We start from the raw sequence: 72,089 nt of genomic DNA on the forward strand, positions 1-72,089 counted from the left end.
TGTTACAGTTGTTGGTTAACTAGCTAGCAATTTTTTTGCCATTGTCATGAAATCAGTCAAAACACCTCAAAACAAGATGAAACTAGCTGAAATTAGTCACTTACAATTCCCCACATGGCCGTTTCTTGTCATTTTTGGTAGTTATTTGGCCGTCCAGAATCACAACAACTCACTGACTTCTGTCCCATTGAAGCATGCACATCGTTTTCGTAACATTGTCAACTAACCCATCTGTGGAACCATGACAGATCTAGGCTACAAAGGGTCAGTCTGTTTGTTAGTCAATAAAGGCGATAGAAGTTACAATCAAATCCCTTGACTAATGAAAGCGCTGCTATCTTCAGGTTGGGGTTGCCATTGGAGTTGATTTTAAACATGCACTTGTAGGAGTTGCTATACTGCATACTAAGACACAAAAAAATGTGTCTTAGCATAGGCCAAAAATATTTCTCTCTCTGTGATGTCAGCTGATATACTCAACCCTAACCTCTCTGGTCTTGCCAATTATTATTATTTTTTTTTTTAACCTTTATTTAACCAGGCAAGCCAGTTAAGAACAAATTCTTATTTTCAATGACGGCCTAGGAAAAGTGTGTTAACTGCCTCTTCGGGGGCAGAACGACAGATTTGTACCTTGTCAGCTTGGGGGTTTGAACTTGCAACCTTCCGGTTACTAGTCCAACGCTCTAACCACTAGGCTACCCTGCCGCCCATCTGTCTGGTTGAGATCAAGCAGACACTCATCTGGTGCTGAAAGCTTTCCTCCGCAGCAGCGCTCTCTCCAATCCTTCGCATGAGCGGCCTGGGACCACAGGCCGTACAAGTACAGGTAACAACTCTCTCACGTAGGCTTACCCCCTCTCATCCAGGCTGTTATCTGTCATCCCCATAACCTCACATCCCTGCCATCCCCCCTCATCGTAGTTGTGTTTTAAAGATGCCACCCATATTCTTGAACCTTTATTTTTAACAGAATATTTTTTTGTAATCAATCCAACCCTCATATCACTTTATCCATTCCTTCCAGTGCAAAGGAGTCGAGGAAGCGGCCGGACATTGGCTGGGACTCTCTGGATGAAACGATCAGCTCAGTAGAGAAGAAGAAACATGGCTTGAAGGACCTCATTAAAAGACGACTGCAGCCGCAGCCATCCACCCTGTGGTCGCTCAGCTAAAGACAGTGGTCCAGACATGACACAAAATGGACAAAAGACCAAACGGAACCAACCCAGGTCTGGCAGGCTTCTTCAGAGACAAACTCGAGGTGAGATGGATTCACGTTGTTATTCACAGCACATTATTCAAAATGTACAAAAAAATTACATACACATACAGTACCAGTCAAAAGTTTAGACACACCCAACTCATTCAAGAGTTTTTCTTATTTGTACTATTTTCTACATTGTAGAATACTAGTGAATACATCAAAACTATGAAATAACGCATATGGAATCATGTAGTAACCAAAAAAGTATTAAACAAATCAAAATATATTTGAAGACAAATAATGTATATTTGCCGGTCCCAAGCCCGGATAAAGCAGGAGGGTTGAAATTGTGACATAAAAAAAAACAAGAATCGACAGAAAGTTTATTTGTAGTTCTAAACATATTTAGGGTGTTTTTTACTCACTTTTTGTCTCTCCCACGGCGTTTATTCCTCTCTCCTACAGCGTCCATCACAATTACATGCATATGGCCAAATATGCAAATTAGGTCATGACATCATTTAGCAACTTCTAGCAACTTTTAGGACAGCCAATAGCTACTCTCCTTACTGAGGAGTTGGCAACACTGCTCTTTCATCCCGCAATGATTGTGTTTTCAGCCAGGGTGCTTTATACGCGCTACGGTTAATTATGATTGCATGTCTAATCATATTAACTATATAATTATTAATATAAGGCTACTGTATGATAGTTAGCAAATTAATTAGCTAACTAACGTTAGCTTGCCTAGATAAAACTTCTGAAGAAGGAAAATGTTTTATTTCTACAATTTCCAAAAGCTAACCAAACAAAAACATTACTTTTACGAGACGTGTTTCTGCAGTCGTGTGCATTAGTAGCACAATTTCTACCCTTTTTACATACATTTTTACATACACTTGTATGTTGAGTTTCAGGCCCCGGAGTGAACATAGTTGTTCACTCGCAAACTCGACTGAACGAGGGCTGACGGACTTACGTTTCCCTTGCTTGGCTAATCATTTGGACTGCCCACCAAGATGATGAAGGGAATTCCCCAAGGGCATAAGGCAAGGGTAGGTGGACGAGGGTGTCTTTTATGAGTTTGAACCGCTGCCAAAACAGATGAAAATGAACTTCATGTCAAAATGAATGTCTATTAGTCCCACGTGGAATTATCGTTATATTTTTTCAACTAAAACGAAAAGCAATTGGTAATAGGCATAGTTTTTTCAGGGTGTCTCGTTATCGTAATTTTGTTTTTGTCAGGAACAATAGGTTGTTGACGACTATTTTTCGTCATAGTTATTGTTGACGAAATTAACACTGCAGCACACCTGATTCAAAGTTGAATGTTTAGTTGATTATTTCAAACAGGAGTGTTGGAACAAAAGCTGGAATTAAAGCCTGCAACATCCAGAGGCCCATTTTATACACCTCCCATCCCTCTCTGTAGCGCACCCTTCTGAGTTCTATGAGGAGGTGGCTGAGACTCTGGACAGGATTGCTCAGTGGTCCCACAGTATGAAGAGACCCCAAAGGTCCAACCAAGACCCCTGCTACCACCCCGGTCAGTCCTCCCCCTGGTGAGTGGAAACACACACACACATGTTATGCTGCTGTATGGGTATTCTTTATTTTTACCCATCTATCCATCTCTCCTGTCCCCAGAAAGAAGAAATGGTGCGCCAGCTCGTCCAGGTACTGTCTATGGAATGGGAAGCCATCCACTACAAGGTAAGGCTTCTGGTGTAGAACTAGATCTAGTTCACCTGACACTGCATTTACTAACTAACTACCTACACCGTTACGAACTACCTACACTGTTACGAACTACATACCCTCGTATGGTGTGCTCCCCCCGGTCTATCATCCATTGTTTTCCATTTCTTCTAAAAAGCTAAATATGTGAAGAATATATACATGTATTCTATAAGAGTAATTTGTTTGGTTGTATAGACTGGTTGGTTGTTTAGCAACAAAACCGATACCTGCGCAACTATGGGGCAAATCAGACGGGATTCACTTAGATTGTTGTAAACTATATTTCATCTCCAATGTTTATTGAAAACATAAATACATTTGCACAAAGAGCACTTTTTGTGGTGTTGGTTAGCTAGCTAGGGAATTCTGACCATGTTAGCATAGAAGTGACATCAGTCAAAATGCATCAAAACAAGACTTGGTATCAAAAACAAGTTAAAACTAGCTGAAACGAGCCACCTACGATTCCCCACATGGCATCTTGTCATTGTTGCTAGCCTTCTAGCCATCCAGAATCGCAACAACACACGGATTTCTGCCCCATTGAAGCATGCGCATCGTTTTTGTGACATTGTAAGATAACCCCTCTTTTTAAAAATGTAAATGTGGACGTTGGCGCCCCCTATCTGTTTAAAGGTTGTTTTCAAACACAACCACCAGGAGGCAGAAGTCACTGACCACAGCAGGCATCTGGTGCTGAATTTCCCTCAAAATCTAATCCTACGTCTCCCATTTTCCATCTGCAGGAAAGTATCGTCCAGTTTGCTAGAGATTTTGGAGTATGACTGACAACCCTACACCATCAAGGCAGCTCGGAAAGCCTTACTACACAGGAATACTGTATGAACTGTAATCTATGACAAAGGCCTGGAGTTATTTCCGGTCAGGTCAGGTAGAACTCAGGGCCCTTCCTATGACCTCAGTCTCTCCTGTGGTGAGAGACGGAGAAGGCATTAGCTTTTTATAACACTACGACACGTGAATTGTCACAATTGTATTTATGTCTGAGAATCATGTGTACTTGTACAATTATTTTCTTATCAACGTTTTTCTATAGACATGTTTTACAAAACACTGTACAGTGTAGTCATTGGTTTGGTTTGGGTTTCATTACTTGGTGTTATGACCGCAGATCATAATTAAATAGCATACTTTCATAGTCCATTTATATATGTGATATATATTTCATTAGAATGACGAACCCTGTTTTCAAGTCAATTACCTCTTCAGTTGTCTATTGGACTGAATAAGTATATGAAAGCATAGGCTCGTCTCAACTATAAGAGAAGTGAATTCATACCGACAACACCTCATACGCACAATATGGAAAACAAGTTATTTGAACTATTACCGCATTCACAATCAGAGTCATACATTTGTGTATTTTACAAAATGCTGAAGTTCACAAAACTACCACTTCACATGCATACAAATTACAATGTATTTACATTTAATTTGTTTTGGTAAGGCTCACTTTAAATCATATAGTTTAGACTTTTGTTTAAAATATGCTGCAGTTGAACAGAATAGTGTAAGTGTTTTTTTGGGGCAAGTCTCACTGCTTGTCCATAGACATCAGGGCAAGTACTTTATATTTTCACTACTAAACAATATTATTAGTATCGCCTAATAGTGAAAGTGACAAGTAGCACGTAGTCCCCAATAGTTACAAATAATGTCCTTCTTTATACATGATAAGTAAAGGGCTGTATTCCAGATGATCAGATCTCTTAAAGCCAATTGAATTACACTTCACCAGGCGTTGTGAGATCTGAGCAACATGACCGCAATGAAGACGACCTGGAATGTGCCCCATGGTTTTTAGTGCAGTGTTCTAAGAACCATCAATCCAGATGAAAATAACCCTTCAAATGGGTGATATGTTCTCATTCAAATATATTTGATTAAACTTAACAGAATTGAACCCACAAAAAGGATGATTTTGATCTGGATTTAATGTTCTGAAAAACCATCCTCAGCCGTTGGTATAAAACACACCAGCTAACACTGTTCTTTTTAGTTCCCACATCGGCGTGGAGAAGTTATTTTTTAAATAACCGAAGGAAAACCTTAAAGAAACGTTAGAGGAACTCTGTGCCAGCTAGGGAGTCTCTCATTCAGCTTCTCCTGTCTGTGAAGGACCAGTCCCAGATCAGTCCAGGTACTTCTCAGCACGGAGGATCTGGCAGTACATCAGCAGGGAGAAAATCAGAGCCAGGATCTGAAACGACAAGAGAATGTTTGAGTTATAAAAATGGTGACCTATATTTCACAAAACCGGATAAGTTAATTGTTTGCCAGATAACTTTCCAAAATGTTTAGATTTTTTAAACTCAATGTTTGAAGCTCATATTTCTTAGTTCATCAAGTTTAGATATGTTACAACAGACTAAATATTCGCAATAACCCAGATTCAAGCTTTCTTCGTAAACATGCCAGTTAAGTTATATCTGGGTGTTAAGCACATTTAGTTGACTAACAATGATCCTGCTTGGTGGAAATTGATTGATCAATTAATATGTGGTAGTTACCTGGACAATGCCAATGCAGACTCCAAACACCAGGACAGAGAGGATGTTGTCCAAGAGCCACTGTCTGGCCTTCTGATAACACGGCTGAGAGAGGGAAGAGGAAACCGTGAGAAGAGAGAAGGACAAAGGGGATGGAGGAGAGGGAGGGATGGGAGGAGGAGAGGGAAATGTGAGAGGAAAAGGGGAAGAGAAAAGGGCAAAGGCAAAGGAGCAGTAGATGAGGGGGAGGGTGGGGGACAGAGAGAGAGATGGGGGTGGGGTAGAGGAGAGAAGAGAGGAGGACAGATGTGAGTGAGAAGGAGAGCAATATGTTGATGAGATTTGAGTGTTGAAAGAACACAGTCGAGAAAATCAATTGTATACAGTCAGGGTCATTCTTTACATTCTTGTAAGTGTGAGCGCACATGCACATCGCACAGCAAGACATGTAGACAGCTGGGAAATGTCTTGTGAGCAGGCTGTTGAACCTTGACTCTCCCTCCTCCCCGTCCCCCCTACATTTGAGAAGTAGTCTGACCTCGATCCATCCTTCAACACATTGGTCCATCCCCCCGGAGCAGCAGGAAAAGGGGAGCGTTCCGTTGACCACGAGGTACCAATCTGTTTTGTTGGTCACGCCGCAGCACTTGAACTAAGAAACAAATATTGCATTTGTTATTATCTCTGTTGGTCTCTGACTCTTTCAGATCGTTAGTTTGTTTGTTTGAAAATGTGCCCCTAAAAAATGTGTCCCTGAATCAGCAACTGCACAGCCCCTCAGACTCACTGATACTGTAATGACCTGACTAGATCATAAATGAACAATTGTCCAGACAGAGGCTTGAGTTTGCGAATTGACGGTTTATTAAACCAACTTTACACAGGCTACTGTTTGGGCCGTAGCACACGCCAAAAAGATGACAGATAACCCACAAGCCAATCGTGACCTTCTCTTGTGAAGCCCAGACGTAAGACAGAGAACAAAAGCGGAACCTGGTCTTAACTTCCAATGCTCCACCCCCCTGCCCAACCCCCCTCCACGCCACTCCGCCAACCACCAGGATGCCCGGCATCAGAACATTCCAGGCATTCCCGTGATTGGCAGATAGCAGGTTGATTGACATGTCGGACCCCGCGAACACTGGGTACTGGTCAGTACAACACAACCACCTCCTAGCCTAGCACATAAGACACAGCTGTCTGTGCGGGTCGCTACAATACTATACCATATGTACATGGATGTAACTTTCTAGCCAATTCGGGAGATTTAAAGGGATAGTGCCAGATGTTGGCCCCTTTTCTACTTACGCAAACTCATTGATACTATTTTTATGTCTCTGTGTCCAGTATGAAGGAAGTTAGAGGTATTTTCGCGAGCCAATGCTAACTAGTGTTCGCATAATAAGTCTACTGGAACAGCTACAGTAGCTTGCTGACTGGTTAAGTCAGGTCCCTGAAAAGGGACAATCTGCAATAGCTACATCCATATTTGGACATATAAATTAATGATATGTAGCCATTGATTGTTGAAGAATATAACTTATAAATGCCTCATAAGCTTAGTTCAACTGTCGTACCCCACCAGAGCACCCCAAAATATAAGCTTGTTTTACTCCAATGTTTGTAAACAAAGTAAAACAATGGATGGTCAGTTCTAAGGGGTATCCTACGAAGCAGGTTTGAGGAGTTAGGAGGTAACTAAGGTCAACTCTGAGTTCAACTAGGTATAACTGGTCATACGAATGTGGCTCACCTTTTGCCAGGTACATTTCTATGGCAACGAATCAGTCAGAACTCACGGCTAACTCCATTTACCCTGCATGAACTGACTGAGCTGCGAGTTGAGGGCGAGATCCCTCCCCCTTGCAAAGATTGCATCATCATCCCCTTCATTTGAGGAAGTTGACTGATTTTAAATATTTTATTAACCACTTTTATTTGTGTGTAAAATGTTTTGGTTAAAATGTAAAATTACACATTTAGTAATGACAGAATGCAATGTAATGACAGAATGAAACTTCACGCAATGTAACATTTTTGTATGACTTAATAAATAGAGTGGGGGGAAAAAGGAGTTTGTGCATTGATAAGCATATTAATGATAATTAATACAATAACGGCACTTCTAAAAGCCTATTTCACGCTGCTGAATTTGCAAGATAACTTTTCTTTCATTTTGATTTCGGCACAATTGAAAATATGGCACGGACTCACCCACGGATTGATGTTTCAGCATTGTCTCAATGAAAAGTTGGGTGTGCAGTTACAAGCCTGCTAGAGTTAGCGGCAGGAGAACGAGCAATATCCACCAATGTAGTATGGATGAAGCCTTATCTGGGATGTAAAGCTAATTGAAGCGGGTTAGCTTTCGATAACTCTGAGTAGATATAGCGTGCTTTGTAGGATACCCCTCTAGCATCCATAGCTATGTCTTTAAATTTGAGAGTGGTTACATTTCTCCAGCCCATCCTTCAGCTTTTTCCTGTTATGGGAGAGGGTACAGGGCCGGATTACCGAAACGGGCATGCAGGGCACGTGCTCCGGGCCCCCAAGCCCCCCAAAAACGTGACATTTTTAATTTGGGGTTTTTTGGGGTCCACATCAGGAGGTCGGGGGGCCCCCAGATAGCATATGATAGTAAAATGAATTGCAGGAAATTAGCTGATTTCCAAGGCCGGGATGATCACTAAGGCCGGGATGGCCTACACCCGCATAGCTGGGCTGCGTGCAGTACATAAAACTTAATAGAACGTTAAATTGAAGGTAAACTGCTATACTGAACGACCAGTTAAAAAACAGGGAGGGGTTGGATTCTGATTTAAAAATGCACCTCTGCCTTTTAAATACGTCTGTCATTGATTCAAGCCACACTCCGGCACACCCACCAAACAGACCAAACGTACCTCAAAGTCTGTTCAAGAACGTTTTGGGGAAACATGTCATTCAGTACAAGCTGTTCCACAACGTAGCAAGCATTCAAGTGAACTGAACGCACCCCTGGTGTTTTTGCGATGTCGGATGTGTAACTGCATTAGAGCTGTCAAATTAGAAGTTCAAAACGAGAAAGTGTAGGCTGTATAGCCTGTCGAAATAATGACACAAATTGTAAATAATTTAACCAACAGCTTCAGTTCGTCGGGGCACCTCTACAAGGTGTTGAAAGTGTTTCACAGGGATGGTGGCCCATACTGATTCCAAAACATCCCACAGTTGTGGTAAATTGGCTGTTTGACCATTCTTGATACACATGGGAAACTATTGATTGTGAAAACCCAGCAGCATTGCACCGGTGCACCTGGCAACTACTACCATACCCCATTAAAAGGCACGTAAATATTTGTTCTTGCCTCATTCACCCTCTGAATGGCACATATACACAATACGTCTCAATTGTCTCAAGGCTTAAAAATCTTCCTTTAACCCGTTTCCTACCCTTCATCTACACTGATTGAAGTAGATTTTAATAAGTGACATCAATAAGGGATTATAGCTTTCACCTCTCAATTCCCCTGGTCAGTGTATGTCACGGAACGAGCAGGTGTTCTTAATGTTTTCTATACTCAGTGTAAGCCCTTACTATCATCGTCAGTCAGATTAAGTGATAAAGCACGAAATACACAAAATATACACAGAACAGACACAAGCACCATATAAGGTGACAAACTAGAGATTGGTGGGTTTCCCCTAACCCTACTTCCGGCGCAGACAGAGATGGCCGCCTCGCTTCGCGTTCCTAGGAAACTATGCAGCTTTTTTTTTTTTACGTGTTATTTCTTACATTGGTACCCCAGGTAATCTTAGGTTTCATTACATACAGTCGGGAAGAACTACTGAATATAAGAGCAACGTCAACTCACCATCAGTACGACCAGGAATATGACTTTCCCGAAGTGGATCCTGTGTTCTGCCTTTCACCCAGGACAACGGAATAGATCCCAGCCTGCGACCCAAAACAAAGACGTTGAAAAAGAGGGAAACGAAGTGGTCTTCTGGTCAGGCTCCGGAGACGGGCACATCGCGCACCACTCCCTAGCATACTTCTCGCCAATGTCCAGTCTCTTGACAACAAGGTTGATGAAATCCGAGCAAGGGTAGCATTCCAGAGGGACATCAGAGACTGTAACGTTCTTTGCTTCATGGAAACATGGCTCATTCGAGAGACTCTAACGGAATCGGTGCAGCCAGCTGGTTTCTTCACGCATCGCGCCGACAGAAACAAACATCTTTCTGGTAAGAAGAGGGGCAGGGGTGTATGCCTTATGGTTAACGAGACGTGGTGTGGTCACAACAACATAAAGGAACTCAAGTCCTTCTGTTCACCTGATTTAGAATTCCTCACAATCAAATGTTGACCGCATTATCTACTAAGGGAATTCTCTTCGATTATAATCACAGCCGTATATATTCCCCCCCAAGCAGACACATCGATGGCCCTGAACTAACTTTATTAAACTCTATGCAAACTGGAAACCGCATATCCTGAGGCTGCATTCATTGTAACTGGGGATTTTAACAAGGCTAATCTGAAAACAAGACTCCCTAAATTGTATCAGCATATTGTTTGCGCAACCAGGGCTGGTAAAACCTTGGATCATTGCTATTCTAACTTCCGCGACGCATATAAGGCCCTCCCCTGCCCTCCTTTCGGAAAAGCTGACCACGACTCCATTTTGTTGCTCCCTGCCTACAGACAGAAGCTAAAACAAGAAGCTCCCGGGCTCAGATCTGTTCAACGCTGGTCCGACCAATCTGATTCCACGCTCCAAGACTGCTTCCATCACGTGGACTGGGATATGTTCCGCACTGCGTCCAACAACAACATTGACGAATACGCTGATTCGGTGAGCGAGTTCATTAGAAAGTGCATTGAAGATGACGTTCCCATAGCAACGATTAAAACATTCCCAAACCAGAAACTGTGGATTGATGGCAGCATTCGCGTGAAACTGAAAGCACGAACAGCTGCTTTTAACCAGGGCAAGGTGACCGGAAACATGACCGAATACAAACAGTGTAGCTATTCCCTCCGCAAGGCAATCAAACAAGCTAAGCGTCAGTATAGAGACAAAGTAGAGTCGCAATTCAACGGCTCAGACACAAGAGGTATGTGGCAGGGTCTACAGTCAATCACGGATTATAAAAAGAAAACCAGCCCCGTCACGGACCAGGATGTCTTGCTCCCAGGCAGACTAAATAACTTTTTTGCCCGCTTTGAGGACAATACAGTGCCACTGACACGGCCCGCAACCAAAACATGCAGACTCTCCTTCACTGCAGCCAACATGAGTAAAACATTTAAACGTGTTAACCCTCGCAAGGCTGCAGGCCCAGACGGCATCCCCAGCCGTGTCCTCAGAGCATGCGCAGACCAGCTGGCTGATGTGTTTACGGACATATTCAATCAATCCTTATCCCAGTCTGCTGTTCCCACATGCTTCAAGAGGGCCACCATTGTTCCTCTTCCCAAGAAAGCTAAGGTAACTGAGCTAAATGACTACCGCCCCGTAGCACTCACTTCCGTCATCATGAAGTGCTTTGGGAGACTAGTCAAGGACCATATCACCTCCACCCTACCTGACACCCTAGACCCACTCCAATTTGCTTACCGCCCAAATAGGTCCACAGACAATGCAATCTCAACCACACTGCACACGTCCCTAACCCATCTGGATAAGAGGAATACCTATGTGAGAATGCTGTTTATCAACTACAGCTCAGCATTAAACACCATAGTACCCTCCAAACTCGTCATCAAGCTCGAGACCCTGGGTCTCGACCCCGCCCTTTGCAACTGGGTACTGGACTTCCTGACGGGCTGCCCCCAGGTGGTGAGGGTAGGTAACAACATCTCCACCCCGCTGATCCTCAACACTGGGGCCCCACAAGGGTGCGTTCTGAGCCCTCTCCTGTACTCCCTGTTCACCCACGACTGCGTGGCCATGCACACCTCCAACTCAATCATCAAGTTTGCGGACGACACTACAGTGGTATGCTTGATTACCAACAACGACGAGACAGCCTACAGGGAGGAGGTGAGGGCCCTCGGAGTGTGGTGTCAGGAAAATAACCTCACTTAAACGTTAACAAAACTAAGGAGATGATTGTGGACTTCAGGAAACAGCAGAGGGAGCACCCCCCTATCCACATCGATGGGACAGTAGTGGAGAGGGTAGTAAGTTTTAAGTTCCTCGGCGTACACATCACAGACAAACTGAATTGGTCCACCCACACAGACAGCATCATGAAGAAGGCGCAGCAGCGCTATCATCCAGAAGGCGAGGTCAGTACAGGTGCATCAAAGCAGTGACCGAGAGACTGAAAAACAGTTTCTATCTCAAGGCCATCAGACTGTTAAACAGCCACCACTAACATTGAGTGGCTGCTGCCAACACACTAACTCAACTCCAGCCACTTTAATAATGGGAATTGATGGAAATTGATGTAAAATATATCACTAGCCACTTTAAACAATGCTACTTAATATAATGTTTACATACCCTACATTACTCATCTCATATGTATATGTATATACTGTTGTAGCGGAGTAGAGGTTGGAGCGAGCAGTCGCATCCGCACTTCGGTCTGCACTTCGGTCTGCAGGTAGTATAACTTTTCATTACATTTCATTACATTTCATTATAGTACAACGGTTTGATTTGTCTAATCTTAGCAATTTCTTCTTAGCTAGCTACATAGCCATCTTTGTATCAAAGATAATTGCGTAATTATCGTATTTCGTCGTCCTAACGTATCTGCCCAGCAGCTAGCCAGCTAGCTAACGCCCACCGTCTACATAGCTAGCTACATAGCCGTCTCTGTATCAAAGATAATTGTGTAGATAATTGTGTAGTCTAGAGCGATTTTCTAGGTTACCTAGCCAGCTATTGTCGTTCTTTTAACGCAACGTAACGTAATCAACACTGCTAGCTAGCTAGCCAGCTAGCCCCTGAATCAACAACGCAGCCAGCTATTTGTCGTCCTTAACGTAGGAGACACTGCTAGCTAGCCAACAGCTAGCCAACGTCTACCGATTAGACTCAACAACCCGGTCACATTCCGCCTCGCTCCACAGGTAGTATCACATTTTCATTTCATTTCATTACAGTACAACGGTTTGATTTGTTTGATCGTAGCTAGCTACATAGCTAGCTACATAGCCGTCTCTGTATCAAAGATAATTGTGTAGTCTAGAGCGATTTTCTAGGTTACCTAGCCAGCTATTGTCGTTCTTTTAACGCAACGTAACGTAATCAACACTGCTAGCTAGCCAGCTAGCCCCCGAATCAACAACGCAGCCACTGCCAGCTAGCCTACAAAGTCAACAACGCAGCCACTGCCAGCTAGCCTACTTCAGCAGTACTGTATCATTTTTAATCATTTTAGTCAATAAGATTCTTGCTACGTAAGCTCAACTTTCTGAACATTCGAGACGTGTAGTCCACTTGTCATTCCAATCTCCTTTGCATTAGCGTAGCCTCTTCTGTAGCCTGTCAACTATGTGTCTGTCTATCCCTGTTCTCTCCTCTCTGCACAGACCATACAAACGCTCCACACCGCGTGGCCGCGGCCACCCTAATCTGGTGGTCCCAGCGCGCACGACCCACGTGGAGTTCCAGGTCTCCGGTAGCCTCTGGAACTGCCGATCTGCGGCCAACAAGGCAGAGTTCATCTCAGCCTATGCCTCCCTCCAGTCCCTCGACTTCTTGGCACTGACGGAAACATGGATCACCACAGATAACACTGCTACTCCTACTGCTCTCTCTTCGTCCGCCCACGTGTTCTCGCACACCCCGAGAGCTTCTGGTCAGCGGGGTGGTGGCACCGGGATCCTCATCTCTCCCAAAGTGGTCATTCTCTCTTTCTCCCCTTATCCATCTGTCTATCGCCTCCTTTGAATTCCATGCTGTCACAGTTACCAGCCCTTTCAAGCTTAACATCCTTATCATTTATCGCCCTCCAGGTTCCCTCGGAGAATTCATCAATGAGCTTGATGCCTTGATAAGCTCCTTTCCTGAGGACGGCTCACCTCTCACAGTTCTGGGCGACTTTAACCTCCCCACGTCTACCTTTGACTCATTCCTCTCTGCCTCCTTCTTTCCACTCCTCTCCTCTTTTGACCTCTCCCTCTCACCTTCCCCCCCTACTCACAAGGCAGGCAATACGCTCGACCTCATCTTTACTAGATGCTGTTCTTCCACTAACCTCATTGCAACTCCCCTCCAAGTCTCCGACCACTACCTTGTATCCTTTTCCCTCTCGCTCTCATCCAACACTTCCCACACTGCCCCTACTCGGATGGTATCGCGCCGTCCCAACCTTCGCTCTCTCTCCCCGCTACTCTCTCCTCTTCCATCCTATCATCTCTTCCCTCTGCTCAAACCTTCTCAACCTATCTCCTGATTCTGCCTCCTCAACCCTCCTCTCCTCCCTTTCTGCATCCTTTGACTCTCTATGTCCCCTATCCTCCAGGCCGGCTCGGTCCTCCCTCCCGCTCCGTGGCTCGACGACTCATTGCGAGCTCACAGAACAGGGCTCCGGGCAGCCGAGCGGAAATGGAGGAAAACTCGCCTCCCTGCGGACCTGGCATCCTTTCACTCCCTCCTCTCTACATTTTCCTCTTCTGTCGCTGCTGCTAAAGCCACTTTCTACCACTCTAAATTCCAAGCATCTGCCTCTAACCCTAGGAAGCTCTTTGCCACCTTCTCCTCCCTCCTGAATCCCCCTCCCCTCCCCCCCTCCTCCCTCTCTGCAGATGACTTCGTCAACCATTTTGAAAAGAAGGTCGACGACATCCGATCCTCGTTTGCTAAGTCAAACGACACCGCTGGTTCTGCTCACACTGCCCTACCCTGTGCTCTGACCTCTTTCTCCCCTCTCTCTCCAGATGAAATCTCGCGTCTTGTGACGGCCGGCCGCCCAACAACCTGCCCGCTTGACCCCATCCCCTCCTCTCTTCTCCAGACCATTTCCGGAGACCTTCTCCCTTACCTCACCTCGCTCATCAACTCATCCCTGACCGCTGGCTACGTCCCTTCCGTCTTCAAGAGAGCGAGAGTTGCACCCCTTCTGAAAAAACCTACACTCGATCCCTCCGATGTCAACAACTACAGACCAGTATCCCTTCTTTCTTTTCTCTCCAAAACCCTTGAACGTGCCGTCCTTGGCCAGCTCTCCCGCTATCTCTCTCAGAATGACCTTCTTGATCCAAATCAGTCAGGTTTCAAGACTAGTCATTCAACTGAGACTGCTCTTCTCTGTATCACGGAGGCGCTCCGCACTGCTAAAGCTAACTCTCTCTCCTCTGCTCTCATCCTTCTAGACCTATCGGCTGCCTTCGATACTGTGAACCATCAGATCCTCCTCTCCACCCTCTCCGAGTTGGGCATCTCCGGCGCGGCCCACGCTTGATTGCGTCCTACCTGACAGGTCGCTCCTACCAGGTGGCGTGGCGAGAATCCGTCTCCTCACCACGTGCTCTCACCACTGGTGTCCCCCAGGGCTCTGTTCTAGGCCCTCTCCTATTCTCGCTATACACCAAGTCACTTGGCTCTGTCATAACCTCACATGGTCTCTCCTATCATTGCTATGCAGACGACACACAATTAATCTTCTCCTTTCCCCCTTCTGATGACCAGGTGGCGAATCGCATCTCTGCATGTCTGGCAGACATATCAGTGTGGATGACGGATCACCACCTCAAGCTGAACCTCGGCAAGACGGAGCTGCTCTTCCTCCCGGGGAAGGACTGCCCGTTCCATGATCTCGGCATCACGGTTGACAACTCCACTGTGTCCTCCTCCCAGAGCGCTAAGAACCTTGGCGTGATCCTGGACAACACCCTGTCGTTCTCAACTAACATCAAGGCGGTGGCCCGTTCCTGTAGGTTCATGCTCTACAACATCCGCAGAGTACGACCCTGCCTCACACAGGAAGCGGCGCAGGTCCTAATCCAGGCACTTGTCATCTCCCGTCTGGATTACTGCAACTCGCTGTTGGCTGGGCTCCCTGCCTGTGCCATTAAACCCCTACAACTCATCCAGAACGCCGCAGCCCGTCTGGTGTTCAACCTTCCCAAGTTCTCTCACGTCACCCCGCTCCTCCGCTCTCTCCACTGGGTTCCAGTTGAAGCTCGCATCCGCTACAAGACCATGGTGCTTGCCTACGGAGCTGTGAGGGGAACGGCACCTCAGTACCTCCAGGCTCTGATCAGGCCCTACACCCAAACAAGGGCACTGCGTTCATCCACCTCTGGCCTGCTCGCCTCCCTACCACTGAGGAAGTACAGTTCCCGCTCAGCCCAGTCAAAACTGTTCGCTGCTCTGGCCCCCCAATGGTGGAACAAACTCCCTCACGACGCCAGGACAGCGGAGTCAATCACCACCTTCCGGAGACACCTGAAACCCCACCTCTTTAAGGAATACCTAGGATAGGATAAAGTAATCCTTCTCACCCCCCCCCTTAAAAGATTTAGATGCACTATTGTAAAGTGGCTGCTCCACTGGATGTCATAAGGTGAATGCACCAATTTGTAAGTCGCTCTGGATAAGAGCGTCTGCTAAATGACTTAAATGTAAATGTACTCTATATCATCTACTGCATCTTTATGTAATACATGTATCACTAGCCACTTTAAACTATGCCACTTTGTTTACATACCCTACATTACTCATCTCATATGTGTATACTGTACTCTATACCATCTACTGCATCTTGCCTATGCCGTTCTGTACCATCACTCATTCATATATCTTTATGTACATATTCTTTATCCCTTTACACTTGTGTGTATAAGGTAGTAGTTTTGGAATTGTTAGGTTAGATTACTCGTTGGTTATTACTGCATTGTCGGAACTAGAAGCACAAGCATTTTGCTACACTCGCATTAACATCTGCTAACCATGTGTATGTGACAAATAAATTTGATTTGATTTGATCCCCCTCTACCATTTTCTGCACATTGTCCCATGACTTCTTCAGTCCTTCGTCTGTCAAGTAATTCTTCATCCCCTCCTTTAACTCATCCTGAGCTTTCGTGTCCAGCTGAAAGAAGGGATGGAAAGGGAGAAAGAAAGAGAAAGATGAAGTGGGGGCCTTCATATACTTGCAGCATATGAGACAGATATAGGGGAAAATGCAGATGTACAGAAGGCCTCTAGAATGTAGATGACTGTACCACCTCTTTGTCTTCTGCATCAATCTCTGTATCAGTATATCGTTTTTTTTTAAACACTGGTTGTTAATTTAGTGGTAATATACCGGTAAAACTTTACTAACGACCCCCATTTGAGGTTGTTAAACATTAGTGGGTGAAACTGGATCTTTATGAGTGGCCAGGAGGGTTGTAGATGGATGGTAGACTGGACTCACCTCGTTGTGAAAGATATGGAGGACCAGGGTTAGAGTCACCTCTGTCAACACCAGGAGCAAAAGGATTACAAAGAACTGTGGAGAGGGAGGGAGAGAGAGATGGGTTAGGGATGTGAATGGATATTTTAAATTATTTGGACCTGTGCGTGTGTATGTGGTTTTGTGTGTTGTGGTAAGTTGACTTGTAAAGGTATTTAACATGATTGAGGTTGACCCATGTATTGTGATGTCATGGGGACTCACCGTCATCAGCAGGCAGCGCTGCTCCTTCAGGGCGCCAAGGCAACCCAGGAAGCCTGTCACCATGGTGACGCCCCCAGCGACCAGAAGTAGGTTTGCTGCAGAGAGTGAGGGAAAAGACAGCGGGAGGGAGGAGAACTCGGACTGGGTGAATGATAGCCACACTCCCACTCCAAACAGGCCACACCCTCCCAGCTACAGAGGTAAAAGACTTAGGGTGAATCACAATACGTAGTGGTAGTTCTTTCCAAAATCAAAGTTTGACCCATGTTTTCAGTACTCAAAAGTAACCCATTTGTCAGATAAACTCAGATTTTCGAGTCAGAAGTAGTCACCTCCATAGATAGAAGATAGAACATAGGAAAGGAAGTTTTTGCATTGGGACTCACCCTGCCTGTTGTGACTGGTACCAGATCTGTATGTGTTTACATGTATAAAAGCACTTGCATATGGGATCATGCTACCCTGTGTTATAAGTTGTGCATTTTAAAAGCGAAAACAGAATGAGATCATCAATGCTGCCTGCTTGAACTACATACGTAGAGATTTGGCAGGAGTCTCCCGTTGATTGTGTTTCCATATGTTCCTAGCAACTAACATACGGTACCAGTCAAACGTTTGGACACACCTACTCATTCAATGTTTTATTTTTATTTTTTTACTATTTTCTACATTGTAGAATAATAGTGAAGACAACAAAACTATGAAATAACACATATGAAATCATGTAGTAACCAAAAAAGTGTTAAACAAATCAAAATATATTTTATATTTGAGATTCTTCAATATAGCCACCCTTTGCCTTGATGACAGCTTTGCACACTCTTGGCAGTCTCTCAACCAGCTGTTGGAATGCTTTTCCAACAGTCTAAAAGGAGTTCCCATATATGCTGAGCACTTGTTGGCTGCTTTTCCTTCACGCTGTGGTCCTCATCCCAAGCCTTCACAATTGGGTTGAGGTTGGGTGATTGTGGAAGCCAGGTCATCTTATGCAGCATTCCATCACTCTCCTTCTTGGTCAAATAGCCCTTACACAGCCTGGAGGTGTGTTGGGTCATTATCATTTTGAAAAACAAACGAGAGTCCCACTAAACACAAACCAGATGGGATGGCGTATCACTGCAGAATGCTGTGGTAGCCATGCTGGTTAAGTGTGCCTTGAATTCTAAATAAATCACTGACAGTGTCACCAGCAAAGCACCCCCACACCATCAGACCTCCTCCTCTATGCTTCACGGTGGGAACCACACATGCGGAGATTCTGTTGGATTCTGTCGACGGTTGGAACCAAAAATCGCACATTTTACTCATCAGACCAAAGGACAGATTTCCACCGGTCTAATGTCTATTGCTCGTGTTTCTTGGCCCCTAGTAGTGGTTTCTTTGCAGCAATTCGACCATGATAAAATGGCGCCAACAGATAGGGCAGTTGTGCTTTTAGTTCCCAGGGCAATGAATTTTGCAGTAATTTTTTTTATGTGTTATTTCTTTGATTATTAGCCCTGATTTTTTGTTGTTATTACATACCACCGGAAATAACTTTCGGCGGTAACTCACCAGCATTTTGAGCAGGAATACGACTTTCCCGAATTTGATCCTTTGTTCGTATCCTCCAGGGCAATTGAACTGAATCCAGAGGCTGATCCAAAACACAGCCGGCGGAGAAGAGGTATTCGGAGTGGACTCCTAGTCGCGCACACCACCCACCGCTTCCGAGTATATTACTCGCTAATGTTCAGCCTCTGGATAATAAAGTTGACAAGCTTAGGGCTAGGATCTCCTTCTAGAGAGACATCAGTAATTGAAACATACTCTGTTTCATGGAAACATGGCTCTCTCTGGATATACTGTCTGAGTCCGTACAGCCAGTTGGGTTCTCAGTTCATCGCACGGACAGGAATATAGATCTCTCTGGGAAGAAGAAGATTAACTACTCATGGTGTGATTGTGATAACATACAGAAACCCAAGTCCTATTGTTCACCCAACCCAAGAATACCTAACAATCAAATGCTGTCCATATTACACCCCAAGAGAAGTCTCTTCGGTTATAGCCACAGCCATGTACAGTGGGGCAAAAAAGTATTTAGTCAGCCACCAAATGTGCAAGTTCTCCCACTTAAAAAGATGAGCGAGGCCTGTCATTTTCATCATAGGTACACTTCAACTATGACAGACAAAATGAAAAAAAAAATCCAGAAAATCACATTGTAGGATTTTTAATGAATTTATTTGCAAATTATGGTGGAAAATAAGTATTTGGTCAATAACAAAAGTTTATCTCAATACTTTGTTATACAGTGCCTTGCGAAAGTATTCGGCCCCCTTGAACTTTGCGACCTTTTGCCACATTTCAGGCTTCAAACATAAAGATATAAAACTGTATTTTTTTGTGAAGAATCAACAACAAGTGGGACACAATCATGAAGTGGAACGACATTTATTGGATATTTCAAACTTTTTTAACAAATCAAAAACTGAAAAATTGGGCGTGCAAAATTATTCAGCCCCCTTAAGTTAATACTTTGTAGCGCCACCTTTTGCTGCGATTACAGCTGTAAGTCCCTTGGGGTATGTCTCTATCAGTTTTGCACATCGAGAGACTGAATTTTTTTCCCATTCCTCCTTGCAAAACAGCTCGAGCTCAGTGAGGTTGGATGGAGAGTATTTGTGAATAGCAGTTTTCAGTTCTTTCCACAGATTCTCGATTGGATTCAAGTCTGGACTTTGACTTGGCCAATCTAACACCTGGATATGTTTATTTTTGAACCATTCCATTGTAGATTTTGCTTTATGTTTTGGATCATTGTCTTGTTGGAAGACAAATCTCCGTCCCAGTCTCAGGTCTTTTGCAGACTCCATCAGGTTTTCTTCCAGAATGGTCCTGTATTTGGCTCCATCCATCTTCCCATCAATTTTAACCATCTTCCCTGTCCCTGCTGAAGAAAAGCAGGCCCAAACCATGATGCTGCCACCACCATGTTTGACAGTGGGGATGGTGTGTTCAGGGTGATGAGCTGTGTTGCTTTTACGCCAAACATAACGTTTTGCAATTGTTTCATCTGACCAGAGCACCTTCTTCCACATGTTTGGTGTGTCTCCCAGGTGGCTTGTGGCAAACTTTGGAATACTTTCGCAAGGCACTGTATACCCTTTGTTGGCAATGACAGAGGTCAAACGTTTTCTGTAACTCTTCACAAGGTTTTCACACACTGTTGCTGGTATTTTGGCCCATTCCTCCATGCAGATCTCCTCTAGAGCAGTGATGTTTTGGGGCTGTTGCTGGGCAACACAGACTTTCAACTCCCTCCAAAGATTTTCTATGGGGTTGAGATCTGGAGACTGGCTAGGCCACTCCAGGACCTTGAAATGCTTCTTACGAAGCCACTCCTTCGTTGCTCGGGCGGTGTGTTTGGGATCATTGTCCTGCTGAAAGACCCAGCCACGTTTCATCTTCAATGCCCTTGCTGATGGTAGGCTTTGTTACTTTGGTCCCAGCTCTCTGCAGGTCATTCACTAGGTCCCCCTGTGTGGTTCTGGGATTTTTTCTCACCGTTCTTGTGATCATGTTGACCCCACGGGGTGAGATCTTGCGTGGAGCCCCAGATCGAGGGAGATTATCAGTGGTCTTGTATGTCTTCCATTTCCTAATAATTGCTCCCACAGTTGATTTCTTCAAACCAAGCTGCTTACCTATTGCAGATTCAGTCTTCCCAGCCGGGTGCAGGTCTACAACTTTGTTTCTGGTGTCCTTTGACAGCTCTTTGGTCTTGGCCATAGTGGAGTTTGGAGTGTGACTGTTTGAGGTTGTGACAGGTGTCTTTTATACTGATAAGTTCAAACAGGTGCCATTAATACAGGTAACGAGTGGAGGACAGAGGAGCCTCTTAAAGAAGAAGTTACAGGTCTGTGAGAGCCAGAAATCTTGCTTGTTTGTAGGTGACCAAATACTTATTTTCCTCCATCATTTGCAAATAAATTCATTAAAAATCCTACAAGGGAACAGCAGAGGGAGCACCCACCTATGCACATTGATGGGACCGTAGTGGAGAAGGTGGAAAGCTTCAAGTTCCTAGGGGTACACATCACTGACAAACTGAAATGGTCCACCCACACAGACAGTGTGGTGAAGAAGAACCAACAGCGCCTCTTCAACCTCAGGAGGCTGAATACATTTGTCTTGGCACTTAAAACCCTCACCAAATTTTACAGATGCACAGTTGAGAGCATCTTGTCGGGCAACTGCACCACCCGCAACTGCAGGGCTCTCCAGGGTGGTACGGTCTGTCCAACGCATCACTGGGGGCAAACTACCTGCCCTCCAGGACACCAACAGCACCCGATGTCACAGGAAGGCTTAAAAGATCATCAAGGACACCAACCACGCGAGCCACTGCCTTTTCACCCTGCTACCATCCAGAAGGCGAGGTCAGTACAGATGCATCAAAGCTGGGACTGAGAGACTGAGAAACAGCTTCTATCTCAAGGCCATCAGATTGTTAAATAGAAATCACTAGCACCTTAAAGGCTACTGCCATATATACTGTACATAGACTTGAAGTCACTGGCCACTTTAATAATGGAACACTCGTCACTTTAATCATGTTTACATATTTTTGCATTACCCATCTCATATGTACACTACCGGTCAAATGTTTGCTGCACACATACTCATTGAATGGTTTTTCTTTATTTTTACTATTTTCTACATGGTAGAATAATAGTGAATATGTCAAAACTATGAAATAACACATATGGAATCATGTTTTTTTTATTTTATTATTATTGTTTTTTATTTTAGATTTTAGATTCTTCAAAGTAGCCACCGTTTGCCTTGATGACAACTTTGCACCTGCAATTCATTTAAATTAACAGGTGTGCCTTCTTAAAAGTTAATTTGTGGAATTTATTTTCTTCTTAATGCGTTTAAGCCAGTCAGTTGTGTTGTGACAAGGTAGGGGTGGTATACAGAAGATTTGGTAAAAGACCAAGTCCATATTATGGTAAGAACAGCTCAAATAAGCAAAGAGAATCGACAGCCCATCATTACTTTAAGACATGAAGGTCAGTCAATACGGAAAATAAGAATTTTGAAAGTTTCTTCAAGTGCAGTCGCAAAAACCATCAACCGCTATGATGAACCTGGCTCTCATGAGGACTGGCACAGGAATGGAAGCCCCAGAGTTACCTCTGCTGCAGGGAATATGTTCATTAGAGCTACCTGCCTCCGAAATTGCAGCCCAAATAAATGCTTGACAGAGTTCAAGTAACAGACACATTAGTGGAAATTTGTCCTTTGGTCTGGAGTCCAAATTGGCGATTTTTGGATCCAACTGCTGTGTCTTTGTGAGACGCGTTGTGGGTTAACGAATGATCTCTGCATGTGTATTTCCCACCGTAAGCATGGAGGAGGAGGTGTTATGGTGTGGGGGTGCTTTGCTGGTGATACTGTCTTTGATTTATTTAGAATTCAAGGCACACTTAACCAGCATGGCTACCATAGCATTCTGCAGCGATACGCCATCCCATCTGGTTTGCTCTTAGTGGGACTGTAATTTGTTTTTCAACAGGACAATGACCAACACACCTCCAGGCTGTGTAAGGGCTATTTTACCCTTACCAGAGTGTTGCATCAGATTATTTTTTAAACACTTTTTTGGTTACTGCATTATTCCATTTGTGTTATTTCATAGTTTTGATGTCTTCACTACAATGTAAAAAATAGTAAAAAATCAAATTTAAAAACCTTGAATGAGTAGGTGTTATAAAATTTTGGACCGGTAGTGTATATGCTGTATTCTATTCTATTGTATTTTAGTCTATGCCACTCCGACATTGCATGATCTAATATTTATATATTCTTAATTCCATTCCTTTAGATTTGTATGTATTGTGTGTATTGTTGTGAAATTGTTAGATATTACTTGTTAGATATTACTGCCTGTTGGAGCTAGAAACACAAGCATTTAACTTCACCCGCAATAACATCTGCTAAACATGTATGTGACCAATAACATTTGATTTGATTTGTTGAAGGCCTGATTCACGCAGTTTCCTCTGAACAGTTGATGTTGAGATTTGTCTGTTACTTGAACTGTTAACTTTTAATAAGGCACACCGGTTAATTGAAATGCATTCCAGGTGACTACTTCATGAAGCTGGTTGAGAGAATGCCAAGAGTGTGCAAAGCTGTCAACAAGGCAAAGGGTGGCTATTTTGAAGAATCTCTAATATAAAATATATTTGTTAAAACTTTTTTGGTTACTACATCATTCCATATGTATTCTTTCATAGTTTTGATGTCTTTACAATTGTTCTACAATGTAGAAAATAAAACCCTATAATGAGTAAGATGTGTCCAAAGTTTTGACTAGTACTGTATGTCCAGAGTTATTGGAGTGTAGTTTTATGTCCTGGGGGCACCAACCAGAGGCTTTATCATGTGTTTTCCCACTTTGTGACCCTTTAAAAAAAAATGTTTTACTCCATGGCCCTTTATGACTTTGCACTTTATTATATCTCATTCAGATTTTGTATTCACATCCTTGTGTTGTTAGCCAATAGTGTACATTATGTGTGGTGCATGGTGAACTTGTTCCCCATCCTAAGGTCATAATTCACGTTTATCTGGGATCACAAATGTATTAATTTGGGAGACAAATAAATAGACCAAACTTGAACGTAATAAAAACAGGATCACAACAAAACTAGTACAAAACTAGAACAAAGCCAGAGTAGAACAGACCAGAACTGAGCCAGAACAGGACAAGAAGAGAGCTAGAGGAACACCATAATACAACCACACAAACAGGACTAGACAAAGACCAGAAACAGATCAGAACTGGAATTGGAGCTGAAAAGCCCAATCTGTGATTTCAACAGCCTGTCCCTCCCACGTTGTTTGGTAAGTTATATTCTTCAAGGTTCAAACAATGGGTATACTGTGCTGTATGTTATTAGTTTAAAATCATCGTATAGATTGTGCCTTCAAAAAACTGAGGCATGCCAAAGAACAGAGATGTAAAGGTACTGACCCAGAAGATGAGGTTGAAGACGAACATGAGGTATTTCACGCAGCACAGGCACCTCCGAGAGGCTGACATCCTGTCAGATAGAGAACAAATTATTTTATATACTAATATCAAGTTCAAGCTAATTAGTTCATTACACGTTCAAGACTTGAGAAGTTTAATCAACTTAACTCTACTCAAGTATACCTTGGACATGCAGCACATTTGAGGTGTGGTTGTGGTGGCAGATGGTTTTGTGTATTGTGGTTAGCTTACTTGTAAAGGTATTTATATGGTGTGGCTGCGGTTGTGTGTGTGTGTGTGTGTGTGGGGGGGCTGTGTTGTAGTGTTCTTAGCCAGCCAGTACAGTGTGTATGGTGGACTTGTTCCATAGGCTGTGTTCCTGAGTGGGTCTGAAGTCACACAGTCACTGTGGTGGAATCTACTGACTTGTTCCACACACAGGAAGTCAGCTTGTTGGAGCGGACAGGAAGGAACCTCCCTTCTCCTGCTGGACTGCTAATTGTGTGTGTGTGCATGTGTGCGTGCTAATTTAACTCATGTGGGGCGGTCGTGGAAGGTTACCATGACCAGCCAGAGACATGATAAACATGACTCATAGCACGACTGGAAGTAGAGCTCATTCTAAAGGCATGCTAATGCCAGAGGGCAGAAGAGTGTGGTAGAATAGACTTGAAACTACTTAGAACAGAATGAGACAGAGGAGTACGTCTTTGATTAATAGTTGTAAAGTAAGAGTCAGCCAGTCTTTGAAAATGGGGAACAATTCTTGATCAAGCAAAAAGACATCCATGTTAATAGTGTGAGTGGTTTTTATTTGTTCAACGCATAGAATGGACATAACTGGAGGCAGAAATACAGAAGAAGAAAAAAACGACTTTGGCTTAAGTTCTGATGTAAATTATATTACTTATAAATTAGTCTCAGTCTTACACAACCAATTTATCATAAAGCAATTATATGCCATTACTAGGATTCATGCATACACAGACAAGGCATACCTGCAATGGCCGAGACCTTTAACGTGTGTGTGTGTGTGTGTCCCCACAAGAATAGTAAACAAACAAACATTTGACCAACTGGGGACATTTTGTTAGTCCCCATGAGGTCAAATGCTATTTCTAGGGAGTTTAGGGTTAAGGTTAGAATTTGTGTTAGGGCTAGATTAACGTTAAGGGTTAGGGTTAAGGTTAGCTTTTTGGGTTAGTGTAAGGGTAAGAATTACATTTACATTTTACATTTAAGTCATTTAGCAGACGCTCTTATCCAGAGCGACTTACAAATTGGTGCGTTCACCTTAAGACATCCAGTGGAACAGCCACTTTACAATAGTGCATCTAAATCTTTTAAGGGGGGGTGAGAATATGAAGAATATGAGTTAAGGTTAGGGGTTAGGCAAAATAGGATTTTGAATTGGACTGAATTGTGTGTCCCCACAAGGTTAGCTGTACAAGACTGTGTGTGTGTGTTTTAATTAAGTCTACTGTACCTGTCTGACGGTTGACTCCACAGGCTTGATAGGAAGACAAATGCGTAGAAGAATTCCAGACTAGGGGACTCCTCTTTTGTTCTCTGGACACTTCTCCTTTGTTGAGTTGATTTAATTTCAACTCAATAACATACGTTTTGATTCAGACCACTTTGTTCTGTTTTAGACGGTCCTCCAGATTAGAAAGCTACATTAGTTTTCCCTCTCTGTCGTTCTCCCCTCTTGGTATGGATTGTTCTTAGGATAGAATTACAGTTTCTTGCGCTCTCTCTTTCTTTTCCTCTGTTTCTTTCTCTCTGTCCACTGTAGAATTCTTGTCAACTTTTAGATAAACTCTGTCCTCCCGTAAATCTTTAACTCAGTTGATACATTTAACAAGTCTATCTATCTCTACATCTAGAGTTTGTTTATCCTTTCTCCCTCTTTTCAATTCACAATACAGTTCTCTCTCTTTCTCTCTCCCTCCCTACTTCTCAATAACTTCCAGATGTGACTGTGTTGTTGCTGCTCTCTTTTCTCTCTTGCTCCCCCTCCTCTCTCAGTATTTTTACCGTCCCTCCTCCAGCGCCCCTTCTTCCTCCTCACCTCCGTCCCCTTACTCAACACATCTCTCTCCCTCCCTCCCTCTCTCTCACACTCTCTACCTCTCTCCTTCTCTCTCTCTAAACACACATTATTCTCTGTCAGATTATCCTATTCAGCAGAGCAGAGCAGATCCTTCTCTCTCTCTAAACACACATTATTCTCTGTCAGATTATCGTATTCAGCAGAGCAGAGCAGAGAGACATCAAGGCATTTATTTGACAGAGTTGCAGATCTGTTTCTCTTCTATTTCCTCTGATTCTGTTGTACGCACCCCCTCCCCCAACCCCCACACACACACTTACTCCCCTTCCTGAAAAAATAGTTGAAGAAGGTTGAGGGGTGTAGTGGCCAGGATAAAATGTTATATTTACCAAGGATCAATCTTACTAAGAGCGGTTGTTGTGTCTTTAAGTTTAATTTGTGATCACATCAGAGGGGATCTTATGACTGAGTTGTTTGCCTGAACAACTGTTTTTGATCTCTGCTGTTTTCTCTGCTAGACGTTTGCAACAGATGCAACTTCAGCAAAAACAAACCAGTAAAACGGAAGACCTGTGTGTCATCACAACACCCGCTCTTTACTGCAGGTCACATAATTGAACTGTGCTCTGATCATAAAGATAGGGAAAGGTCACAACCTAGTGGCCATAATCGGCAACACATATTTTATTTTATTTTATTTAACCTGGCAAGTCAGTTAACAACAAATTCTTATTTACAATGACAACTTCCACTGAAGTTGAATAATCACTTAGTCATGCATTGATGTCAATGGGAGACTAAGTGAAAATTTGTCTCAGTGGAAGTTCAGATTTGCACCTATGAATTGAGTGCTATTGATTTAAGCAGTTCCAAAATTTAAGTGCATTTGAAGACCGCAAATTGTTAAGCAAAGAGTATTAATATTCTGTCACGTTCAACACCTTCATTCTAGAACATGCACATCTAAAACTTTATTAAACAAAACATTTTTTAGACAAAACAGCATACAAAATACCAAGGGTAAAACTTATGACCATACACACAACCACTTCTATCTTCCCTGAGTTATGTTGACAGAGCACACAATCACAGATACATACAATGTCAAAGGCCTTTTCAGTAGTACAAAGATATTTGTAACTTTTACATTATCACATAGAAAAACTTTTTATGGAAAACTCTTCTATTTTTAAACTGCAGTGGTTAGACAGAATGCCGCTCCTCCATTCTTCTTACCTCTTTCACTCTAATTTTATTTATTTCCATTCCCTTCTCCCCTCTCCATTTGTAACTTTTACATTATCACATAGAAAAACTTTTTATGGAAAACTCTTCTATTTTTAAACTGCAGTGGTTAGACAGAATGCCGCTCCTCCATTCTTCTTACCTCTTTCACTCTAATTTTATTTATTTCCATTCCCTTCTCCCCTCTCCATTTCTTTTTCATTTTCCCCCTCTCCTCTTTCCCCTCCTGTCTTTTCTGGGTTCGATTTTGAAAGTGAAGGAGGAGCCATCCTCTCTTGTCCCTCCTCCACTCCCTCATCAATGTACAGCAGAGGCTCCTTCTCCTCCCATTTCTCTGCCTCCTTGCTCCCAGCCACTCCTACTCCCCCATCAGGCCCACCCCTCTCTCCCTCAGTCTCGTTGGCAATGAATGTGCTCAGCACCACATCCGTTCCAGCCCCCTCTCTCTTGTTGTCCTCTGGGCTCCCTCCCTCCTCCCCACCCTCATCCTCCTCCCTGTTCCCACCCCCTAGCTTCACTGGCCCTGCCCAGGCGTCTTCCTCCGCCCCTTTCTTCCGCTTGGAACTCTTCCCGTTCCGGAAGCTGGACACAAAGTGCTCGGTGCGGCTCTGCCTCTTTCGTCTGATGACCAGACATACACAGTAGACCACGCCCGTGAATATAACCCCGATCAGGAGAGCGACGATGATGACCCATAACAAGCTGGGCTGACCTGTCTCCACTCTGACCCCAGCCACCGTAGAGTCTGGATCTGTGGAGGTGTGGGTGGTAGTGGGGGTCGTGGCATGGCCGGGGGCGGCATTGACCGATGGGGAGGTGGGTGCAGTGGTAAGTCCCTCTGTGTGGCAGACAGTAATCTCTGAGGCAGGTGTAGGTTCAGGTGTGTAAGTGGAGTCCTCCCTCAGACGAGTGGTGGTGTGGATGGGCCAGACTGGGATAACAGAAGTCAGGTGGTCCTGGGAAGTGGTTGGGAGATAAGAGGCGGTTGTAAGGACATCTTGGGAGAGGGTGGGTTTAGGGCCAGGTGGAGTGGTCGTATCTATTGGCCCTTCAGTGGTCACTGGGGAAGGTGTCATCGTCTCAGCCTCTGAAGTAGTAGTTGGTGCATCAGATGTGGACTCCTGAACGTTGATGATCTCAGGGTTTGTTATTACCATAGTGATGGCATCGGTGTTAGGTCCTGAAACAGATGTTACTTTCGGAGTAGCAGTTACCGGGGTGATAATTTCAGGGGCAGGCTGTGCCCTAGTGATGACCACAGGAACAGACGTTGTCTCTATGGTGGCCTCCGTTGTAGAGGCTGCCATCGTGACTTCCTCATTAATAGGTGCTGCCATGGTGACATTCTCAGGTACAGTGACAGTGACATTATCTTGAGCAGGGAGACTGGGCAGAGAGAGGGAGAGGAGCAGAGCCCCAAGCATCAGCCGTATCCGCTCCATACTGGGCAAGAAGTGAGAGGGGTCACAGAGGTCAACTGTCCCTAAAGGGTTTTGCTGATCTCTCAGATTACGTTTGTCTTCCTCTTTCTGAGGTGCATCAGCGACAGTGTTGTGGCTTGAAAGATATTGGAGGTTTGTTTTACAAGTCTAGAGCAGAAAAATGTACACCCTAGAAAAGAAAAGCGGTATCTGTCATCAGGTACCCGGGGTTCTTGGTCTGACTACGATCATCAGGCTTTGATCTTCACTGCTCTCGGAATTCCCCTTTCTTTCAGGCCTTGCCTTTGTTAATAATCTAAGGTTTGACTGAGTGTTAGGCATATGAAGTGCTCTTACATAGTCAAACTTTTGTTCTCTTGCTGTCTCTCCTGGTTGCTGGGCTTGTTGTTCACTAGGGTGTCCTTGGGTGCAAATAGACCGGAAAGACACAGCCCTTCTCTTCCTCTCTCGCACTTCACTCTACTTTTCTGTATATCAGCTGTCTATTTCAAGGGTAGCGTGAGAGATGGCAGCGACGGTGAACTAAAAAAAGCATGAGACCTATAGAGAAAAGGACAGATTGAAGGGTAAAGGAAGATATGGAAGAAGGAATGTAGAGGTTATTTTATGCGTACATTGCCACATGTACTGTATAATATGTTTACCTCCTCACAGCATCCACTGTCTGAACCGCTGTAGATGTAAAATGCTTGCTTAGTACACACCTAAAAAATTAAGGAAGTTACCAACACTACTTTTTGTTGTTTATTCTTGTCCACGATGTCACCATCCATTTGACTGTTACTCATAATAGAAATGGGGGGGGGGGGATCTAAATGAGTGTCTAAAAGCAAGTTGGCCTGTCTTAAAAAGACAGTGATAAAAGATGAAGACTTAAAGACCAATTGATAAAAATAACGTATTTAAAGAAAATGGCCCCTAAAAATGAATTTAAAAAGAATTATGAAGAGATACATTAGGAGGACCATCTTACTAAAAGAGCGTGTCAGTAAATTTAACACAAGCCTAAGAAAGTATTTTGATTGTATTTTTAAAACATCTCTCTCCCTCCTTTTTCTTGCCTCTTCACAGTTAATCGGATCAGTGTCTGTTTAGATCAGACATATATCAATGTGTGCCATTTGATTAAAAAAAAATTACAAATCGTACTTACCCACATGTTGCATGGAGAAAACGATTGGATTGAAATTGTGAATCCACCTTAAAGGCACATGCTTTAACTCCTGTACTGTGTGAATGACATCTCGTGCACTAGTACATGTCCAAAACACCTTTCTCTCGCTCGCTCGCTCCCTCCTGTTCACTCCCTTCTTTCTCTCCCCCTCCCTTTCTCTTCCCCTCAGAGTATCAAATTCTTCGTAAAACAGTTTTGTTAACTGCAAAAGAGGTGGGGTTGGAGAGATGCCAAATAACTTAAGAGTAGCTTCATTTTGTTTATTGCGTCATGTGCTTATTTTCTCGAGGAAAAATGAGAAGTTGGTCCTACAAAGAGAAGGTGTGTGTGTTGAAATGTTTGAGCCACAGAGTGTGTTTGCACGCCTACACACAGGCCTACTTGGATGTGTGTTTGTTTGACTGTGTGTGTGTGTGTGTGTGTGTGTGTGTGTGTGTGTGTGTGTGTGTGTGTGTGTGTGTGTGTGTGCGTGGGGAGCAGGCAGTCAAAGGGCGTAGGTTGTCAAAACATGAGAATTCAAAGTAGAGAGAGATAATGATGATAAATTCCATTTGATTATGTAATTAAAAAATACATCTCATGTCTTGGGACGTTATATGTCAAACTTCAGCTGGTTAGGTGTTAAATTCTACAAGGGTGTATTTTCTACTGTATTAAACATTACAGTTATACATTATTGATCAAATGGCCGGATCCACTATCAATTGTGAGGTAGACCTATAGTCGATTCCTGATAAGTTACCATGTTCACAGGCACACCAATATTCCATCACTATTTGGGATATTCTAGTATTCCGTTTTTTAGTTGACGCGTATTAGCATCATATCCCATTTACAATAACCCAAATAAGCTTGTGTCCCGGTTATGAGAAACCCAGTTAAAATGCCTGGGATATGCTGATCGTAGACGGCATATTGTGTTTTATTGTTTATTGTTTACTCCATGTTCTCTGGCTGTGTTGTTGTCTGTTCACACTGCTATGCTTTATCTTGGCCGGGTCGCAGTTGTAAATGAGAACTTGTTCTCAACTAGCCTACCTGGTTAAATAAAGGTCAAATAAAAAATAATTACAATTATTTGACTAGCTCCTAATAACAGTGCATGTACAGTATTAGGAGTCAACCGTATTTGTGTCCGTGTGTTTGTAGAAATGGCACCTATATCCTCGTTGCTGTCTGACACACGATGATGATGTGTCTCTAACAGGGTCTGAATTGTCTTGAAATGGAAACTCTCTTATCAAGTCTTATTTCCAGTTAGACATGTTGTTCTAAACTCTCTCTCTATTCCTCTCTCTCCTTCTCTCTCTCTCTCTGTCCTCTTCTTTCTCTCTGTTCAGACCCAGGCTTAATCCATCTTTCAGTAGACTTATGTAGAACATATACTTATACTTTTGTTACAGCCAATAAACATACTGATTACCAATTCATTTTGGAAATGTTTAAACTCGGTCAGTATTACAGTGTTCAAATCTGACATGGAATTGGTCAAATAACGATGAACATTTCTCTCCAAAGTAATTCCAGGGAAATTGTAGGACTGTAGTACAAAAAAACAGAATCATACGCAGGTCTCCAACAACGTTTGGTCTGTAGTTTCTTCTGGTATCGCTCTTCCATTTGCATACCAGAAATCAGTGATGTCCTCCAGTGTCACTTTGGGTTGAGTCCACAGGTTGTCACACTCTACCCCTTTCTGCCTCCCCTGCTCCCTCCTCCCCCTCTCCTTCCCCCTCTCTCTCCCTCTCTCCCTCCGTTTATGGTCGGGTCCCATGGTGGAGCCGTTGGTGTACCAGAATTCGACCCTTTCCTCCACCGATGACATCTGGTCAACCCACAGGTTCTCCAGATCCACCCCTGACACCTCCTCTCCTCCTCTCCTCACTCTCTTTTCCCTCTCTCTCTGGACTGACAAACGCACCCACAGGAAGACAGTGAGCCCAAGGAAGACAGAAGCAGTCAATCCCAGAGCACACAGAACAATGAAACAGACCAGTCTAGTAGAGCCAGGAAGCAACGATAGGGACCTTTCGTCTGCCTCTCCGCACTCAGGGCGATCATGCACAGTGTTTTCAGTTGTGTTGTTCAGCCTCTTGTTATAACCTGAGATTGTGTGGTTGTGTCTGAATGAATGAGTTTTCTTCTTCAAAAGTACTGTGGTGTTACGATTATTAGAGGTTGTGGTATTACTGTATGAAAGTGTGTCTGTGTAGTTGTCTGTGTCATTATCTGTAAACGTGTTTGCATTGATATCTGGAGTTGTCCTATTGTCAGCATGGGGGATCGAAACTGTGGCTGTGGTGTGGTCCTGGTTGTCCATAGACTGGCTTGTGTCGTCAGGTTGTGTTTTGTAGCCGCTAGCCCTGTAAGTCACAGTCATGTGCTCATACAAACCAGGATGTGTGACTGTGTACGTAGGTGAAAACGTTGTTGTTGTTGTGAAGCTGTTGGCCTTACTTTGTTTACCCCTGTTCAAAGCTGTCACTCTACTACTTGGGGTGTTTGTGAAGAAGTCTCTCTGTGTTGTGTAGTAATCTCCTGATGCAATCTCTAGTCCTTGTGTAGCAGTGTGCTGGTCTGCTGCTTGTGACCTGTCTAAGTGTGGCTTTGCTAGCCTGGAGTCATTAATGGTGTCAGCAGCCCATGTCTCTATGGAATTTGGTGTGCTCCGTTCTCTGGCTGTTTCAGTGGTGCTGCTGTCATGATACTCAGTCCCTTCCTCCCCGGGGAGAGAGGTGGTGCTGGGGTGGTCAGTTGTGGGTGAGACTTTGTGTCTGCTGAAGGGAAGAGTCTCATGGTGATTGTGGCTCTCTGTTTCCCTCCTCAAGTCTCCTGCAGTTGTGTGCCTGTTGTTCTTCTGTACGGCTGTGGTGGCGTAAGTGGCAGTTCCTGTTCTGAGAATGCCTCTTCCTTGAGTCGTTCTGCCTGATTTGTTGACAGCTGCTAAACTAGCGCTTTTCTTCACTTGTGTGTTGAACGTGCCACTAGTCCTACCAGGGTGGTTTTCAGTTGTGGAGAGTGGAAGTATACGGGGGTCTGATGTTGTAGTGCTGATACTAAGGTCTAGAGCTGTTGTTGTTGTTTCTGTGGCGCTTGGTGAAGCCGCAGTGGTAGAATGGAAGACAAGAGTGGCGAGGAGGTGAGGAAGGCACACGGTGAGGGAAATCAGAGTCAATCTCATCATGTCTGTGTGCGAGAAAGAGAGGGGCAGAGAAAGATAGGAATAGTGGGGTGGAGAGAAGAGTAATAGAGAGAGGGAGAGAGGAAGAGAATGAGAAATAAAGAGGGAGAGAAAACGAGAGGGAGACAGAGGCATCCAGTTAATCAGATGACTTTGTTTTGCTTGTAATACTGTGGCACACTTTTGAACACTGCCATTGCTTCCCATTGTCACTCAGTCTCATACTCAGTAAGTTGTCAGTTCTCAATGAAAGAGTTGTACATCTAGTGGGTTTCACGCAATTGGAGACCAACTCTGTTCAACATGGATAATAATATATATGCAAATAAACAGAAAAGTACACATACCTAATTGTCCAGCTTTCTCATATCACTGCCTCTTCCCCTTTACTCTTGATTTCCTCTTCTGCAGCAACACTCGTCATAGCACCCTGCCCTATGGCCCCATGGGATACCTCGAACCAGAAGCCACCCATTCGAAGTTGACATGAGGAAACGGTCCGTTTGATTACCATGCCAACAGAGCCATAAGGTGCAAGTTGGAGGGTGAGGCAGGATGTGGTATAATGATGTGGTATGACATGGCCCTGCCTCCATCATGGCCCTGATCTACACCCCGCTTCCTGTTGACTCATTTCACATGTTACAGATTCAAAGTGTTAAGCGGACGTTTGGTGAGAAAAATGACAGATAGCATTCAAGTCTGTAATGATCGTTTTTGCCAACAGGGATGTCAAACACTTTACTCATAATGTAATTATTCATAATGCCTGCTTGACAAAAAAATTATCCAGTGCAGATTAGGGGAATTTTGTTAAATTCTGTAGAATAATTTTCCATAGATGATGAATTTATGAACATACGTGTACAGGATGTGTAAATTACATTGTTTGAACAAACAGTAAAAAAAAAAAAAAAAGGTTCCCTCTAAAGCTCTGTCGATCACGTCCTTTTACTTTTTCCCTACTTCCTTTCATATCTTTCTTCTTTTCTATCATTTCAACTCTCCTACTCTCCCTCTATTTTTTTTGTACCTCCTGTATCCGCTGTGTCCGTACTTAATTTGGGGATTAGCTGAGATTACCAACCTGAGATTGACCTAATCTGTACGGGCCACTGACACAGAGGGTCTGCGAGTGATGGATTATCACACAAATGCACTGGCTCTGTGCACCGGGTGAAGAAAGGACAACCGTAATAACCCATCAAGTCACACAGACAGTGAAGAAAGGACAACCATAATAACCCATCAAGTCACACAGCAACCATAATAACTGTCAAGTCACACAGACAGGTGAAGAAAGGACAACCGTAATAACCCATCAAGTCACACAGACAGTGAAGAAAGGACAACCATAATAACCCATCAAGTCACACAGACAGTGAAGAAAGGACAACCGTAATAACCCATCAAGTCACACAGACAGTGAAGAAAGGACAACCGTAATAACCCATCAAGTCACACAGACAGTGAAGAAAGGACAACCGTGATAACCCATCAAGTCACACAGACAGGGAAGAAAGGACAACCGTGATAACCCATCAAGTCACACAGACAGTGAAGAAAGGACAACCGTAATAACCCTTCAAGTCACACATACAGTGAAGAAAGGACAACCAATCCCATCAAGTCAACAGACAGTGAAGAAAGGACAACCGTAATAACCCATCAAGTCACACAGACAGTGAAGAAAGGACAACCGTAATAACCCATCAAGTCACACAGACAGTGAAGAAAGGACAACCGTAATAACCCATCAAGTCACAACAGTGAAGACAACTGCACGTAATAACCCATCAAGTCACACAGACAGTGAAGAAAGGACAACCGTAATAACCCATCAAGTCACACAGACAGTGAAGAAAGGACAACCGTAATAACCCATCAAGTCACACAGACAGTGAAGAAAGGACAACCGTAATAACCCATCAAGTCACACAGACAGTGAAGAAAGGACAACCGTAATAACCCATCAAGTCACACAGACAGTGAAGAAAGGACAACCGTGATAACCCATCAAGTCACACAGACACGGAAGAAAGGACAACCGCGATAACCCATCAAGTCACACAGACAGTGAAGAAAGGACAATCGTAATAACACATCAAGTCACACAGACAGTGAAGAAAGGACAACCGTAATAACCCATCAAGTCACACAGACAGTGAAGAAAGGACAACCGGGTGAAGAAAGGACAACCGTAATAACCCATCAAGTCACACAGACAGTGAAGAAAGGACAACCGTACAAAGTCACACAGACAGTGAAGAAAGGACAACCGTAATAACCCATCAAGTCACACAGCCAGTGAAGAAAGGACAAACCGTAATAACCCATCAAGTCACACAGACCATCAAGTCACACAGACAGTGACAAACTTAATAACCCATCAAGTCACAGACAGTGAAGAAAGGACAACCGTGATAACCCATCAAGTCACACAGACAGTGAAGAAAGGACAACCGTAATAACCCATCAAGTCACACAGACAGTGAAGAAAGGACAACCGTAAACCCATAACCAGACAGTGAAGAAAGGACAACCGTAATAACCCATCAAGTCACACAGACAGTGAAGAAAGGACAACCGTAATAACCCATCAAGTCACACAGACAGTAATAACCATCAAGTCACACAGACAGTGAAGAAAGGACAACCGTAATAACCCATCAAGTCACACAGACAGTGAAGAAAGGACAACCGTAATAACAACAAGTCGACAGTAAGAAAGGACAACCGTAAACCCATCAAGTCACACAGACAGTGAAGAAAGGACAACCGTAATAACCCATCAAGTCACACAGACAGTGAAGAAAGGACAACCGTAATAACCCATCAAGTCACACAGACAGTGAAGAAAGGACAACCGTAATAACCATCAAGTCAAGACAGTGAAGAAAGGACAACAATAACCCAGTCACACAGTGAAGAAAGGACAACCGTAATAACCCATCAAGTCACACAGACAGTGAAGAAAGGACAACCGTAATAACCCATCAAGACAAGAAGAGCCAGTGTGAAGAAAGGACAACCCATCAAGTCACACAGACAGTGAAGAAAGGACAACCGTAATAACCCATCAAGTCACACAGTGAAGAAAGGACAACAATAACCCATCAAGTCACACAGACAGTGAAGAAAGGACAACCGTAATAACCCATCAAGTCACACAGACAGTGAAGAAAGGACAACCGTAATAACCCATCAAGTCACACAGACAGTGAAGAAAGGACAACCGTAATAACCCATCAAGTCACACAGACAGTGAAGAAAGGACAACCGTAATAACCCATCAAGTCACACAGACAGTGAAGAAAGGACAACCGTAATAACCCATCAAGTCACACAGACAGTGAAGAAAGGACAACCGTAATAACCCATCAAGTCACACAGACAGTGAAGAAAGGACAACCGTAATAACCCATCAAGTCACACAGACAGTGAAGGACAACCGTAATAACCCATCAAGTCACACAGCCAGTGAAGAAAGGACAACCGTAATAACCCATCAAGTCACACAGACAGTGAAGAAAGGACAACCGTAATAACACAAGAAGGACAACCGTAATAACCAGACAGTGAAGAAAGGACAACCGTAATAACCCATCAAGTCAAGACAGTCAACACAGTCACAGACAGTGAAGAAAGGACAACCGTAATAACCCATCAAGTCACACAGACAGTGAAGAAACAACCGACAACCACGCAGACAGTAATAACAAAGTCACACAGACAGTGAAGAAAGGACAACCGTCAAGTCACACAGACAGTGAAGAAAGGACAACCGTAATAACCCATCAAGTCACACAGACAGTGAAGAAAGGACAACCGTAATAACCCATCAAGTCACACAGACAGTGAAGAAAGGACAACCGTAATAACCCATCAAGTCACACAGACAGTGAAGAAAGGACAACCGTAATAACACACAGATCAACAGTCAACAATAACATCAAGTCACACAGTGAAGAAAAGAAAGGACAACTGTAATAACCCATCAAGTCACACAGACAGGGAGGAAGGACAACCGTAATAACCCATCAAGTCACACAGACAGGGAAGAAAGGACAACCGTAATAACCCATCAAGTCACACAGACAGTGAAGAAAGGACAACCGTAATAACCCATCAAGTCACACAGACAGTGAAGAAAGAGAGCCATACAGACCAGTGTAATCTGGAATAAAGAGGGATTGACAAAGAGTTGTCAGTGAGAGCACGCCAAATCAATCAAATGTATTTATAAAACCCTTCTTGTATCACCTGATGTCACAAACTGCTGTACAGAAACCCAGCCTAAAACCCCAAACAGCAAGCAATGCAGGTGTAGAAGCACGTGGAGCAAATGGAGAACGGGGGAGAAGAAACCACGCCAGAGAGTAGAGAAGAAGAAGAGGAGGATGAAACATTAGCTGAGAGACAAGTGGAGAAAGACACGAAGTGGAGGACAGAACAATGGGGCATGAAGGAGTGGAACGGGTTCATCTCAGGAGGAGAGAAGGCGGTAGAGCATGAGGAGGTGGTTGAATTTAGGCTTGGGGACATTTGACCCCTCAGAATGTCCTGAGACTGTCCAGATAAACCCAGGATGAGTCTCTCTGGGTAGCAGCTGCCCTTAGGCACAGAACTAAGATCAGTCTACGTTCCCAAACTCCTAATATTAACCAGAGAAAAGTGGAAGACTGACTTTAGATCATGGTTACCTTAGTCTAGAAGCGACTTAATCCTATCCCTGTTTGGGGTTTGTGTGTGTGTTTGGGTGACACTTACTACAGGCCCCGCAATGAAATAGTCACTTATGTTACCGCTCTTACAGAAAAAACACATGAATTTCAGGTGATCACGAGTTAAACATGTTTAACGTGATCTTATGGGAAGTTAATGTGATAACGTGACAATATGTAAAAGAAACGTGATAACATGAAACTACACGTGAAAACATGATCTCGTGAAATAAATGTGACAACATGGGGATACAACATTTCAACATGTGATACCATGAAACTGCGCGTGACATTTGAAAATACAATTCCAAATGTAAGAGTTCGATTTTCACAGGTCAACGTTCTCTTTCAGTTGGTCAATCGGTATAACATCCTATGGGGAGTCAACGACCAATCCTATTCACCTGAAGCAAACTGAAATCACGCCCAACAGGCCAATGGATGCCGAGCCCGACTTCTGAAGCCCCGCCTTCCTGACTATAATACCGGGGCTTGCATCCATTTCTTTAATTCCTTACGCTTCAGCTCGTCTGAAGGAAAAATGTGTCACACAATTTACAAAAATTTCAAGCACACGATAGCTATGCGATTCAGCTCCAATTTAGGTGTCTGTTAGTGGGGAGAGAGTAATCTTCCCCCTAGAGCCCTCAAACTCAACCCTGGACCTCGAAGCCAGTTCCACTGCATTTTTTTTCATTGTTCCCCTCCTAGTCAGGGATTGATTTAGACCTGAGACACCAGGTGGGTGCAATTAATTATCAGGCAGAACAGAAAAACCAGCAGGCTCCGGACCTCATAGGGTAAGAGTTAAATAACCCTGCCCTAGATGTTGTGAGTTTTGGCTCTTGGTATCGGTTTTTGTGTTTGCTAAAAGCAAACTACTTTCCACTCTGCTTGTATAGCTAAAGTTTCCTTGATTGGGTAGGATTTGTGTTTGCTATAAACCCACTACTTTCCACTCTGCTTGTATAGCTAAAGCTTCCTTGATTGGGTAGGATTTGTGTTTGCTATAAACCCACTACGTTCTGCTCTGCTTGTGTAGCCAGTGCTTCCTTGCTTGAGTAAGTGGTAAAGAGTACGTTTGAACCGCCGACCTCCCCCTAGAGCCCTCAAACTCAACCCTGGACCTCGAAGCCAGTTCCACTGCATTTTTTTCATTGTTCCCCTCCTAGTCAGGGATTGATTTAGACCTGAGACACCAGGTGGGTGCAATTAATTATCAGGCAGAACAGAAAAACCAGCAGGCTCCGGACCTCATAGGGTAAGAGTTAAATAACCCTGCCCTAGATGTTGTGAGTTTTGGCTCTTGGTATCGGTTTTTGTGTTTGCTAAAAGCAAACTACTTTCCACTCTGCTTGTATAGCTAAAGTTTCCTTGATTGGGTAGGATTTGTGTTTGCTATAAACCCACTACTTTCCACTCTGCTTGTATAGCTAAAGCTTCCTTGATTGGGTAGGATTTGTGTTTGCTATAAACCCACTACGTTCTGCTCTGCTTGTGTAGCCAGTGCTTCCTTGCTTGAGTAAGTGGTAAAGAGTACGTTTGAACCGCCGACCTCCCCCTAGAGCCCTCAAACTCAACCCTGGACCTCGAAGCCAGTTCCACTGCATTTTTTTCATTGTTCCCCTCCTAGTCAGGGATTGATTTAGACCTGAGACACCAGGTGGGTGCAATTAATTATCAGGCAGAACAGAAAAACCAGCAGGCTCCGGACCTCATAGGGTAAGAGTTAAATAACCCTGCCCTAGATGTTGTGAGTTTTGGCTCTTGGTATCGGTTTTTGTGTTTGCTAAAAGCAAACTACTTTCCACTCTGCTTGTATAGCTAAAGCTTCCTTGATTGGGTAGGATTTGTGTTTGCTATAAACCCACTACTTTCCACTCTGCTTATATAGCTAAAGCTTCCTTGATTGGGTAGGATTTGTGTTTGCTATAAACCCACTACTTTCTGCTCTGCTTGTGTAGCCAGTGCTTCCTTGCTTGAGTAAGTGGTAAAGAGTACGTTTGAACCGCCGACCGTGCCCTAGGGCATGTGTTTTCACAATGAAAATTAAAGATTGGCTCTGGAGGGTTTTCAGAGTGTAAATCGTATGATTCAGGTTGCCCAGGGCAACCTGAAGCCCCAGCTTTGGATTCGGTGGAGCAGAATGAACCATTGGTGGTGAATGTGTCTCTGATGGCGTTTTCTCCCCCGAAGCAGAGTTCCTCCAGGTTTGGGAAAGGTATTTACCTCCAGTCTCTGAAGCGGCGAAGTGTTGCTTACCGCTGTTTAAAGATTTTTCCGATGAGTGCTAACAAGGGGGCTAATCCTAGCATGGTGCTTCCGAATAAACAGGGCCGGTTCTCAGGATTCCTGAGAGGGACAGGCGGATGTAATTGGCTGTAATTCTTTGGCTCGGGGACCTCCTCCCCAAGCATTTACTGTGCCAACAATGCTCCCATGTGGGTCGGTTACTGGTTGCTGAGGTACCCAAACCCGGTGTAGGCCGGGTATCAGAATGCACAATTCCTTCCCCACGTTCAGACACACGGTTGTCAAGAGTGATGGATATGAAAATGAGCATAACAAATAATATATATTCCAATCCTCAGACTGGTGCTCTTTCCGTTCAAGAGATAATGTATGGGAGACTGGCAGCATGCTCCATACAGTGGGGGGGGCATGCGCAGTTTCACCATCGGTGATGAGGGGGTATGGTCTGCGCCCTCCGTCCCTGAGGTCCTAGTGCCTGTCTTAAGAGAGGAGATTTCTTCTCTCCTTCAAAAGCAGGCTGTTCAGGTAGTCCCTGTGTCAGAAGTACGGAGTGGTTGGTACTGCTCTTAGTTCCCTAGAGCAATGGAACGTTGCATTCCATCCTGGACTTTTTAAACAAGCACCTCAAGGCTCACACTTCGCTGACTATTGCAGTAGGTGCATCCCAGTGATTGGGATTGGTCCATTGATCTGAAGGATGCATATTTTCATGTGCTATGCATCCTCCCCATCTCCCTATTGCCCTGCACCTTTGCTATGGTGGTGGTGTTGGCTTTAACCCCGGTGTGGTGCTAAGGGATCAGAGTATTGGCCTATCTGGACGATTGGCTGGCCGTTGTGGAGGCGAGGGAACAGGTGGAGCGCCACACTGGTTTCCTGTATTCAGTTTCTGGGGTTCATAGTAAATCACAAGAAAAGTTGTTTGACTTTGGCTCAGCGCATTCAGTTTCTGGGTCTCTGGGAACGGATGCTTTGGTGTATCAGTGGTCTTGTACCCTGCCCTGTCTCGTACCCCGCTCTATGCGTTCCTCTGGTGGACCTGATTCAGGCCACTGTGGAGAGGGTCCGTCAGGAGGGTCTGTTGTTGATTTGGGTGGCTCCCAGCTGGCCCAGACAACCCTGGTTCCCAGGTTACCATAGTTTCCCCTGTAGGTTTGAGCCTTGTGCTGCCGTGGTTGATCGACTCTGGTCGGTGCTATGTAGTGTGCGTGTGTGTTTTACCAAGTCATGACAGGTGTTCTGTTGTCTTGGATTTGGGGTTCCTTGTACGAGTTCTGACATTTCAGGCTCTCAAGGTAAGTATTGTTCATGGAACCACATAGCCAAGTTGCAGCCGGTTTTAGTTCCCTAAATGTCTTCTGAAACCCCTTTTTGGAGCAAGTGGAACCTGTGTGTGCTTGGGCTGCCATGGGCCTCCTAGATTGGTGCCCCTGAGCTGGCTTGGGGCGTGACTGTTTGTCCCCATAGTGTGTTATACCGAGTGACCGACTGAAAGGGAACGTACAGTTATGAATATAAATACCGTTCAATGATGGCCCTGCGTCGTCAGGGGGTTTGTGCACACTGAAGAGTGGTACTGAATTGAGGAAATGGATGCGATCCCCGGTATTATAGCCAGGAAAGAGGGGCTTCTGTAGGGCGGGCTCGGCATCCATACAGTCCCTTCGGAAAGTATTCCCACCTAGGGCTCAGTGAAGGAAGGGAATGAACATCCTCTTCAGGGAATTTCATAAAAATAAAAATACTGAAACGTTTAAAAAGTTATCCTTTTGAGATTAAACTATACAAAAAATATTCACGTCACCAAATAATTGATTAAAACACAATGTGTTGCAGTGAAGGTCTACAGTAGCCTCAGCAGCACTCTGTAGGGTGGCACCATGGTCTACAGTAGCCTCAGCAGCACTCTGTAGGGTGGCACCATGGTGTAGCCGGAGGACGGCTAGCGTCCGTCCACTTCTGGTTGGAGAGCTCATGGTGGAATATCACCAGTTGGGTGGCGAGAGAATGCTCCTCAAACAATGGTTGATGCGTGGAGTGAAATACTGTAAGTAAGCACATGCTCCTCTATCAAACTGAAGTATCCTACAAAACGGACCGGGCCGGAAAGTGGGCAGCCTTTGTATCATTCAAAACTGAAGTTGCAGAATAACTCTAAATCTAGTATATAGGACCTGTTTCATATCACTGTTACGCTAAACATAGCCACTGTCACGCCCTGGTCTAAGTATTTTGTGTTTTCTTCATGTATTGGGTCAGGCCAGGGTGTGGCATAGAGTTTTTGTATTGTGGTGTGTTTTGTCTTGGGATTTTGGAATGTGTGTATAGTGGGATTGTAGCTTAGTGGGGTGTTCTAGGAGAGTCTATGGCTGTCTGAAGTGGTTCTCAATCAGAGGCAGGTGTTTACCGTTGTCTCTGATTGGGAACCATATTTAGGCAGCCATATTCTTTGGTTGTATTGTGGGTGATTGTCCTGTGTGTCTTGATGTCCTGGTTAGAGGTTAGTAGACACTTGTATAGGCTGTTTTCGGTTTTCGTTTGTAGTGTTAGTGTTTTGTTGTGTGTTACGTTTGTTTATTAAAGATGAATCACAATAGACACGCTGCAGTTTGGTCCGACTCTCCTTCACCATTAGAAAGCCGTTACAGCCACTTCATATGTGCTGTAAGGGATTTCTTCCATTGACGGAGAGGCGGACCAAAGCGCAGCGTGGTTGTTTTGATTCATGTTTTAATAAATCCCTTCACATGAACAAACTAACAAAAACAAGAACCGTGAAAACCCAAAACAGCCCTATCTGGTGCAAAACACAAAGACAGGAACAATCACCCACAAACACACAGTGAAACCCAGGCTACCTAAGTATGATTCTCAATCAGAGACAACTAATGACACTTGCCTCTGATTGAGAACCATACTAGGCCGAAACATAGAAATACCCAAAACCTAGAAAAACAAACATAGACTGCCCACCCAACTCACACCCTGACCATACTAAATAAATACAAAATAAAGGAAATAAAGGTCAGAACGTGACAGTACCCCCCCCCCCCCCCAAAGGTGCGGACTCCGGCCGCAAAACCTTAACCTATAGGGGAGGGTCTGGGTGGGCGTCTGTCCGCGGTGGCGGCTCTGGCGCGGGACGCGGACCCCACTTCACCATTGTCTTAGTCCGCCTTATTGTCCGCCTCTGTGGCTTTCTAACCATGGCCACCCTTCTCAATGACCCCACTGGACAGAGGGGCAGCTCGGGACAGAGGGGCAGCTCGGGACAGAGGGGCAGAAGCTCGGGACAGAGGGGCGGAAGCTCTGGCGCCTCTGGGCTGAGGGGCTCTGGCGCCTCAGACTCCCGCCGGACAGGCGGGAGACTCCGGCAGCAGCGCCGGACAGGCGGGAGGCTCCGGCAGCACTGGAGAGGAGGAAGGCTCCGGCAGCACTGGAGAGGAGGAAGGCTCCGGCAGCGCTGGACAGGCACTGTAGGCCTGATGCGTGGTGCTGGCACTGGTGGTACTGGGCCGAGGACACGCACAGGAAGCCTGGTGCGGGGAGCTGCCACCGGAGGGCTGGTGTGTGGAGGTGGCACTGGATGGACCGGACCGTGAAGGCGTACTGGAGATCTTGAGAGCAGGGCCGGCACCAACCGCCCTGGCTGGATCTTCACCCTAGCCCGGCAGATGTGGGAAGCTGGGGTGTAGCGCACCGGGCTAAGCATGCGTACTGGGGACACCGTGCGAACCACCGCATAACACGGTGCCCGACCAGCACCACGCCTGCCACGGTTAGCACTGCTAGGAGCACTGTAGTGCTGAGATGGCACAGGACGTGCAAGGCTAGGGAGATGCACAGGAGGCCTGGTGCGTGAGGCTGGCACAGTCTTCACCAGACCCCTAGCACGCACCTCAGGATGAGTATGGAGAGCTGACCCAGGTGCCATTAAATCCCTGACACGCTCCGTCGGGCGAATGTCGTGCCTCATGCACCAAACCAGCAACTCCCTCATTTCTCTCTCCTCCAATTTCCCCATTAACTCCTTCACAGTCTCTGCTTCGCTCAACTCCAACACCAGCTCTGGTTCTGAGCTCCTCCTTGGCTCCTCACGATAAACGGGGGGGAGTTGGCTCAGGTCTGACTCCTGACTCTGCCACACTCCCCTGTGCCCCCCCCAATACATTTTTGGGGCTGACTCTCGGGCTTCCGTCCGCGCCGCCGTGCTTGCTTCGCCAACCTCATTCTCCTGTAACCTTCCGCACACTGCTCCATCGAATCCCAGGCGGGCTCCGGCACTCTCCCTGGGTCGACCGCCCACCTGTCTATTTCCTCCCAAGTAGTATAGTCCATATTCTCCAAGTAGTGCAGCCTCTCCCACTGCTGCTGCTGCTGCTCCTGCTGCTGCTCGTTACCACGCCACTTGGTCCTGTTGTGGTGGGTGATTCTGTAAGGGATTTCTTCCATTGACGGAGAGGCAGACCAAAGCGCAGCGTGGTTGTTTTGATTCATGTTTTAATAAATCCCTTCACATGAACAAACTAACAAAAACAAGAACCGTGAAAACCCAAAACAGCCCTATCTGGTGCAAAACACAGAGACAGGAACAATCACCCACAAACACACAGTGAAACCCAGGCTACCTAAGTATGATTCTCAATCAGAGACAACTAATGACACCTGCCTCTGATTGAGAACCATACTAGGCCGAAACATAGAAATACCCAAAACCTAGAAAAACAAACATAGACTGCCCACCCAACTCACACCCTGACCATACTAAATAAATACAAAATAAAGGAAATAAAGGTCAGAACGTGACATGTGCACTCGCTCTGTAATGGGAAAAATATCCTTTCTATTTTATTCAGTTAAGTTCAATTATATTCTTCTTACAATAAAATCATAATATTTTTTTTAAATGGCACAGGACTTATAAGCATATTTTGTCAGCTAAATTAACAAGCCTACTGCCTATGGCATGGAGCATAGCTAGATAACTAACAAACAGTACAAACTCATATGCTGTTCTTCTGAAATACATTTTTGTCACATCATAATGGTTCTTTAGACCTGACAAAAATAAATAATAGATTTATTGTGATGGTGTATATTAAATTAATTTATTAGACTTTTTAAAATGTAGATGTTCTAAAGGTGCACATCAGTGGCTTGTATGGGTGGAGGCCTGGAGATGCTAAACGTGTTTGCTCATCAGAGGGATGCTATGTTAGCTAGCTGGCTATGACTATCCAACACTGGAACTCTTCCAAGTCATGGTAAGCTTTTGGTTTTACTAATTTATTGCCACGGGCCTGCTATACTGCTTACAACACTGTACTGCATGATTGTAGTGGGTTAGTGCTATTAGCTATGTTGACTATGATATTACTTGAACTAATATGGTGACAACAATGTAGGCTGTGTGTAGCGGTTATGATATGAAGGTTTGGCTTGGAAAGGATTGTTTCCCCTGGTTATGTAACCGATGTGAAATGGCTAGCTAGTTAGCGGTGGTGCACGCTAATAGCGTATCAATCGATAACGTCACCTCGCTCTGAGACCTTGAAGTAGTTGTTCCCCTTGCTCTGCAAGGGCAGCGGCTTTTGTGGCACGATGGGTAACGATGCTTCGAGGGTGGTTGTTGTTGATGTGTGCAGAGGGTCCCTGGTTCGAGCCCAGGCCAGGTAGGGGCGAGGAGAGGGGGGACGGAAGCCATACTGTTACATTGATGCTGTCAACCCGGATCACTGGTTGCTGCAGAAAAGGAAGAGGTAAAAAGGGGGGTCAGTGTAACCGATGTAAAATGGCTAGCTAGTTAGCGGTGGTGCGCTCTAATAGCGTTTCAATCGGTGACGTCACTTGCTCTGAGACCTTGAAGTAGTTGTTCCCCTTGCTCGGCTTTTGTGGCACGATGGGTAACTTGGATGCTTCAAGGGTGGCTGTTGTTGATGTGTGCCTGGTTCGAGCCCAGGTAGGGGCAAGGAGAGGGACGGAAGCTATACTGTTACAGTTACAGACAGCTGATATGTTGTGCCTTTGAAGTCCACCGGAAAATGAGAGGAGGAGAGCATGTAGATGCGAGAAGGAATACAACGAGCTGTTTGTATGTGGCTATGAAAGTGAACTGTTTGCGTGTGTTCAGGGGTATATTCATTGCGCCGATTCTATTGAAAAACATTTCTTAAGTGGAAGGAAACTAAATAAAATGAGGATAAACATACCTGAATGTGTCCAATAGAAACTCTTGTTTGCAACTGTTGGACTAATGACTACATCCTAGATCAGCTAGATGCAGGCAATAGTGTGCAAGGCAGTGTTGAATGTGTCACTGTCAGTGACCTCAAATCTTTCTCTTGACCTGTGTGCACCTACGTTGTAAACTTTAATTTATAGGCAATGTAACCTCATGGAATAGGGAAAATTATAGTATCATGTAGTAGACTAAACCAATCAATGTTACATTGAACTAGGTGAATGGAATATGAATGACAGTAATAAATAAGGCATATATATAAGGCCATGCTCATGAAAAAAACATTTGTCCTCCCTCATCTTAAAAGGCCAACACTGCTAGGGCTGTGGTGGTCATAAAATTTTGTCAGCAGGTGATTAGCCTTTTCTATACTACAGGCTAAATCATACTAGGATGGCAGCCGTGAGGCTTGCCATGGTACACACTCTGATTCTATGTCTCTCACTTTTGTCTGTGTTATTCGTACGGAGGTCTACATGTTCACATAAATATAGTCGTTTGGAACTTCTAAATATCAGGGAGAAATCGTATGGAGTTTTCGATCCACATCATTATTCTTTACCTGTGGAATTACTGATTGTAATGGATTTCCTCCTCTTCTGAGTAAGGATCGGACCAAAGTGCAGCGTGGTAAGTGTTCATGATGATGTTTAATTAAAACTCAGAACACTAAACAATAAATTACAACGTGAATTTACAAAACCGAAACAGTACCGTGTGGCCCAAACACTCACACGGAAACAAACACCCACAAACCAAAAGTGAAACCCAGGCTACCTAAGTATGATTCAGGGACAACAATTGACAACTGCCTCTGATTGAGAACCATACTAGGCTGAACTCAAAAACCAACATAGAAAAACAAACATAGACTGCCCACCCCAACTCACGCCCTGACCATACTAAAACAAAGGAACTAAGGTCAGAACGTGACACTGATTAACAACATATTTGGACAGTCACCGCCTACAGGTGGTAATACATCCGGACATGGAAGGCGAGCCGGCATCCTCTCCAGGTTCAGGAGACGGCCCTACAGGCCCCCTCTGCCTGCCTTGTTACTATCGGACATCCAGTCACTCAGGAGAAAATGGATGAACTCTTGCTTTTGAACCTAATTAAGAGAGTTTTATGGGGAATGCTTCGCCATCTGCCTGACTGAGACATGGCTGGACCAATCTGATCCGTACTCGGCCATATAGCCCCAGATTTTTACCTCCACTGAGCCGACAGGTTAGTGAAGTTGTCTCTAAAATCAAAAGGCGGTCATATCTGCTTCATGATTAACTAGCGCTGGTGCACCACCTCCACAGTACTACATCAATCAAGAGGTGATGGTATCTGCTTCATGATTAACCAGCGCTGGTATACCACCTCCACAGTACTGCATCAAACATCCTCCCCCGACCTTGAATTCCTAACTATAATTTGTAGGCCATTCTATCTCCCAAGGGAAATTGCCTCAATTGTGCAAACCGGTGTTTTACATCCCACCACAATCTAACACCAGCAATGCCATCAGCAAACTAGCACATTACATTTCCACAGTGGAAAGATCTCACCCCAATTACTGGATCACATAGTTCAATCTCATCTGCTTACCATGCATTCCCTAGAGCTCTGCTGGGAAAATCTGACCACACGATGCTGCTCCTCATTCCAACGTATAAACAAAAACTCAAAACTATTAAACCAATGTCCAAAACAGTTCAAATGTGGTCCACAGATGCCATCGAAACTCTGAAAGGCTGTTTTGAATGTACGATTTGGGATACCTTCAGAGACTCATATTACCAGACTCGATGAGTACACAGATACTGTGAAGTCATACATCCAGTTCTGTGTAGAGACGTGTATCCCCACAACAAAATGAAATGTCATATGTCAACAGTATACCCTGGTTTTCAAAGAACTAACTTTACTATGTAGGGAAAAATAACTCTGCCTACATCAGCGAAGATGAAGAAAAATACAAATCAGCCAAATATGAAATAAGCTCTGCAATAAGGAAGGCCAAAACAAATCACACAAAAAAATGTGAAGCACAATTCACAGCCAAAGACTCCAGATTAGTCTGGAAAAGCTTACAGGAGATGACAAACTACAAAAAATACCCCCCCCCCCTTCAAATGATGACCCTGACCTCCCAGACAAGTTCAATTCTTTTTATTAAAGGTTTGAGGAACCGAAACCACAGACACTCAAAACCCCCCACTTCAGAAGGACAGAAGGACAATAGTGCACTGAGTACGGGCCATTAGCTACTGGCCATGAGCAAGTTTGGTAGGCTACTAATGACCATCAGAGCACAGTTTTGGAGAAGCCGAGTTACCGCGACTCAAAGGTCACATGGAATTTGAGTGCGGTCATGGTAATATGGTCACCATTACCAGCCCTATTCACAGCCCTTGACTTTTTCAAAATGTTATTGTGTTTACAGTTTGAATTTAAAAGGGATTCATTTAAGAGTTTTTGTCACTGGCCTACACCCAATAGTGAAATTAGGTTTTAACAAGCAGAAATACCTTGAGTATTCAACCCCTTTGTTATGGCAAGCCTAAATATGTTCAGGAGAAAAAATGTGCTTAGCAAGTCACATAATAAGTTGCATGGACTCTGTGTGCAATAATATTGTTAACATGATTTTTGAATGTTTACCTCATTTCTGTACCCCACACATACAATTATCTGTAAGGTCCCTCAGTGAACTTCAAACAGATTCAACCACAAAGACCCGGGAGTTTTTTTACAGGCGTCGTTCCTAACTCAGTTGTCGGAGAGGAAGGAAACTCAGGGAATTCATCATTGGGCCAATGGTGACTTTAAAACAGTTAAAAGGTGTAATGGCTGTGATAGGAGAAAACTGAGGATGGAACAACAACATTGTAATTACTCCACAATACTATCCTAATTGACAGAGCGAAAAGAAGGAAGCCTGTACAGAATAAAAATATTCCAGAACATGCATCCTGTTTGCAATAAGCACTAAATACTGAAATAAAATTGGCAATGCAATTAATATAAAGTTTTATGTTTGGGGCAAATTCAATACAACACATTACTGAGTGCCACTCTCCATATTTTCATGCATAGTGGTGATTATCTTACGGGTATGCTTGTATCTTTAAAATTTGGGAGTTTTTCCGGATGAAAAAGAACTGGAATGCAGCTAAGGGATGGTTCGAATGGGAACCTGGAGGAAAATTGTTCAATTTCAGTTAGGGGCAGGGTTGAGGATTTTTTAAAATGTAGTCCAGGGGAGGGTCATGTCATTTGTAATTGATTAAATTCCAATATTTCTCAGTGTTTTAGAATTATTAGGCTATATATCGATGTGTGCATGATGCTGCCCCTCATCTCTGATTCCCAGCTGAATATGCAACATCAAGTGCGCCTATAGGCTGTTTAGAGTGGTCTCAACCAAATTATCCATAGCCTACAGTCTAAATGCTAGGCTATACGAAGTGTCTGATCAAAGAAGCACAAAGCAAAGTTATATTTCTAAGAAAATGTACTTCCTTCCTGAGTCTTTTGCACTGCTGGGATTGTGTAAATAAAACTATGCTGCATTACACTCCTCTCATGCTGATCAAATCCTTTTTTTGTGTGCTGCCTAACTAAGGCAGTGCTGTGTGGGCCCACGGGGGCAATTCAGGAGGAGAGTCAAAGGCTTCTTCCGAAAATACTTTTTTATTAGTCCAAAATTCAATATTGTGAATGCGGACTAGCCTATGTTCTATTCAATTTGAGAGGGAGAGTGCGAATATGAGAAGGAGGACCGGAGATCAACTTTGATACTGTAGCTCGCTACTACTATAATTGATTTGAATTAAAAAAAACAATATGTTTCTTGCCCATGATGAAGCTTCTTATCAGAGTTATTGACCTCTCAATAAACCAGATTAGAGTCCTTTACATTGTGATGCTGAAACTTGAAGCGGCAGCCACGGCACAATAAATCGGAAATGGACAGCTCATGTTGCTGAAAGAACGCAATTTGAGTAAACAGAATTCACGAATTTTACGTTACTAAAAACAAGAGGGCTTTGCGCTGGAGCCTATTTCTTCCTATTTAAGAAATAAGAGGTAAGTTTACCTGTTTTGATGGACGAAATAAGGCTAGGCTGCTATCTATAGATTTGTCAGGCAATTCCTCCACCCACCATGCACCCTTTAAATAGCCTACCTCAATGTCAGTGAAGTTAAAACCAGGACTCGAATTGAGGGGGTATGAAAGGGTATGCATATGCCACCGGCCTACCTTTGTTAAAGAAAATGGCAAAAATCATAGAACTCCCCCTTGTTAGCTTAAGATTTTGAAGAAATTCAAATGGGTCCATTTATATAAAGTGATCTGTAACAGCGCTTTTGTCCAAAATGGTTTATGCTGTAAAATATTCGGGAAAGACGTGACTCCGAATGTATATGGGGATATCTTTGTTTAATTTCTATGATATTCATTGGCTGAGCTACAATCTTGACTGTGCTTGGAAAGTAATCTAATTCTGTCACTGTCAATTGATTGAGCTATTCACTTTCTGTAAAAATAGAAGATGTTCAGACCCAGACAGCTTTTAGGGAAAACTTGTGATCTTTTGTCATTGGGTTAAGCCACAGAACAAGAGTAGCCAGCAGTTAAAGCTGACATTTTTCTGCATTGGTAGGCCTACTCTGTCTAGGGTGGAAAGGTACTTTTGAAAGTACCATCCTTAGATGAATAATGATGTCTCAGGTTCAATTATTTGCAAACAGGGACAGTTTCGTTGCAAACAAGACATACTGATTTGACATTGGAGATATATGATCACATTTATGCATAGGCCAATCTCTCTGTTCATTCTTAGCCTGTAATTTCTGCTAAGGTCTCCAGTCACGTACAATTATGTATAATTGCATGAAATGTTTATAAAAGGCAACTTTTCCTCAGACCCGCTAATGCAATGATAGATTTGTGCAATGATTTTATTATAAAGAACATCTTTCCACCTCTATGCTGGTCTGTTAACCCACAATCAAAATTCCTGCATTGCAATATAATGCTTACAGGATGAAGTTTCTAAAACTGCATACCCCTGTATGTATATGCTGTATTTTATACTATGTATTGCACCTTGCCTATGCTGCTCGGCCATCATTCATCCATATTTATATGTACATATTCTCATTCACCCCTTTAGATGTGTTTATTAGGTTGTTGGGAAATTGTTAGATTACTTGTTAGATATTACTGCAGTGTCGGAACTAGAAGCACAAGCATTTCGCTACTCTCGCATTAACATCTGCTAACCATGTATATGTGACCAATAAAATGTGATTTTGGTGATATCCAACAGCTTGTGCCTACCAACGGAAGGGTTTTCATAGTGGGGCTTTAGGTGAGTCTCACAGTAAGAGGCCAGACACACCAGGCAGGATGACAGCTTTGTTCTCTCCTCTAAAGGAGAAGTCACATGCAACCATATCTTCCATAAGAGGATCAGCTTAGAGTTCTGTCTTATTCAGTTTGGCCACCATTTCCGCCACAAGAGTATTTTGGTTCAGAATGGGCCATGGGCCAAGGTTTTGTTACGCTTTCTTTGCAATGGGGGCAGATCTGACCTCCCATAAGGTCCTCCTTCTCCCATAATCCCTGGATACGGCCCATACAGTGTCTTTGTCCACAGGGCATAGTCACCGGATCCTTCATGTCTAGACAGATGGGACAGTTGAAGAGGTCCTGTTCCACTAAGATTCGGTTGCCATTTTACTTGACATTGTGTCTGATTTACAGCTAAGTTGTGTGAGGTAACTAGCCTAGAGAGTAAGAGACAGAACTGATGTTGGTGCACCACTTCACTGAGAAAGCAAAGAAAAGGCAAACATAGTGTAAATAAGAGTTTAATGTCTCCTGAAATCCTGACTCGCTGTGGTCACATTGTTCATTAGTTTACGGTAAATCATCTACCTTCTGAAGGGTTATCAAGTAATATATATACACACACATTTATGTATAGATACATACACACATACAGTGCCTTGCGAAAGTATTCGGCCCCCTTGAACTTTGCGACCTTTGCCACATTTCAGGCTTCAAACATAAAGATATAAAACTGTATTTTTTTGTGAAGAATCAACAACAAGTGGGACACAATCATGAAGTGGAACGACATTTATTGAATATTTCAAACTTTTTTAACAAATCAAAAACTGAAAAATTGGGCGTGCAAAATTATTCAGCCCCTTTACTTTCAGTGCAGCAAACTCTCTCCAGAAGTTCAGTGAGGATCTCTGAATGATCCAATGTTGACCTAAATGACTAATGATGATAAATACAATCCACGTGTGTGTAATCAAGTCTCCGTATAAATGCACCTGCACTGTGATAGTCTCAGAGGTCCGTTAAAAGCGCAGAGAGCATCATGAAGAACAAGGAACACACCAGGCAGGTCCGAGATACTGTTGTGAAGAAGTTTAAAGCCGGATTTGGATACAAAAAGATTTCCCAAGCTTTAAACATCCCAAGGAGCACTGTGCAAGCGATAATATTGAAATGGAAGGAGTATCAGACCACTGCAAATCTACCAAGACCTGGCCGTCCCTCTAAACTTTCAGCTCATACAAGGAGAAGACTGATCAGTGATGCAGCCAAGAGGCCCATGATCACTCTGGATGAACTGCAGAGATCTACAGCTGAGGTGGGAGACTCTGTCCATAGGACAACAATCAGTCGTATATTGCACAAATCTGGCCTTTATGGAAGAGTGGCAAGAAGAAAGCCATTTCTTAAAGATATCCATAAAAATTGTAATTTAAAGTTTGCCACAAGCCACCTGGGAGACACACCAAACAGAAAGTGGAAGAAGGTGCTCTGGTCAGATGAAACCAAAATTGAACTTTTTGGCAAAAATGCAAAACGTTATGTTTGGCGTAAAAGCAACACAGCTCATCACCCTGAACACACCATCCCCACTGTCAAACATGGTGGTGGCAGCATCATGGTTTGGGCCTGCTTTTCTTCAGCAGGGACAGGGAAGATGGTTAAAATTGATGGGAAGATGGATGGAGCCAAATACAGGACCATTCTGGAAGAAAACCTGATGGAGTCTGCAAAAGACCTGAGACTGGGACGGAGATTTGTCTTCCAACAAGACAATGATCCAAAACATAAAGCAAAATCTACAATGGAATGGTTCAAAAATAAACATATCCAGGTGTTAGATTGGCCAAGTCAAAGTCCAGACTTGAATCCAATTGAGAATCTGTGGAAAGAACTGAAAACTGCTATTCACAAATACTCTCCATCCAACCTCACTGAGCTCGAGCTGTTTTGCAAGAAGGAATGGGAAAAAAATTCAGTCTCTCGATGTGCAAAACTGATAGAGACATACCCCAAGCGACTTACAGCTGTAATCGCAGCAAAAGGTGGCGCTACAAAGTATTAACTTAAGGGGGCTGAATAATTTTGCACGCCCAATTTTTCAGTTTTTGATTTGTTAAAAAAGTTTTAAATATCCAATAAATGTCGTTCCACTTCATGATTGTGTCCCACTTGTTGTTGATTCTTCACAAAAAAATACAGTTTTATATCTTTATGTTTGACGCCTGAAATGTGGCAAAAGGTCGCAAAGTTCAAGGGGGCCGAATACTTTCGCAAGGCACTGTATTTTAAAAACGGGTAAAAAAAATATTTTTATGAATGCTATAATTACAGAAATTGTTTTCTCAGTGGGAAATTAATATCCAACTAGTCAGTGACAACTGTGGTTTGGAGATTGTGATAGCAACTATGTAAGCTTATTACACTATTATAGATGTCCTGGGATTTCCTATGATCTCCTAACGACTCTTGAGTAGCTTTTGAGCGTCAGAGCAAAACATATGTTTATGGGAGCTCAGCTTTTCATAGATTAGTTTGTAACTCAAACCATAAGCATTCATATCAACTTTTGTTTTGAAAGTGGAATTTCAACCACAGGATTATGTCATGTCAACCACATGTTTACATAGACAAACCTTTATACAAAACGTATAAAATATTACAAAGCTGTTGTTACATGTGGTCTGCCACTGCGAGGACGATCAGCTGTCCGTCCTGTCTCCCTGTAGCGCTGTGTTAGGCGTACCACAGTACAGACATTGCAATTTATTACCTTGGCCACATCTGCAGTCCTCATGCCTCCTTGCAGCATGCCTAAGGCACGTTCACGCAGATGAGCAGAGACCATGGGCATCTTTCTTTTGGTATTTTTCAGAGTCAGTAGAAAGGCCTCTTTAGTGTCATAAGTTTTCATAACTGTGACCTTAATTGCCTACCTTCTGTAAGCTGTTAATGTCTTAACGACCGTTCGACAGGTGCATGTTCATTAATTGTTTATGGTTCATTGAACAAGGAGTTTAAACCCTTTACAATGAAGACGTGAAGTTATTTAGATTTTTACTAATTATCTTTGAAAGACAGGGTCCTGAAAAAGGGCCTTTTCTTTTTTTGCTGAGTTTAGAGTAGCTAGCTAGAAAATACTTTTCAAAGATAAAAAAAAAAAAAAGGAAAGTAGATAATGAATGTAGGGTGTTCCAGCAAGAGTGGACATCAAAATATTTCTTTATTGAGGTATCAGGGAAAGCTGGTTGCAAAGAGAGCATCGCTGTCTTGAAAGACTACAACTTGTCCCAACACTTCCAGACGAAGCATGCAGAGAAATATATATTCTGAGCACAGGGCAGGTGCATCCAAAGAGTTGCTTTCTCAGTTGCAAAAGCAGTAAGATTTTCACAAAACTGCATTCAGCAAATGACGGAATTGCGAGAGCTAGCTATGTACTGTCCCACAAAATTGCTAAACATAGCAAGTCATTCGCTGAGGGCGAATTCATTAAAGAATGTTTAATTGACTCCGCAGCAATACTTCGCCCCGACAAGAAAGAGCTGTTTGAAAATGTTTCCCTGTCAAGACGAACAGTGACACGGCGTGTTGAGGACATGGCAGAGAATATGGAACAACAGTTGAAAGACTAGGTAAAGGATTTCACCTATTTCTCATTGGCCCTGGATGAGAGCAGTGATGCACGTGACACGGCGCAGTTGTTGATATTCTTACGAGGCATAACCCCAGACGTTGAAATGACAGAGGAGCTTGCTTCAGCGCAGTCAATGAATGGCACAACCACAGGGAAAGATTTATTGGAGGCGGTTAATAAAGTGTGCTGCAAAGATGGGACTGAGTTTCTAAAAGTTATCCAGTGTGACCACTGATGGGTGCCCAAACTTGACTGGAAAAAACATTGGCCTTTTGAGAAGGATACAAGATCAAGTAACTGAGCTGAACCCAGATCAGAAAATGATTTTCCTGCATTGCATTATTCATCAGGAGGTGCTCTGTAAATGTGTTCTGAAAATGAGCCATGTTGTGGATACTGTTACTAAAGTGATAAACTTCATCAGAGCAAAATCTTTAAACCACAAGCAGTTTGACTTACTGTTGGAAGAGACAGAGTTGGGTCATGCAGATCTCCCTTACCGCACAAATGTGAGATGGCTGAGTTAGGCGAAGGTGCTTAAAAGGGTGTGGGACCTGAAGTCGGAGATTGCTGAGCTTTTGCAAATGAAAGGAAAATATGTGGATTTCCCTCAACTGCAAGATAAAGAATGGTTGGCTGATTTTGCCTTCACCATGGACATCATGGCCCTCATGAATGAACTGAATTACAAACTACAAGGGCGGGGCCTTTTTGCACATCAGATGTACAGCCTTGTCAAAGCCTTCAAGAGAAAATGACTCCTCCTGACCCGCCAAGTAGAAGCCAACAATCTCACCCACCTTCCGACACTACTAGTCTGTTCCCTATCAGATTACCAGCGGGAGAAGTATACATCGCTTCTGCGTGCTTTGAACGGTGAGTTTTATCGTCATTTCGAGGATTTCAAAGTGTTGGAAAATGACATGCTGTTGGTTTCCTCTCCTTTCACCTTCAATGTGGATAACGCTCCCACAGACTTGCAACTTGAGCTTATCGATCTTCAGTCTGATGCAGTGATTGGAGAACAATGTCATTGACTAGGTTCTATACATCTCTTCATGAATTTTGTGCATACCAATTAACAAGAGTTCTGTCCGTGGTACTGAATGCAAAGTGTACTTTTCCCTCCTTGTAGTTCATGGCATGTTTAATAATGAAAATACCTACCAAAAGGAGAACATGGAAAGTGGTTTATTTCTGTGCATGTTAAAAAAAGTAAAATTGATGTGATTTACAGTAGATACAGTAGTGGCAAGAAAAAGTATGTGAAACCTTTAGAATTATCTGGATTTCTGTATAAATTGGTCATAAAATTAGATCTGAAATTCATCTAAGTCACAACAACAGACAAACATGTATTTTTCTTGTCTATATTGAACACATCATTTAAACATTCACAGTGTTGTCTGAAAAGGTATTTGAGCCCATAGGCTAATGACTTCTCCAAAAGCTAATTGGAGTCAGGAGTCAGCTAAGCTGGAGTCCAATCAATGAGATGAGATTGGAGATGTTGGTTAGAGCTGCCCAGCCCTATAAAAAACACTCACAAAATTTGAGTTTACTATTCACAATAAGCATTGCCTGATGTGAACCATGCCTCGAACAAAAGAGATCTCAGAAGACCCAAGATTAAGAATTGTTGACTTGCATAAAGCTGGAAAGGGTTAAAAAAAAGTATCTCTAAAAGCCTTGATGTTCTTCAGTCCACAGTTAGACAAATTGTCTATAAATGGAGAAAGTTCAGCACTGTTGCTACTCTTCCTAGGATTGGCTGTCCTACAAAGATGACTGCAAAAGCACAGTGCAGAATGCTCAATGAGGTTAAGAAGAATCTTAGAGTGTTAGCTAAAGACAAAGAAATCTCTGGAACATGCTAACATTTCTGTTGACGAGTCTACGATACGTAAAACACTAAACAAGAATGGTGTTCATGGGAGGACACTACAGAAGAAGCCACTGCTGTCCAAAAAAACATTGCTGAATGTCTGAAGTTCACAAAAGAGCATCTGGATGTTCCACAGTGCTACTGAAAAAATATTATTTGGACAGATTAAACTAGGGTTGAGTTGTTTGAAAGGAGCACATAACACTATGTGTGGAGAAAAAAGCACAGCAAACCAACATCAAAACCTGATCCCAACTGTAAAGTATGGTGAAGGGAGCATCATTCTTTGGAGCTGCTTTGCTGCCTCAGGGCCTGGACAGCTTGCTGTCATCGACGGAAAAATGAATTCCCAAGTTTATCAAGACATTTTGCAGGAGAATATAAGGCTATCTGTCTGCCAAGTGAAGCTCAACAGAAGTTGAGTGATGCAACAGGACAACAACCCTAAACACAGAAGTAAATCCACAACAGAATGGCTGCAACAGAAGAAAATATGCCTTCTGGAGTGGCCCAGTCAGAGTCCTAACCTCAACCTGATTGAGATTCTGTGGCATGACATCAAGAGAGCAGTTCACATCAGACATCCCAAGAATATTGCTGAACTGAAACCGTTATGGTCCAAAATTCCTCCTGACCGTTGTGCAGGTCTGATCCGCAACTACAGAAAACGTTTGGTTGAAGTTATTGCTGCCAACCAGTTATTAAAACCATGGGTTCACATACTTTTCCACCCCTGCACTATGAATGTTTACACGGTGTGTTCAATAAAGACATGAAAAGGTATAATTGTTTATGTGTTATTAGTTTAAGCAGACTGTGTTTGTTTATTGTTGAAGACTTAGATGAAAATCATATAACATTTTACGACCAATTTGTAGAGAAGTCCAGGTAATTCCAAAGGGTTCACATACTTTTTCTTGCCACTGTATATCTGTCAACACAGTCATACACATGATGTATAATCCTGTAATATGATTCTGGCCCGCGATGGCAAAAAATATATTCTAATGTGGCCCTCCATGGAAAATAATTGCCCGGGCCTGCTCTAAACCATCTGACCCAGATGTTTTTTGGGGGTTAAGTTTAAGGAGCTCCTTTAGCACCTCGGACTCGGTGACCGCCTGCAGAGAGAAACGTTGTAGTGGGGCAGGGAAAAAATTAGGGATGAGTATCGGGGCTAGTCACATTAGAAGGGGTGGGAGATGAGGAAATGTTGGACGGGCAAGGAGGCATGGCTGAGTCAAACAAGAATCCTAACTTAAAGAAATGGTGATTAAAGAGCTCAGCCATGTGCTCCTTGTCAGGAACAACCACATCAACAACATTAAGGGACATGGGCAGCTGTGAGGAGGAGGGTTTATTCTCCAGGTATTTAACCGTTTTCCAGAACTTCTTGGGGTTAGACCCACAGAGAGAGAACTGCTCCTTAAAGTAACTAACTTTGGTCTTCTGGATAGCCTGGGTGTACTTATTTCTCATTTGCCTAAATGAGAGATAGTCAGTCTGAGTACACGTGTGCCAAGCCTTTCGTCAAATGGAATTCTTAAGGTGGAGTAACTCTGCCAGATCAAGGTTGAACCAGGGGCTGAACCTGTTTTTCATTTTCATTTTCTTGCTTCAAGTCACATTCGCCAAATACAACAGGTGTAAACCTTACAGTGAAATGCTTACTTACAAGCTCTTATTAACCAACAATGCAGTTAAGAAAAATAGGTGTTAAGAAAGTATTTAATAAAATAAACTGAAGTAAAAATAGAAAAATAACAAATAATTAAGGACCAACAATAAAATAACAGTAGCAAGGCTACAGTTGAAGTCGGAAGCTTACATACACTTAGGTTGGAACCATTACAACTCGTTTTTTTAACCACTCCACAAATTTCCTGTTAACAAACTATAGTTTTGGCAAGTCGGTTAGGACATCTACTTTGTGCATGACAAGTAATTTTTCCAACAATTGTTTACAGACAGATTATTTCACTTATAATTCACTGTATCACAATTCCAGTGGGTCAGAAGTTTACTAAGTTGACTGTGCCTTTAAACAGCTTGGAAAATTCCAGAAAATGATGTCATGGCTTTAGAAGCTTCTGATAGGCTAATTGACATCATTTGAGTCAATTGGAGGTTTACCTGTTGTTTACCTGTTGTTGTATTTCAAGGCCTATCTTCAAACTCAGTGCATCTTTGCTTGACATAATGGGAATATCAAAAGAAATCAGCCAAGACCTCAGAACAAAATTGTAGACCTCCACAAGTCTGGTTCATCATTGGGAGCAATTTCCAAATGCCTGAAGGTACCACGTTCATCGGTACAAACAATAGTACGCAAGTATAAACACCATGGGACCACACAGCCGTCATACCACTCAGGAAGGAGACGAGTTCTGTCTCCTAGAGATGAACGTACTTAAGTGCGAAAAGTGCAAATCAATCCCAGAACAACAGCAAAGGACCTTGTGAAGATGCTGGAGGAAACAGGTATCTATATCCACAGTAAAACGAGTCCTATATCGACACAACCTGAAAGGTTGCTCAGCAAGGAAGAAGCCACTGCTCCAAAACCGCCATAAAAAAGCCAGACTACGGTTTGCAACTGCACATGGGAACAAAGATCGTACTTTTTGGAAAATTGTCCTCTGGTCTGATGAAATAAAATAGAACTGTTTGGCCATAATGACCATCGTTATGTTTGGAGGAAAAAGGGGGAGGCTTGCAAGCTGAAGAACACCTTCCCAACCGTGAAGCACGGGGTTGGCAGCTTCATGTTGTGGGGCTGCTTTGCTTCAGGAGGTACTGGTGCACTACACGAAATAGATGGCATCAGGAGGAAGAACATTTTTGTGTAGATATATATTTTTTATTTTATTAAAAAATATATATTTATTTCACCTTTATTTAACCAGTTAGGCCAGTTGAGAACAAGTTCTCATTTACAACTGTGACCTGGCCAAGATAAAGCAAAGCAGTGTGACACAAACAACAGAGTTGCACATGGAATAAACAAACATACAGTCAATAATACAATAGAAAAGTATATATACAGTGTGTGCAAATGAGGTAAGATAAGGTAAGGTAAGGCAATAAATAGGCCATAGTGGCAAAATAATTACAATTTAACAATTAAACACTGAAGTGATAGATGTGCAGAAGATGAATGGCAAGTAGAGATACTGGGGTGCAAAGGAGCAAAAAAATATATAACACTATGGGGATGAGGTAGTTGGATGGGCTATTTACAGATGGGCTATGTATAGGTGCAGTGATCTGCTCTGGCAGCTGGTGCTTAAAGTTAGAGAGGGAGATATGAGTCTCCAGCTTCAGTTATTTTTGCAATTACTTTCAGTCATTGGCAGCAGAGACCTGGAAGGAAAGGCAGTCAAAGGAGGAATTGGCTTTTTGTAAATGACATCGCCGAAGTCAAGGATCGGTAGGATAGTCAGTTTTACGAGGGTAATTTTTGGAAGCATGGATGCTTTGTTGCAAAATAGGAAGCCGATTCTAGATTTAATTTAGCATTGGAGATGCTTAATATGAGTCTGGAAGGAGAGTCTACAATCTAACCAGACGCCTAGGTATTTGTAGTTGTCCACATATTCTAAGTCAGAACCGTCCAGAGTAGTGATGCTGGACGGGCGGGCAGGTGCGGGCAGCGATCGGTTGAAGAGCATGCGTTTAGTTTTACTTACATTTAAGAGCAGTTGGAGGCCGCGGAAGGAGAGTATGGCATTGGCATTGAAGGTCTTCTGAGGATTAGTTAACACAGTGTCCAAAGAAGAGCCAGAAGTATACAGAATGGTGTGGTCTACATAGAGGTGGACCCATGACCAGCTTGGAAACCAGATTGCATAGCGGAGAAGGTACGGTGGGATTCGAAATGGTCAGCGATCTGTTTGTTAACTTGGCTTTCGAAGACCTTAGAAAGGCAGGGTAGGATAGATATAGGTCTGTAACTGTTTGGGTCTAGAGTGTCTCCCCCTTTGAACAGCTTTCCAATCTTTGGGGATCTCAGACGATACGAAGAGAGGTTGACAGGCTAGTAATAGGGGTTGCAACAATTACGGCAGATGATTTTAGAAAGAGAGGGTCCAGATTGTCTATGCCAGCTGATTTGTAGGGGTCCAGATTTTTCAGCTCTTTCAGAACATCGGCTATCTGGATTTGGGTGAAGGAGAAATGTGGGGGTGCAGGGCTGTTGCCCGGGGTAGGGGTAGCCAGGTGGAAAGCATGGCCAGCCGTAGAAAAATGCTTATTGAAATTTTCAATTATCATGGATTTATCGGTGGTGACAGTGTTTCATAGCCTCAGTGCAGTGGGCAGCTGGGAGGAGGTGCTCTTATTCTCCATGGACTTTACAGTGTCCCAGAACTTTTTGGAGTTTGTGCTACAGGATGCAAATTTCAACTGCCTGTACAACTGCCTGTGTATATTGGTTCCTAACTTCCCTGAAAAGTTACATACCTCAGGGGCTATTCGATGCTAATGCAGTACGCCACAGGATATTGAAACAACATCTCAAGACATCAGTCAGGAAGTTGAAGCTTGGTCACAAATGGGTCTTCCAAATGGACAATGACCCCAAGCATACTTCCAAAGTTGTGGCAAAATAGCTTAAGATCAACAAAGTCAAGGTATTGGAGTGGCCATCACAAAGCCCTGACCTCAATCCTATAGAACATTTGTGGGCAGAGCTGAAAAAGCATGTGCGAGCAAGGAGGACTACAAACCCTGACTCAGTTACACCAGCTCTGTCAGGAGGAATGGGCCAAAATTCACCCAACTTATTGTGGAAAGCTTGTGGAAGGTTACCTGAAACGTTTGACCCAAGTTAAACAATATAAAGGCAATGCTACCAAATACTAATTGAGTGTATGTAAACTTCTGAACCACTGGGAATGTGATAAAAGAAATAAAAGCTGAAATAAATCATTCTCTATACTATTATTCTGACATTTCACATTCTTAAAATAAAGTGGTGAGCCTAACTGACCAAAGACATGGAATTTTTACGAGGATTAAATGTCAGAAATGGGCAAAAACTGAGTTTAAATGTATTTGGCTAAGGTGTATATAAACTTCCGACTTCAACTGTATATACAGGGGGTACAGAGTCAACATACAGGGCACAGGTTAGTCGAGGTAATATGTACCATGTAGGTAGAGGTAAAGTGACTATGCATGGATAATAAACCAAGAGTAGGAGCAGCGTCAAAGGGGGGGGGGGGGTAGCCATTTGCAAAAAGTCCGGGTAGCCATTTGATTAGCTGTTCAGATTGTTATGGCTTACGGGTAGAAACTGTTAAGAAGCCTTTTGGACCTTGACTTGGCACTCTGGTACCAGAGGGTACAATCTATGGAATCCTTGGCAATTTTTAGGGCCTTCCTCTGACACCGCCTTGTATAGAAGTATTGGATGGCAGGAAGCTTGGCCCCAGTGATGTACTGGGCCATACGCACTACCCTCTGTAGTGCCTTGCGGTCAGAGGCCGTGCAGTTTCCAAACCAGGCAGTGATGCAACCAATGCTCTCGATGTTGCAGCTGTAGAACTTTCTGGTTAACAATACCACTGAAAATATAAAAAAAGAAGGTACAAGCGTTTTCGACTGAGGGGGATCAAGCTGATTCCAATTTACAAATCAGGACAGGTCGTTTCACTGAGCAGCCATTACGAACACAGGCTGTAAAAAACAGTGATCACTAAGGTCATTATAAAACACCAGACGTATACCTGATAGAGAAATTCTAAATTACTCTATGCTTTAATTGCCAAAATCAATTAGCACTCATTTCTAATTCATTAATGAATTGTAAGTTCATTAATTATGCATGAAGTAGACCGAGACCAGTCTTAAAAGCCAGGTAAAGAGCGTTTAATTCCAGAGAGTACTGAATGCTTACACACATTTCCACAGGTTATAAACTGAAAATGACGTCAGCGTTTTCCAAACGTTCCGTTTCACAAACAGAGGGCCCCTCTAACTTTCAAGCCTCCGCGTTATCAGCACGAAGTCAAGGCCAGTCAGCATAAATCAACATTCCCGACCATTTGGAGATGGCCCGTTCCCACCACCTGGAGATTTGTACAACTGAATGAACTAAGGAACAGACCTATTGTTACTAACTCCTGACTACATTATATACAATTGGGAAAGGGGGCAAGAGGGAAAACTCACATGTACCGTACCAGTCAGTTTCTGATTGGAATGTATACATAATTAGTCATTTCAACCATATTTTCCTCTATCAATCCTCCCTTTGATCAAATATTATACATTCAAATCTACAAAATAAAAATATTATTATAAATGTTTACCCGACTTTTCACCCATCATTAATCAAATCTAACCTTAACTCCAACTGTTTTTAAACCTACATCAGAATCATAACTCCTCTTTCAGGATTTTTTTTTTCTTTTTACAATCTTTATTAAAAAACAGTTTAATCATTGAAACAAATTACAATCTAATTCCCCTTCATCTCAACACTATTCTCATCAAACATAAATTCCCCACAAATGACAGATCCAGATTCGTCCACTTCCTCTGTAGACATGCCTTCAGTCCTCCATGGGTCAGAACCTGGAATCGGCTCATAACGCACCATCTGTAGAGTGTCATTGATCTCTCCAGAGTCCTGGAAACAATAACTTTCATACATACACGCAATCAACCACGTACGTACAAGACTAACACAGTCACACCGGTTAAGGTAGCCCATAACACCACATTTTTCCATAAATACTGTCTACCCAATTTAGTTCAGAGAATTATCCACCCCAGAGTTTCTGCCAACCCGTCAATTCAGACATGGTCTCGTCAGTGGTCATATTCTCTGTACCAACTTGGTTCCTGGGGATATAAATAGTGCAGATCAATACAACTGTCATTATTTGGCATTCCTGCTTTCATGAACAGCTTTACCATACATGCCATTCCCTTAGGGGAATTAATTCCCTTCAGTGGAAAAGGGATAGTTGTTAACTGGGGTTTAGCGTTCACACAGGCATAACATTCTTCTTTAGCCACTGATCTGGCCGTATATTGAATCCATTCCAACCATAAGTTGGACTCCCCAAACCCAGTCTCCACCTCTATAACTTAACTGGTCGACGCCCACATACCATAAACCGAGATCCTGAGTATTGACCGCCTTAATGTTAATTCGCACCTTTATACAATACTTCCTTTGCTCGGGAACACAGTCCAAAACGCCAACCCTTACTATACTCCACCTGATCCCACATTGAGTGTATGGGTTTACGTAGCCATCCCTTTCAGTGTAAGCTATGACCTGTCTCCACGATCAATATGGGAACCTGCACTGATATCTCTTCTATTTTGGAACAAAATCCTCACTGTCTAAACCATGGGTCAAATTACCACTCTCCGCATCTCTAGTAGGGCGTGCTGTATCAGGAATACGTCACCCACGATAAGACAGCTCAGACGAACAGCTTCCATGTGAAACCCCACCCTTTCCCCGAGAACACATCACTTATAGCAAGAGCCAGATACATCTTCACTTCTATGAACAAAAACAGGGGTGACAGGACAGGGAGGGTTACTTCATTCGAGAGATGGCCCCCGGAATTCTGTTAATTCCAGTTCTCCTCCCGAACACTGTTTATTTGTTCGACAGTGATATGTATCTTACCCCCCCGCAGTGCGATATGAATCCGGGTGGCCCACGGGACTGGATTGAGTGTCTTCACCTGTAGTTCACCTGTAGTGCATAAACTCTTGGACATACAGGTTTGGTTAATAAAACAGTTTCTTATTCGTCAAACCAATTAACATTTATTTTTATTTTTTATTAGTTAATTATCCCGTAGGTCACATCCTATTCTAGAACACTATTTACCCATCCCCCTTTTGTTACCTGGCTCTGCCCAGGTAACAACCTTGCCTTATTCTTATACAATGACTTAGATAAGATTTAGTGAATTATCCTTATGTCTGTAATTCCATTTAGGAGTGTCCCTTTCATTTTCCACATGTCCAATTCTCACTTTTGTCTCCACTCAGTAACTTATCTACCCACTATGTTATCTTTGCTCGTCCTGGCCCCCCTTCTAAAGCTTCTCTGTTCTCCAACCTTCAAGGTCTCTGCAGTGCGGGGGAGGGCTCCTCTGTATGTTTCTCATGTTTTCCAAATTTGAACTACATGTCTCACTATTTGGCTCCATCCAAACCCATGGACCCTCTTTTAGAAAAAAAAACATATCTATGAGCGGCTTTTCTCCAAATTCCTTAATCAATCTATCTTAATCCTAACAATAATCCTAACTCCTCATAGATGTCCTATATTCCTGTTAAATATAATACTATTTAAAAACTTATAATCTAATAAATGCTAACCATATTAAAAATCCTTCCTACACTAACAAGCCCTCTCCTTGGGGACCCTCAGTATTCTATCTGACAATAACATGGATTTAATGTGTTGCAAAGTGTGGAATAAAACTTTGGTCCTGTAAAACAGAGTAAAGCAGAACAAAGCATTCTTATAACCCATCTGGTCCTCTTCAGCTATTCTTATCCAGCACCAGGTGGGCACCATGTCACCCTTCACGACAGGGAGAACAAACATACATGGGTCATCCTCAGTCAGTCTTATCCTCCCCTCAAAGCATGCTTCACCTCAGCCTCTCCAACTGGAGCATCAAGCAAAGGCATCATGCCTGAAGCCTTCACCACATCTGTAACAGACTTCTTAAAACACGGTATGATGCAAGCAGCACATCACATCAATAACAAATAATACAAGAATTAGGGTCAGAAATCCAGTAACCACCATACCAGTATACTTACCAAACCAGTCTCCCAACCAGGTGGACAGTCAGACTCCTCTACCCCCGCCATGGTCCTCATCTCAGCAGATAGTGCATCAAGCCCATTTAAGGCCCTTAGATATACTACCATCTGGACTGGTGTTATTAGGGATATACGTACAACATTGTTCACCGAACATCTTGCAGACTCCCCCCTGACTAGCAAGAAGCATATTCTAAGCAAGTCTATTCTGTATAAGACAGCCACAAATTGTCCCTACCATCAAAACCAGTCTCCGTGTCTAATTGATCAATAGCTGAATAGTCTAACATTAATTACCTGAATGGGATTTTTAGCACAGTGGTGGCAGGTTCGGTCCAGGGGTGGTAGAGGAGTGTGTCTGGCCCCCTGGCTCGTCTGAGACCTCTGTTTTTGGCAGTACCTTAATAGAAAACACACCCACCGTGTCTGTCCCGGTCCTTTGTAGTCCGGGGGTGTAAGTGCCTGCATCAGAGTGCTTAATAGTTTTGATGGTTAGTAGGATTTCATCACCTTTACAAAGTTCAACAGTACTCCCAGGTTTCCCCCATATCATGGGAAACCTATCCACCTTTGTGGGATTCCCTATGCCATAAAGATATCCTCTTCTCCAGTCCCAGAACTGTCCCAAGTTGGTTATCATGTAATCCCCATACGGACACCCTCCCCCATTACACAGGTAATGTCCCCCCGTCTTTTGACACTCCTGTACACGGGTGTTAAAATCAAATAAAAATACCTCAATTCCTTCCCTGCCCTGTTGGCTCAAAATATGTTATCTTCCCCTATTTATTCTCAATGATGAATATGACTTTCTCTCTGTTACAATACCAACTCCCTAATAGCCCATTCAAAAAACTTCACAGCTAATGTTATAAGACAGAATCCTGAACCACTTTCTCATTTGCGGTTCAAACAGTAATTCTAAACCCTCAACCAAAACTGCTTCATTTCTAATGAATTTACCTTAAAACTAGTAACTCAATATGACCCCATTCACTATACAAATGACTCTCCCCTGAGGCTGATCAGACCTCAGAAGCCAGTCATGATAAGGTCAAAAGGCCATACCATATTAGACATAAAGATCCCTTTATCCTTACAATAGAAATAGTCACCTGTATGATTCAAACCCATAAAAAACATCTCATAAGGTTCCATATGTGAGCGTGCCTCTTTAAAATCTCCTTGCACTAAAACAAATCGTTCTAACAGTTGTTTTATATATATATAATTTGCAGACCTTTTTCAATTTGGTCGTTTAAAGCTGCACTCTCCCCCAAAATTATAATCCCAGGAGGCCTCTAAAAGTGAGCCACCACATCCCTAACTATCATTCACTAATGCTACCTCGAATCAGAAACTCAATAAGTGAACTATAACTAAAACCTAATGATAATTCCCCTTTGACTCAATTCAATAATCATAAGTTTTAAACATCGTCTACGGATATGTTTACTTAAATGACCATGCTACCTTTAGATACAATTCACCCGATAACATTATTATCCAATGCATTACTTTTTCTCTCTGCCGCAAATGTCGTACATTTCACAGTGTAAGGAATCCGTAATTTAATCCCCGATATTTAATAAATATGCATTCACATTTCTCTCATGGCTCCTTTAATTTACTTATTTTGGTTAACTTTCATCCGTTCCGGAACAAAGAGTTCTACCTAAACCCGCCAGAACACACTGTTCAACTAAGTTAAATCAAACCCTAAAATTGACTATAACCAATAAACAAATAAACAAAACACTTTTATCTCAACTTCTGAAAGGTTACTCAAGCCTCGATACACACACTAACAGCCATACAGTTTGCTCCGTTATTCCCAGTCTCTGGTGACAAAAGTGTCTCGCTAGTGACGTCATCATCAAGCGCTCAACCTGCCAATTCGTAGCGACTTCAAATGGATTGTAAATAATTCTTGTTCGATTAACCAAACCTAATTTATCACATCTGTTCTAATCCTGAATTATAATTTACCACCCCAACCAACATCTCTAAATTCGCCAATTTTATAAAAGCTTTTCGATGGGCATAAACCATAATTGTCTCTTTGTTATCATTTAGAATCCATTTTGCTCTAAATACCTGTCTCGTCTTTGACTTAGTATTTTAATTACAACTCTATTCCCAATACGTTATTCACTTGTCTAATTACAACTCAGACCAGCATTAGTGAGTGCTCGCCTTAAAAATGCCTTGTCTCTGGGAACAGGGAAATCACCTTAACCCAAACATTTACTCCTACAATGACACCCAATAATTCTTATGATCCCTTCACGTCGTTCGTTTTAAATCTCTTGATGTATCATGTAACTTATTTTTCTCTCTTCGAATTGTCGTCCCACAATATTTTTTCCACTGTCATACACTCAAACCACTGTGATTACCGTGCACTGTCCTTTTAAGATAAGGCTTTTCATTTGTTCCCCGCAACGAGAACGGAAATCAGATCATTTTTAGAATACGTTACTTTTTGTTCAAATTCACTGGTGTTACCTTAACCAAAAATCAATAATCAGAAAAACAATCACAACTTCTTACGATTCAACTATTCTTACCTAATTTTATAGTCCAAAGCGTTGCACTATATAGCCCCATTGAGTGTCTAGCAATTCCGTTGCTGGCCATAGCCACAAATCTGCCCGCCTTTGTAAAATATATATTCCCTATTCAGATTGAGTTCCCCCCATTTAACTTTAGGTAACTCTCTCTCTTCTATGATACATCTATTTAATTACGACTCCTATCTCAATACATTATTCCACCAGATCATTTTGGGCAAAATAGCGTTTTACATCGAAATTGTTTCGTCGTTATTTTTAATGACTTCTTTTATCAATTCTATCTGGAACACATAATATCCGTTCAGTTATATCTTTTGCAAACACTGGCGACCGTATTTTTCAGGCAAAACATGCAAGTAGGTCGATTACGATCTAAAATCAATTTTAGTTAAACCCTCGGCCGGGAACCGAACCGTGGATTCCCGTTGGCGAGACTGTTGCTCTCGCCACTATACTACCAGCGCTCTGAATTTGACCGAGACTCTCCGCAAATATACCCATTTTTACAGTTATCTGAAGTTGTTACTCCAACATCTAGACAACAGAAAATAGCCCAAATTTAAACGCCCATATCTCTTTTATTGGAATCCTCATCTACTAAAGTCTGACATTAAGTCTCACCCGTATACAATACATTACTGTTCCTTTAGGACTTTTACTAAGATTGTCGCTCCAAATCAGCCTACTTGTAGGGTTGACTGAAGACAAATAGACCGAGTCTCAAGAGTCTCCGTCCACTCGTCGTTCAATCTGATATTAGTTTTCACCCGTATATAGCGATCACTACAGTAATTTACAGTAATCCCTATTCCTATAGGACTTTGAACTAAAATATCGCCCCAAATATAGCTTAATCTGTAGAGTTGATTGAAAATGACCAACGGAAAAGCAACTCAGTTGTTCCCCATAATCTACAAGATCTATATATCTATGGGGTCACTTGTTCCGTCTTTCCGCTGGATACATTGTTCAATCTGACATTTAACTCACCCACACGATCACTTTTCACTATCAAGAACACTGACTACTAAAAACTGGGAAAGACCCCCCCATACATACATCGCTCGATCTCCCGTCAGTTCTGGGGCCTCTTTCGAGGCATTTCTCCCCATTCTTAATCCTTACCGTTACTAGTAGCTATGGTCTTTAAACACTTATCTATGCCTTTCTATATAATTTTAAATTCTATGTGCGTGCAGTTCTATAAATTTGTAATTTACCGTTACTTAGTTACTTCTAGTTACTATTCTGTCTGACTACGTGTCTGTCCCTTTAAAAATAATCAGTATGTATTTTCCATCTCGGTCGGGTGCGTTTCTCATGATTTAAGTTTAGCTCTTTTATGGAAATCTTACCAATAGCTTTGACTTTTGAAACAAACATTAGGTCTAACCTTACAACCATAAGCCCAGGGTTTGTAAAGCCCTAGTATTTTCCGGTTGTGTCAGAGGGCTTTTAAAGAACGCTAATAATCGTTATCTCACGCCACTAATTGTTATATTTCCCTCTCGCATTAGATTTAAGTTACACTCTCCTCCTTATTCGGCTAAACAATCCTTCCTTTTCTGTCTTAATCTCTCATGATTAAGTTTAGCTCTTTTATGGAAATCTTACCAATAGCTTTGACTTTTGAAACAAACATTAGGTCTAACCTTACAACCATAAGCCCAGGGTTTGTAAAGCCCTAGTATTTTCCGGTTGTGTCAGAGGGCTTTTAAAGAACGCTAATAATCGTTATCTCACGCCACTATTTGTTAAAAGACAAATCTCCGTCCCAGTCTCAGGTCTTTTGCAGACTCTATCAGGTTTTCTTCCAGAATGGTCCTGTATTTGGCTCCATCCATCTTCCCATTAAACTTCCCTCTCGCCTGGAACTGTCATGTCTAAAGAATGGCTTTTATCTCATTTCTTTAGATTTAAGTTTCCCTCTCCTCCTCATTTGGATATTTTCCGTAGTATTAGTTGAATCGGGACGGTGATCAATACTGCCACTATTCACCTGACCAATCCAGTTATCTTGCGCTTGCCGTCTCTCTACGCCCAGTATTTGTACAAACTCACCGTCCTATCTCCCAGTACCTATTTAATATCCCTTCTTAATCTCGGGCTGGTGTGCCACTCATGACTAAGTTTTAGTTTATTTTCGGTAGTGCACATTACCACAGGTTATTTTCGAACCTGCTTCAGTGTATATCGGTTATACAAAACCCAGTGTATGATGGTCATACATACCCTGTGGGAATAGCAAGGCCCCCATTATTGATGATTTCTGAAAATTTCAGAACATCAATTAAAGAGCTCAAATCCCCCCAGAATCGAGAATAAAGGCTACTTTACCTGCTGCCGGCTGGGAAAACATTGTTCGTTTGAATCTAGTCACCCTCTCTGTCCTCTGTGATAATATGCAGGCCTGTTTCAATTTTTACCTCAATTCAGAGGTCAGGTCTTTAGTAAAACGAGTCAAAACTCGTCCGTGCACGATTTTCCAGCGTACTACCTACAGGCACAGAGAGGGATATTTTAGATCCGGCTCTTCGAAGGACCAAATTGATAGAGAAATTCTAAATTACTCTATGCTTTAATTGCCAAAATCAATTAGCACTCATTTCTAATTCATTAATGAATTGTAAGTTCATTAATTATGCATGAAGTAGATCGAGACCAGTCTTAAAAGCCAGGTAAAGAGCGTTTAATTCCAGAGAGTACTGAATGCTTACACACATTTCCACAGGTTATAAACTGAAAATGACGTCAGCGTTTTCCAAACGTTCCGTTTCACAAACAGAGGGCCCCTCTAACTTTCAAGCCTCCGCGTTATCAGCACGAAGTCAAGGCCAGTCAGCATAAATCAACATTCCCGACCATTTGGAGATGGCCCGTTCCCACCACCTGGAGATTTGTACAACTGAATGAACTAAGGAACAGACCTATTGTTACTAACTCCTGACTACATTATATACAATTGGGAAAGGGGGCAAGAGGGAAAACTCACATGTACCGTACCAGTCAGTTTCTGATTGGAATGTATACATAATTAGTCATTTCAACCATATTTTCCTCTATCAATACCTATCAGGATTATTTGTGAGGATAACATCAACGAGAGTAGCCTTTCTTGGGTGTTTGGAGTCATATCTTGTGAGATTGGTAATAATCGGAGAAAGATTTAGGGAGTCCCATTGCTTTAGGACTTGGTCAGGTGGTTTAAGCATGTTAGGTCACGTAGCAGGACAAATTCAAAATTAGTGTAAGGGGCCAGGAGAGAGCTTAGGGAATGTAGGGTACAGGCGGGTGCTGATGGTACGCGATAACACCCAGCAACAGTCAACAAAGAGCTATTTGAAAGTTTAATGCTTAAAACCCGGAAATCAAATTGTTTAGGGACAGACTTGGTGGAGACAACCGAGC

At 43.1% G+C, this 72,089-nt stretch overlaps 2 protein-coding genes and 1 long non-coding RNA gene across 9 annotated transcripts; all 3 read right to left on the reverse strand.

Moving 5' to 3' along the window:
- Window positions 1–3,217: 3,217 nt before the first annotated feature.
- On the reverse strand, window positions 3,218–26,430 carry LOC115145238 (tetraspanin-4-like). Of its 3 annotated transcripts, none has more exons than XM_029686651.2 (8): window positions 25,587–26,429; window positions 24,101–24,170; window positions 17,071–17,262; window positions 16,828–16,902; window positions 16,405–16,500; window positions 5,980–6,112; window positions 5,482–5,565; window positions 3,218–5,171 (listed from the first exon to the last, which is right to left on the reverse strand). In XM_029686651.2, exons 2-8 carry the CDS (start codon window positions 24,167–24,169, stop codon window positions 5,119–5,121), a joined length of 702 nt encoding a protein of 233 aa, XP_029542511.1. In that variant the 5' UTR covers window position 24,170; window positions 25,587–26,429; the 3' UTR covers window positions 3,218–5,118. The 3 variants fall into 3 exon arrangements, with proteins under 3 accessions (XP_029542511.1, XP_029542513.1, XP_029542514.1); XM_029686653.2 differs by having other exon boundaries at window positions 5,999–6,112; window positions 25,587–26,174; XM_029686654.2 differs by lacking the exon at window positions 5,980–6,112 and having other exon boundaries at window positions 25,587–26,430.
- Window positions 6,302–9,311, reverse strand: LOC135561436 (uncharacterized). Its single transcript, XR_010459455.1, has 2 exons — window positions 8,327–9,311; window positions 6,302–8,273 (listed from the first exon to the last, which is right to left on the reverse strand). It is a non-coding gene; the product is annotated as an uncharacterized LOC135561436 (long non-coding RNA).
- Window positions 26,431–26,810: 380 nt separating the features above from the next.
- Window positions 26,811–33,639, reverse strand: LOC115145235 (mucin-5AC-like). 5 transcript variants are annotated; one of them, XR_010459453.1, is made up of 4 exons: window positions 33,543–33,639; window positions 29,994–33,200; window positions 29,485–29,544; window positions 26,811–29,380 (listed from the first exon to the last, which is right to left on the reverse strand). XR_010459453.1 is itself a non-coding variant. In XM_029686648.2 (2 exons), the coding sequence occupies exon 2, from the start codon at window positions 28,838–28,840 to the stop codon at window positions 27,557–27,559; it is 1,284 nt and encodes a 427-aa protein (XP_029542508.1). In that variant the 5' UTR covers window positions 28,841–29,380; window positions 29,998–31,531; the 3' UTR covers window positions 26,811–27,556. The 5 variants fall into 5 exon arrangements, 2 of the variants coding, with proteins under 2 accessions (XP_029542508.1, XP_029542506.1); XR_010459454.1 differs by lacking the exon at window positions 29,485–29,544 and having other exon boundaries at window positions 29,998–33,200; XR_010459452.1 differs by lacking the exon at window positions 29,485–29,544.
- Window positions 33,640–72,089: the final 38,450 nt, after the last annotated feature.

Source organism: Oncorhynchus nerka, linkage group LG17, assembly GCF_034236695.1.
Source record: "Oncorhynchus nerka isolate Pitt River linkage group LG17, Oner_Uvic_2.0, whole genome shotgun sequence".
NCBI lineage: Eukaryota > Metazoa > Chordata > Actinopteri > Salmoniformes > Salmonidae > Oncorhynchus > Oncorhynchus nerka.

Bases quoted from the DNA above. Each gene is read 5' to 3' on its own strand.
- LOC115145238 (XM_029686651.2), bottom strand. From the start codon at position 24,169: ATGTCAGCCTCTCGGAGGTGCCTGTGCTGCGTGAAATACCTCATGTTC. The intron at 6,113-16,404 runs GTAGAGGGGGAT...TTTGTTTCTTAG, and splicing joins GGGACAATGTGCAGAAAATG to TTCAAGTGCTGCGGCGTGAC. The intron at 5,566-5,979 runs GTAGGGGGGACG...TCCCTCTCTCAG, and splicing joins GGTCAGACTACTTCTCAAAT to CCGTGTTATCAGAAGGCCAG.
- LOC115145235 (XM_029686648.2), bottom strand. From the start codon at position 28,840: ATGGAGCGGATACGGCTGATGCTTGGGGCTCTGCTCCTCTCCCTCTCT.